General features: G+C 40.0%; 2 protein-coding genes across 2 annotated transcripts; both read left to right on the forward strand.

The window, feature by feature from the left end:
* Positions 1-4,931: 4,931 nt before the first annotated feature.
* On the forward strand, positions 4,932-57,195 carry LOC307268773 (E3 SUMO-protein ligase PIAS1-like). Its single transcript, XM_080051519.1, has 13 exons — positions 4,932-4,947; positions 26,750-27,251; positions 41,212-41,296; positions 41,413-41,551; positions 42,159-42,293; positions 42,740-42,845; positions 43,580-43,653; positions 43,959-44,119; positions 45,014-45,150; positions 47,985-48,201; positions 51,098-51,237; positions 51,456-51,496; positions 52,224-57,195. The coding sequence occupies exons 2-13, from the start codon at positions 26,753-26,755 to the stop codon at positions 52,605-52,607; spliced, it is 2,118 nt and encodes a 705-aa protein (XP_079907645.1). The 5' UTR covers positions 4,932-4,947; positions 26,750-26,752; the 3' UTR covers positions 52,608-57,195.
* A 1,813-nt stretch (positions 57,196-59,008) lies between these two features.
* Positions 59,009-60,001, forward strand: rxfp3.3a1 (relaxin family peptide receptor 3.3a1; the record flags this gene model as incomplete). Its single annotated transcript, XM_080034454.1, has 1 exon — positions 59,009-60,001. One exon carries the CDS (start codon positions 59,009-59,011, stop codon positions 59,999-60,001), a length of 993 nt encoding a protein of 330 aa, XP_079890580.1.
* Between the last annotated feature and the right edge of the window lie 947 nt (positions 60,002-60,948).

Consider the following 60,948-nt stretch of genomic DNA (forward strand, 5'->3'; position numbering starts at 1 on the left):
TTGCAGTTAAACCCAGGTCTAGCAGACCAAGAAAAGTACAAGAGCGGCATATGCGGCGGATTGTGAGAATGGTTGCAGACAAACCCACAGATCACCTCCAAAGACCTGCAAGAACATCTGGCTGCAGATTGTGTATCCGTACATGGTTCTAAAATTCAGTGCAATTTGCACCAAAACATCTGTATGGCCGGGTGATGAGAAGGAAGCCCTTTCTGCGCCCACGCCACAGATACAGTTGCATGGAGTATGCAAAAGCTCATTTAGACAAGCCAGCTTCATATTGGAAGAAAATGCTTTGGACTGATGAGACAAAAATTAAGTTATTTGGTCTTTATAAAAAGCAGATGTTTTGGTGCAAATTGCGCTGAATTGTTGAACGATGTACAGATACACAATCTGCAGCCAGATGTTCTTGCAGGTCTTTGGAGGTGATCTGTGGGTTGTGTGCAACCATTCTCACAATCCTCCACCTATGCCGCTCCTGTTTTTTTCTTGGTCTGCCATGCCTGGGTTTAACTGCCACTATGCCTGTGTCCTTCCATTTCCTGACAACGTTCCCTACAGTCGAAATTGACAATTGAAACCTTTGGGAAAGCTTCTTGTAGCCTTCCCCTAAACCATGACAATGAACAATCTTTGTTTTTCAGATCTTTTGGGAGCTGTTTTGATGATCCCATTCTGTCTCACTTCAGCAGAGAGTCAAAGAGAAGTGCAACTTGCATTTAGGCACCTAAAATACATTTTCTCATGATTAAACAGACATTTCTATGAGGTTCAAGGCTTAACAACATAATCCAACCAACTTTGTGTTTAAAGTCATCAGTTTTACATGCTGTTACAGGCATTAAGATCAACAAAACCACAAGGGTTCCTATATTTTTGCACAGCCAGTTTTTCACATTTTATTTTATTTCATACAACCAAATACTGCTTTTCAAAAAATCTTTGTTTGGAAAACATCCCAGTACTTAGCTGTTCCTGGTAAATTAAAGGCATACCACTTTTATATTTTTTTTGTGAAAGCAGAGTCAATTATAATGCCGGCTGAGAGGGGTTCCCAAACTTTTTCATATGACTGTATATATATATATATATATATATATATATAATTTATAAACAATTATGTATGATAATTTAAAACACTTAAAGTATATAGGGGAGAACGGGGTAATGTGAGACACTTTTTACATTTGCTCCCCTCTTAGCGAGCTAAAATTATTTATCAGTCAAATTTACACATTTCCTATTAATTCAGGATGTTTCCTAGAAATGGGCATTAGCAGAATGTATTCAAGACAAAGGGCAGTGAAAATATGATTGTTTAAAAAAAAGTTGTCTTGTGTCTCACTTTACTAGCCTGGCTCCGCCCGCCCGCCTACTTCCGGCCAAATTTTATTTCCCCTTCAGTAGTCAGTCTGGGTGTACAGCCCATTTCCCAGTTTTGCCGGAGATTCGACAGCCGGTCCAATCAGCGAACAGAGTGAGTGGCTGAGAACGATGACGTCGAAGTCGCGCTCCAGTTTCAGTTGCCAGAAGCCGGCTCATGACACACGTGACGACCAAAGGTTATGCGATTGGTTGGCTAATCCAGAGTGGCACTGGGCAGATCCAATAGTTTTAAACTTTAACAGACACCCGCCTCCATGAGTGAACGTTTGCCAATTACAGCACTGCCAGACCTTCTGTACAAATGAAATGAAGTACGATGGTCTGGTAGCACCAGGCTATCACTTTACCCCAGCTGTGGGGTAAACTGAGACAGACCAGAGAAATCAATGGGGTAAACTGGTCCACTTACTTTTTCCACTCTGAAACTACCATAACAACACATGTTGTAACAGTTAGAATCCTGACAGCTAGCTTGATAACCAAATATTCCAAAACTAATGTCGGACTAGTAACAGAATCATTGGGTTTGGTCAAATAAGCAAAATATTTCTCTAAACAGTTGAAAGTAACTCTTATCAAATACAACATATAATTCATATTCAATAAATAACATTCAAATGACAGATAAAACCAGTTAGATTAAAACACAGTCTGGGGATCATAACACAGGACCCTTAGAGCCAGCTAGTGTCTGGGGGTCAGAGCAAAGAATAATCAGAACCAGCTAGAACAGCCTTGGACTCAGAACACAGGACTAGCTGTCATTTTCCATCTTTTGAGTCTTTGATTAATATTGTTCTGCATTTATTTTATTGGGATCATTCATTGAATAAAGACATATTACTGAGAGTCTATTGATGTTAAAGGTCACTCTCCTGTCCCCCACATACATACGTACCAAACCATGCCCTTGCTGACACCCCTTCAACCATCAACCCCCACCTCCAGCCCACACTGTATTTTGTCTTATTCAAACTAGTCTCCTTGCTACCTCAAATACTGTATAATGGATTCATTAAAAGAGGGCACAGACACTGTCTCACTTTACCCTGCAGCATTTGTCTCACTTTACCCCACTGCCACAATTTGAGAAAAAACTACCTCTCTCAGCATTTCAGGCTAATCTTCAGCTATCATCATAACATGGTTTCATATGTTGGTAGTTCATCAACATGTATGATAGAAGTGTTTCTACCTGAATCAATTTGCTTTGGCACAACAATCGATTAAGTTGACAGCAAGAAAATTTACTTTTACATGCAAAAATGACATATTTGTGAAAAAACATGCTAAAAACATCACCATGAGGTCCTCTCTTTCATGGCCAAGGGGAAATGAGAGGCGCTTGAAAACATATATCTCACATGACCAAAAATGTGTTCCATTGCCTAGATACAGGGGGTGTCTCACATTATCCGATGTCTCACATTCCCCCGTTCTCCCCTATATACACAAATTAACTCTTCCAGCTCTGCATGACTTTCTTCAAAATATGTAATTAGAATCCATATATGTAAACCATTTATTCCACCGTTTCAAAAACTCAGTTTCTAGATTTCAAATTCTGTAGGTTATTCTTTCCATTTCTAAAATATTATTTACATTTGACTCCAGTTTTTAAAAGATGGTGGAGTAGGTTTTAACCAGTTCCTTGTTATCTGTTTCATCGCTGCTATCCCAAGTATCCTAAATAAGTATTTGTCTCTTTCTACTATTAATTCAGCCGGTGTTACACCTAAAATGAAACATTTTGACATTCCATTCTGCAATTTAGGTCCAAATTTAAAAAAAAAAAAAAAGGAAAAAAAGAAACAACGCCAAGTCTTCCCATTGGAATCAATGAGCAAAAAATATTAGTTCAAGACATGACCAGAATGGAATAAGATAGTACTTGACGTTATCACTGTACAAATGTTCTCCAGTGATTTAACGTTGCACTTCCAAAAGTTGGCAGACCTTTGAGAGGCAGATTAAAATAAGATTCATTCAAATCATCTGACAGATGTCTGACTTTTAATATGTAATATGAGTCACATTCCAGAAACACTGGAGCCTACATTTCCCATGATGCAACCCTAGTTTGTGACACAAATTTCCAATCTCAAACTGAAGTGTTTTTTCTGACTTTCTGAACCAACAAAAATTATTTATACAACTGTTTTCACAGGCCGAGTAGTTCTCCCCATCATAAGTAAACTGACAGTGTAAAATATACAGTAAGTTACCATAGTAAAGACAGCAAAACCATTATGGAGCCAATGGAAATACACTCAGTTCCTCTCACAGAACACGCAATACGTTTGTATTTGTAGGGTTTTAAAGAGTATGGTAACAGAAACAATTGAAATTCAAGTGGAGAGTACAGAAGAGTCAGCCGGAGTTAAATTACATGAAAATATGATCCACCCAAGAGAACAAAACATGCTTATATATTTCAAGTTCAAGTTGAAAGTTCATCGCTCCCTTGATATTATTGTGATTACAAACACGCTGAAGTAACATTGCAAATTATGAATATTATAAAAGTTAATTGTCGTTTGGAAACTATGAAATGTTTAATTCCTTTTTAATTCTTACATTCCTCCTTATCCTTCTCAGAATCTATGAAATGTTATGCAGTTTGAATACATTAAATTCAGTGAGAGCGTTCAGAATATAAGGGATATGGCAAATAAATGATAATATAATATGCTGATTAAATGTTTTTGTGGCTTTGGAATATTGAGAGAGACTATGTCACTCAATTTAAATGAGCAGTAAAATAAGCCTGGCCCTCATTTGTGGTTTACGTATATGATAAAACCTGCCATCATGTCAAACCAGCCATCATGTCCATGTGAATTAAACACATTGTGCTCTCATCTCTTGTCCAGTGTCAGAACAGGACATGTGATGGAACGGGTGATAGAACAGGTCTATTAAAGGGTCAGTTCACCCAAATTACAGCAACAAAAAATGTCACTTGGTTCTAATCAAATTTAGAATGATAGCTTCAGTGTTTTTATCCTATTTTTTGAGAAATTGCTCTCTAAGAATACTGCCTCTACCGATGTAAAAAAATAGTCCCAAAATAGTTATCAAGAGTAACCTTAACACTATCTATGTATAGGCCTATCTGACCTTCTCTAATATCAGGTAGCCTAGTCATGATTATGCTACTATAAATGAGGTTACATGGTGGATTGAAAAATAGAAATAAGATATGAGAATTTGGGACTGTTGAGTTCTCATTCTTACAGCCAGAGATTAATTGCATTTGTGCATTGAGTAGGCCTACTAATGTTTACTTTTTTACATAAAAAGGCAAAGTTTCTTTCTTTCTCAGTTTTTTTTTGCAAAGAAAGAAGATTGCTTGTTGGCTGTTTGTGTGTTAGATGTCTGTTCTATTCAATGCTATTCCATTCTATTGCAACATTTACTGTATCTGTTTTTCCTCTCATCGTTTGTGTTCCTGAACGCACCCCTTTCGCTTCTCGCTCTGCGCGTCCCAGTCATGTGACAACACCTCACCACGCCTGCGCAAACAAATACAAGATGGCGGAGAGTGCGGAACTGAAGGTAAGGCGCAGCCTAAAACCGTTTAAAAATACTCGGTTACCGAGCGTTTGACTGTCAAGTCCCACAGCGTGTCAGTAAATTAACCCTTCTGGGGCAGAGATGCTGTCAGATTGGCTGTTTATCGCTCAAGCACAACGGGAACTTTATTAATTCCGCGAGCGCCAAAGGCTGCGCGAGCGTGTTTATGTTGATATTGAGACGCGCTGGTTTGTGTCAACGGACCGTTTTCTCCAGTGCACTAGCTCCTAGAGGCCGGTATTCACTTTATAAACCATCATCTGCGTGTTGTTTTTAAATCAAGTATAGCGGCTCTCTTCTCGGTATGAAGCGTGTCTGTGTGTGCGGGTTGTTATGGGGCATTTTTCAATAAAAATAGCGTTAGATAGCTCGCGCGCACAACACAGCATCCAGACGGTCTGACTGGTTGACAGTGACAGCGGCATCATCATGCTTGTTGGTTGACATTTGTAAACACGCCGCATGGACGGCTTTTATCCTCGCCCATGTTGATAGATGGTAAAGTTGAAATTGATACCTTTTGTGGTGGTGTCTGTCTGCAGCTGGAGTTACATTATCTGGCCCGTGCGTAAATGCCTATGTGCCACTTTACCTGTTGATACGTGCAGCATAAAAACACACGTAACTTCACGTAACGGTGCACTTGCACTGCAGATGATTAACTGTGATCAGCAAAGTGTCCAGGTGGTCAGTTCTCACACCTTCGTTTTTGCCTGTCACACGTCTGCGTCGGCCTTGTAGTGACACTGAAACACATGTTTTTTAATTCAACTTTGTGAAGCAGAGCTGGATAATATCAAGCAGTTTATTGATCGGGGTCTTGGGCTATTTTTAGGCTTTTCCCCACTGTATTTCACCGCCTGTCTGGGATCTGTGGATCTATACATGCTCCTTTGTGCCAGCTGCTGCTCAGTCCCACACACTGTAATGAACAGGTCTGGAGCTACAACCTCTGCCTCCTTTGAAAAGACAGATGTGGTCCTCCTTCTATAGTGCCTGCACATTAAAAGCTTTCCCTAATTCATGATCAAAAGCACATAGAGCTTCTCGAACTACAACATTTGATTTGAATGCGCTTTTCCTCATCGACATAATGTAAGATGAATGCTTGGTGTTCGGGCTGCAACTGACTGATTATATCTATTGTCACTTAATCAGCCAATACCTTGTATCTTTATAAAGTGTCAGAAGATATTGAGAAATGGCCGCAACTGCAAATTGCTTTTAAGAAACCAAAATATATAATCTCCAGCAGATCTGGACAATTTAGTTTAGAATCCAATCCCAAAAAATGAATTAGATATCAAAGCAGGCCTAGTTGCTGATTTATTTTTATGACAGCACTTATAGTTTCAACTGTTACATACATAAGATAAAGTCTTTAAGCTCTGAAAAGTTATGAGGGGCATTTGTCGTTATATTAGATTAATTGATGACAAAGTAGCTTAAATAAGAATTGCAGATAAATGAGTTTTCTTTTCTTCAAATTGTTTGTTGGTGTAGATTTATTGTCTAAACAAACATTAAGGAGGTCACTAGGGCTGGTCTGATTTTAGACTGCATGCATGCAGCAGGGCATGAGGTTTGACCTCATGCCCTGCTGTTGACTTTACATGTCGAACCACTGATGATGATACTTCAACTTCACATTCCACTTTAAGGAAGCATTAGTTGATGCATCAACCTTTCTGAGGGTATCGGTGCTGGATTGAAAGAACTGAGGACTTTGTTTAGTATTACAGCCAGAGCCAGGTGATTGATTTTGCCCCTTTCTAACCTTCTTAATGTGTTGTCAGAGCCTCAGAGGGGTTAATCGCGTATGAATTCCTGTTGACAAAATAAGTTCATGACAATATACTAGTCTGAGGCATTATCTGGACCGAAATGCAATTTGAAAAGTCTATGATAGGTGAAACGCTGAACTATGTTGCTTATCGTTTAGGTTTTATGATTGTTGTGATTATTTCATTAGCAATAGTTGTTGAAATGGAATCTTCATTTCTGTCCTACAGTAGTGAGTGTATTTGTTAAACCGCTGATGTTCATGTGTGAGAGCTGCAATAAAGAAGAGAGCAGTCCTCCTCTTTTGAAATTGTGGTTTGAACTTTCTGTGTCACAGGAGTTAATGAGTCAACAGCCACATCTCTCCAATAACCTATTTGCTCGGTTTTTGGTGGAAATATATTCACACTCTCAGTAAGTGTATACCAAATGCAGTGCCTGTTGTTAACTGTGGAATGAAGTGAAGCTAGTTGATAAGATGGCTGACATGTCTCCATCCTAAATAATCAACTGGCATTTTTTCTCACAAAAATTTCCGATTGGCATTTGATGTTGTCTCTCTCCACAAGACAACTGTGAACCTACAAGCTCTTTGTAAAGCTTTTTCTGATGAAATGATGCTGAAAATGATTCAAGCATTTCTCAGTCAGTTGTTACCAGACAAAAGGGGATTGCCTTGATCTGAGTCTCTCAAGTTTTGATATTTACAGCCATTGTCCATACTCCAGAGAGCCTTGATCAAATAATGCACCTGCGTATACATACCACCACCACCACCCACTGAATTTGACATTGAGTGATTACTGCTCTTGCTATGATATATTCCCTCTTTGTTATGTGAATATATACATATATTCACATAACAAAGAGGGAATATATATTTATTAGGATGTGGAGACATTGAACAATTAAAAGTTTTGCTGCTGTTTCACACCTTAGATAAAACTGATTGTGTTATTTTATTGACCAAATGTGTGCACCATACTGTTTGTCTCGGAGTGTGATGTTGTGCACCGGCCTGGCCTCACTCTCTCTTAGTGCACAGATTCAAAAACAGGCCGCTGTAACTTTGTTGCAGGCTTTTTAATTTGGAGGGATTTAATTACAATTTGATGATCCTTATTATCAGATTAATGTGAATATAATGTCAGAAAATAGTAAAACAAATTTCCATCACAGTAGGGGAGACCGGGGTAAGTAGGCACACTTTTTACTCTAGTGAGAATTGCTCATCACCTAAACATCTTTCAATAGTCATTCCTACATTACATTGAAGCTTAAGGTGTTGGCTTGAAATGTGAACCCCTCACTTTTTCTAACTTATTGTAATAAAGAAGAAATTTACCATCAAAGACACTCTAACATATTGTGACAACCAACCCCATCAAGGGGTCGGTTGTCACACACAATGGGGTTGTTTGTCACAATGTTATCTTAATGGGAAAAATCTTAAAAAGAAGGCAAGAAAGCAGAACTAAATTTGAAAGTTGAATTTCATTGTCAAGTTGAAAAATAGGCCTACATAACTTTATGCATCTTAACACAAAATGAGCAAGGAATAAACAAAAAGGAAATCCATATTAAGACCAACCTACTGTATGTAACAACATAAACAACAAAACAAATAGGTCTAACAATAATAGCCTACTCAACCACGATACACACATTCACTATCTGAGTTACAGTGATGTAGGGTCTGCTCACTAACTAAGCAGAGATTGTGTGCCCACTGGTTGCACATACAACTCTTCTCCCTTACCTCCCCTGAACGGCTGCTGGAAAACGTTTCCATACAAACCAAACACAAACTATCCTCTTCATCTGATGAAGATTCCTCCTCATGTCGCTTTCTCTTATGTTTCTTCTTCCCCAGCTGGGGTGGAGTGCACTGGGATGCAGTAGCCTTGGCAACTGGTCTAGTTTGGGATGTACTGGGTCGTTTTGATTTTGTTACCCTTTTTCTCTTTTGCATGCTAGCTGCCTTTCCTGCTCTATTCTCTCCTTCTCTGGGGTGTCTGTGAGGATACAGCTTGACATTTTCTTTTGTTATTGGGTTCCTTTCCTGGCTGCACCCTTTGGATAACATGTGACAACCAACCCCCCAAAAAATGTGACGACCAACCCCAACTGGAATTTCTTTCTAGCATCAAGGCCACAACCATCTGTCAAATAATTAGCTTGCTAAAAACAATCTAAACTATAGCTTACCCTTCACACTTTGTTAGGGTAATAACAAGTGTTTTGTTATAAACCCATTGTGTAAAAGCCTAGAAGAAAAATACTGAGGAGCTAAATATTTTCAATTTGACATGAACAACACTAACAGTCCTCTCACCTCAAATTAAGCAGTCTAACTCCAAGGAAGACTATGTAGGTGACCTCTGATCCCAGCTGTGGATATTTACATACCAACATTTAACAGACAGCACCTTCTGATTCCGAGATATAACGATTGTGACAACCTACCCATGTGACATATTACCCCGTTCTCCCCTACTTACCTAAGCAAAAGGTGATGCCTCTGTTTTGTCTGACAAACAATTTACAAGTTAAAAGCTGTTGTAATTAATAAAGAAAAGCATAACACCTTCAAAGTTTGAGAGGCTAGAACGCAAAATGATATGGGATTTTTGCTTGAAAATTATGTCAAAAGGTTTCAAAGTTGCCGATTAATTTACTAGACTAATCGTTTCAGCTCAGATATACATATTGCTGGGCACTGCTGCATGTTTTGTTCATGCCTGTGTATAAGCCTGTGTATATTATGATAGCCTCTCTGTAGTGAATTGGTGCATAAATCTGTGATGCAGCCGCCCCAGACAAAAAAATCTGTGCTTGCGAGAGCCTCTGATGTTGCTGGGGCCCTGAAATGTGTCCTGTTGCATCGCATTTTGTTTCACAGGGAATCCCTATCCGCTCCATGGCTTCTTTGAACCGTCTTCTCTCTTCTCCAGAGCTGCAGCAGCAACCTGGCAATACAAATAACTGTCTGTGCGCTGGCGGCTTATAGGTGGAGACAGTCTATTTGTAGAGCCTGTGGCTAGGTTAATCCCTAATGATACAGGCCCCTTCTTCTCTGCTCCCTCTACATCCTCTCAGTCTCAACACCTGCCTACTTCTCTTATTGTCATTGTCATTATCGCTGCAGTTAATGATCAGTTTAAAGAGAATTAGACGTTCATGGTGAAATCACCTTGAGTCTTGAGGGTGTATTTAAAAACTGCCGTGCATGTGAAGTTAATTGGTATGCGTTTTTAAGCTTATATGCCACCAGGTGATTTAGAGTTGGATTTTGACGATTTGGTGTATTTTAAGATGTATGTTGGTAGGCAGTGAACAGCAGAATATGTTGGAGCTTACAGTCTGAAAAGCGATACAGATATTGCATGTCTCTGCTCTGTTACAGAGATGTCAGAGGTATTTAGCATCTAAAGCCAGCTGGAACAAACCATTGTAGTGAGTTTATTGGCCTTATCATTGTTCTCAGCATTTTATTGAGGTGTATCGGTAAGGCTGTCAGATAAAGATAATAAACATACAGTCATTCGTCAGGCCTGTTCTGTACGTTTGAGCCCAGCCAAAGCTCTATTCTTTCTCTGAAATGTTGCCCCGCCGTGAGGGCACATGTTGTCTGGTAGCCACTGATTTCTTGATACAGGCTCCATGCGGGACGTAGCTTTTTTTACCTCAACTCCTCCTGCAGTGACTTTGTTTGGCTAGCCTCGTTGCCGTGGAGACATGTCACACTTGAGATGGACATTGGGTACATACACATACAGCAGTTTTCAAGAGAAAAAGTAATTTCACCGCGCCACTCTCCTCCTGAAAGATTTTTTTTTGTTTTGAATATTGGAATAGCAGAGAGATTTTAGTATGAAATCTAGAGGGATAAATAAATCAAAATGTCTTGTGAAAATAAAGGCCTGCTGTCACTGTCATAAAATATTTCTCTATCCTGCTGCAGGCTTTAGCCGTCTGGTTTGTGTGTGTCAGAGCCTTTGACTTGAAGTGTATAAATCTCTCCAGGCGAGGCATGCAGCTTTGTGCAACTTTGTGTGCATAGTTAAGTTTTTTCGCTGTCACTCTTACCCCTTGGTGACTCATAATTCAATTATGATTTACAGCAATGTGACATTTCTTTTTATGTACAACATACGTCAAGATTATTCTGCGGTTTTCCAATAAATCTTCAGAGCTTAAGTGGGGTTTTGTGGAGTGTGTTGGCCCGACTTGCCTAACTGGTTATGGTTAATAATAATAATATCACATTGAGAGAGACCGCTGGATGTGAGTCTTCTGAACAGTTTTTTTGTTAGAATAAACATACAAAATGTCATTCTAAGATTCTGTGATCGTTGTTTAATAAAACAACACCGATCAAAGGGTAAACGTCTTATTCTGAAAATCTCCATGGCAGAATAATGGATTGTCTTGCTAACAGCAGTCCATAGGCCTACAACCTTTTAAGATGTCCCAGATGTTTTTTTTCTTGCATTAAAAAAGAGTTGAAAATTAGATCTAATATCAGCCTGTCTCATCAAATGAAAAGAAAGACACCTGCCCATGTGTTTGGATTTCTTGGCGAATAGTTTCCTCTGTGATGTTTTTATTTAACCTCATATTGTGACACCATGCTGCCTTTTGTCTAAGGTATTAAAGTGATTGTGAACCTTTGGGATAATGAAGCCAACTGGTAAAGCTGTTTTTGTTGAATCCAGTCAGCTGTCAGCCCAATTATTTGAAGAAAAAACTGCTTTGCTTAAAGGATCAAATGAGAATGTTGTGATCCAGTGGGTTAGCTGTCCTCCCTGTGGAGTAATGGCGCTGTGTGGCAATCACACATTTCTGGGAAGTAATCATGCTTTGTGTTGAGACCAGCAGGTGTCTGTAGCGAACCAAACTAAAAAAAAATTCCATGAAAATGAATCTGGTAATATGTCTTACAGTCAATACTTTGTTTTCTCCACAAAACTGCCTTTAATAATAGTTGATTTCATAAGATCCTCATTTTTGTTTTCTGATCTTTGATTAATCATGGCTTTAGCAGACATGGTGGAACGAAGTAGTGCCTGCACAGTTAATGAGATGGTAGCAGGAATAATATTGATATAACCAAGGTAATTTTTATATTTAACATTGACACATTTGAGTAGTTTGGTCTATTTCGCTAAATTTATAAAGAAAAGTGTTGTAGAATAAAATGCTCAATATACTCAGCACTGAATTTCAAATATCAAATTCCACACTGCTTCATACCCAGTAGCAATGCATTATGTAACGCATTATGCAATAAAATATAATAATTTATTACCATATAATTGCTTTTTTCAGTTTAAAGAAACATTCTACATTTTATGGAGCTACTGTACTTAGGCTACTGTACAGTTAAACTTCCTGATGATGTTTGTTACATATTATTCATTAAGCTTAACATCTGATTAATACCTTAAGCGAATCATTCACCATCAATCTCTGTTAATTCTCTTTTGCCTCATGTGCATAACTTTACTTCTGAGCAAAGGGAGAACGACAAGTTTGCTGGAGTATTTGTCTTCCATCCATCATGTCAAAGTAAGATCTTCTGGCATTTTTTAAAGCAAGAGGATGATGCGTGTGCTTCCCTTCAATCTACCGTGCAACAACAACAAGTTTGCTTTCACTTCAGTGCACCATGCCTTCAAACCGTCCACAACATTTATTTAGTTTCTATTCACTGAATGATAAAATGGAGTTGATATTCTTATTACTGTGTTGTTTTTACCCTGGTCCCACAACGAGGAGCAAACAAAGGAGAAATGGGTCAGGACACGGTTAATGAAGAATACAATCTGTGTTGAGAGCTCTGCACAGTTGGATCTCTGGGGTTTAGGTCTGGCTGTTAGTTTATATTGTTCTGTTACGGCACTGAGTCAAATATAAAAACAAAAATATTTTAATTAACAGTCTTCATTCATTCCCAACCAAACTATACTAAAAAGATTAGATTGGTATTTGAAAGGATTCAAATTAAATCAAATGCTATCAAACCCCACCCTAATCCCTAGATGCTGTAATAAAGCTTTGGCCAAAATGTAATGTCATGGTTTAACACTATTAGTGTCATCATCAGTATTGCCTCAGAAGCAAGGTATTTCCAGAAAGTACTTTTTGATAAAGCTGGCTTGGCATAACTAATGCATGCTCTGCAGCACCCTGACATATGCCGTACATTTTGAAGACAGCGCCATTATGTTAAAATATGTGTGTGTGTGTGTGTGTGTGTCCCCATATAGGCTCAGTCCTCGTTGCAGCGGACCCGGCTTCGAATCCGGCCTGGATCGTTCTCTGCAATGCCAAAAATAATCGTATAACAAAATAAAGAAATCTTTTCCTGTATTGGGAGTTTGTTTTATGTCTAAGAGTAAATTGACAATTGGCCAAATGAGATATTAAGTTCATATTCCATTTGTTCAGCAAACAGTAACAGCATGAATACGCAATACAAAAAGCTGCCTAACAAGAATAAGAATGTTTTTTGACAATTTGATATTTTCAAAAGTGACTTAATCACGGAGCTATAGTGAGATGTGAGACATTGGGAGACTTCATTGGCTCCCACGCCTTATGAAGCTCTGCACTCAACCACAGTAACACAAATGTAGGGTGGTCCTCAGCCCGACATCAGAGACCACACTCTAAGATGTCTGTGCTGTCCATTCTACCAGTAACATGTAACAGGCTGCCCACCTCCGCCGTATTATAAGGGTGCAGAGGGCGAGTGGTGCAACTCATTGGTTTTCCTTTGCTTTATTTTCTTGCCAAACCGATTCAGTGGGTTTTCGGTGTCTAATATCAGAAGCATTTTTGTTTCCCTTTCTTCTCTCGTCAACACAAGGGCTAGGTCAGTTAGTGATAATCCTAACAGGTGTTTTGGCCCTGCTCAAAAGTTAGTACCACTTTGCCATCACATCAGGTTTTTTCTGCCAACCTTCTTTGTCTACAAACATGACAGAAAGAACTGTTGCTTGGTTGCTACCAGCAGCATTTACCTGTACTGTTTTGACACCACATTACTAACCCTGCTGTCGTCACAGCTTGGTGCCATTCAACACTGAAGGGGACTGGGTTGAGATTTACTATACAGACCTCTGGAGCCTCAGGTGTGGTAGTGGCACTGCATTTAACGTTATAATGGTTTGATTTTAGAAAATCATTCTGAACCCAGTCCAGCTGGACTGCAAGTAATGATCCTGCTTGCGGAAGGAATGGCCGGATCCATATTTAAGCGCGTAACTCTGTCTTTTGTTGGATCCACAAAGTGCACTATGATTTTTGATACCACAGAGGCGGGAATGGGAGAGAAAACAACAGGCGGAGAGTTAAGCCTGAGTCAGAGTAGCTGGTAGCTGGAAGGCTAAGAGGTGGGGGGATGGGAGGACAGAGAGGGGAGGAGGATCTGGCACTAAGTACAGAGACATCTAGCCGAGGGTGGGAGCTTTATATAATGGCCAGGTAGTGTGCAAGATCCCCATCCTCCTACCCAACCTCCGCAGACCTAAACACGAGCGCACGCACGCGGGCACGCACACACACAAGCAGCCATAACAACCAGCACTGCCTCTAGGGCAACCCACAGAGGTTTTACACTTTTATTTTAGCCCATTTAGACACTGTGAGATGGGTTAAACCCACATTGGCAGATGATCTGAATGGGTTGACTCTCGTACACGGTCCTTTGTAACTGACTCGTTCTCAACCTGGGTTGAATTCAGGTCGTACAAAGACAGCCGTTGGTGGTCTCTGTTGGGGATCAACATTTTTTTAACCATATTGATGTTTAAAAGTCCTCTAAATGTTTCAGACCAGACTTTGTAGAAATGAAATATTCATGTTTTAATTAGTGTATAATAATCGTTTGAAAGTAAAAGTTGTTGTTTATTTTATTACCTTTTAGAATGAGCGTTTTATATCTAGGAGTGGGGCGCCCTCCCCGGAGTCCGCCATGTTGCACTGCTATGTTTCTACAGTGGCACAGAATGGAAAAACTTAACGGCCCCACATGTTGTTATATACAGTGGTTGTCCTCTAAGGCCCCCTTCTGTAAAGGGGAGAGGTAGAGACAGATATAGCGCTGCAATCTAGAACTTTCACCACCAGTTTACACTTGATTTGTCCGCTGGTTTCCTCGTCAGCATCCATGGCCACCTTACCCTTTTCTAATCAGGTTTTTTTTCATGGAGCGGGGTCAGTCCACTTTAGCCGTGCGTGACAAGCCAATCCCTGTGACATGCGTTTTAACTAGAGCCTCCCTCACGGCAGGGGAAGGTAGCAGGGCCGAACACAAACCCTTCTTTATTTTCTGCCTCATTACTAAGCTTCTACCTTAATCTCTATGGGTTTGAGTTTAGTATTACTCCTTTGTTCCTGTCTGTACTTTCACACAGTTGCCTGGTTATACTGTTGATAGATTGCTTTCATCAATATCAGAGCTGTGTTTAGTCATTTCCTGCTGATGCTGTTACCCTATAACACCCAATATAAATGCCCTACAACACAGACCTATAGAAAATGTAAAACATGTTAAGGGTAAATGTGTTTGGGTTTGCTAAAGAGCAGCCATTATTTTGTATCAAACCTCAATATTAGCTTGATACCAATTTAAATTTAATTACTTTTAGTACAAGTTATTGAAAAATTATCAAGTACAAAATAAAAGCATGCATCACTACAGCAGTTTCTGAATTAGCTTAGACAATTGTATATCTGGAAAGCTCGGGGACAGCTGCCTACGTAAAGTCAAAAGTCACTTACACATAAAATCATGAAATTGCTGAAGGTAGAGTCTGAAAGAAGGTGTGGTCTAGAGACTACAGTTTCCCTGCATTACTTCTCAGTGTCGTCATGAGGTGAGGAAAAATATTTATGGTGTACTGTGTCGCCTCAGGCAATGGAAAAAAAGCTAGCCTAAATTTGTTTTGCTTTGCAGGCTAAATATTCAGCATGCGATTTCTGTCTTGCAAACAAGGATTCTTTCTAAGCTCAGGTGGGGGTAATCATTATTCTCCAAACTCTTTTTATCTTGTGTCCGTGTCAGACCCTGGGAAAAGGAAAGTTTTGAGCAGGTTCTTTTGCAGATTTCTTCGCATGCACACAGTGTCAGTGTGTGCATGTCATGTCATATGTTCATGTGACTAAATGGTGCATTAGAGGCTTTGCACACAACCAGCCATTTGGCCAGCACATGCAATCACTACGAGGTTAATGATCTCGAGTTGTGCTTGAGTCCTGATCCATGGTATGTGTGTGTGTATGTGTGTGTATGTGTGTATATGTGTGTGCGCGTGTGAACATGTTCCCCTTCGCATGCTAACTCTTTAGTGCCACATATGTGGAATGAAGGCACCAACTTTTGTTGCTGCCCTTTGCGTGTGAGGTGGGTTAAACTTAATGACCTGGCATGACAAGTGTGAAATCTTTGGAATATTTAGGTGTGTGTGTGTTTGCATTATTGTACATTACGCAATTTCCTGTTTGCTCTTTGAGGTCATCTCTCCTTTTGAAGTTTGTCTGTTTGCTGATTTTGAAGTGATTCCATTTGAGACAGAAGGAAAAAGCAGTCGTGTAAATATTGAAATGTACGTCCAAAAGTGAATTGATTTTAATAAACCACTGCTGAGCCCATACTTTTACTAGCATATTACACTTTGATTAAAAAGCCATTTGAAATACATATTGTTATCATTGCTGGCACTGCGGTTTTTTTGTTTTGTTATTGAGACTAGTACACATTAGGACTACAACGTCCAATCAGCATGGGCTTTGGGAAACCTGATGCTCATTTTTGACTTTTTATATAAAATAATTGATCATAAAATCTTGATCATAAATTGTTAATTCCTCCATAGCACTGTTGAGGTTCTGGTTCACAACCCAACCCTTATGTTAAGTGTTTTTCTTTACCCATTGATACTGGGTAAAGTTAATCCAGTATTGTGTCTCTATTATATTAACCCACGCTGGTTCAACTTTTACCCAGTGATTTTCAGTGTTGTGTTAATCTAAAATTATCTGATTATATTTGATGAGCCCATGCATTTTTGGGCTCTAGCCATTTATCTATTCAGGTGACTTAGAAAAAAAACTAATAAACATCTCACTATAAAGAATAGGTTTCTGTAAAATAACAAATGAAAAGAAAATACACAACTGTAAAAAGGAACAGAAGGTAGACGCTAGCAGGAAAATAGTGGAGCACTGCTGCTGTCCCTAAAATAACAGGGGAAATAAAACCTGAAAACTGGAAAATAAATCATAACCAAAGTGAGTGCGAGGGGCTGCTGACCCGTACTGATCAGGACTTCCTGTGTTACTAGAGCCCGCCTGCAGTGTTTCTCCTGACAGTTAAAACAGCCCATTCAAGCTGGCTCGGCTCCTGGCCAGGGCCAACCTGTCTGTGTTTATCAAACAGTCCCCCATGCTGCCTGTTTCCTTTCATTATACACAACTTTCAAAACTTTCAATCTCACAGCACAGCTGCTGTCATTAACCTGTGTTTTTTTCTTTCATTTTGTCAGGCTGTGTACAATGGTTAAATGATATACATTAATAGAAGCCTGCATTATTACATGGAATGTTTGATCATTGAGGCCATGAGGAGGCTGAACAGAGGTCAGACAAGAATTTACTTCATCCTTCACTGTCTAGCTATAATTACACATATTGCGAAAAAACATTTTGCTCTCAATTTTAAGATATATAAATAATGCTGTCATGATGTCATATAGAGAATGGAAATGGAGAATTTTGCACTTCATTTTAAGTCAGTTTAGTTTCAGATCATGCAATTTCAAAGCATTTGGATTTTGCTACAGCTCCAATTTGTGCCTCCGACTGGTTTCTTCTTCATAGCAACAGTGGATGCTTCTTATGGTGGGTGTCTTACTTATGTAACCAGCCAAAGCATACCGATGGTATAACCTCTCTGGGAAACTCTTGTGTTTCTATATTGCTATTCATTATATTATATTATTAATGGAAAACTGAAATGGGAATTTTAAGTATTAATAACTAACTATTACTACCACCCCCCCTTCCTGTGTTTTTTGCTGGAGCTGTGGAGAATTTCATTTCATTTCATTTGGGAGGCTCAGCTGCTGTGCCCATCCCCCTTCCCTTCATCCCTCCATCAGTCATTCTCACCAGATCTGGACACAGCACATTATTACCCTACACGCTGCTCTTCTGTCTGACAAGAATCTTGGAGGAGACTGTAGAGACCATCCTTTTATTGTTGAGCTCAAAGTGAACAGAAATGTATTGTCTGCAGTAAACCGGCGGATTATTGCTAAATGATATGCTAAAGCACAAGCGTTGTCGAGGACATTGTAGTTTTCATAATCTGAAACATTTTATCTCTGATTCAACATGAACATATATTACATACGTGTCTCCGAATTTGTCTGGGTGGCTTTTATAGGTTACAGTTAAATGGCAACGGTCTGTAACCCTGCACTAACATTTTAAAAGATCTTTTCTTTGCACACTTCTAGTGTTAACTTCTTCTTTCTAAATTTGGTGCAGTGGTTGACTTGCCTGAGGAAATGTCATGATTCTGGGTTTTCGTGGGTTTTTAGTTTTAGTGTCAGGTGTCAAAACGTTGTTATGGGGCCGTTCCATGCTGATGAGAATATCTCTGCGGTGGACACAGTCAATCCTTATCTTTTCTCTGGCTTCAAAGCAAACATTTTTCTTCTGCTTTAAATTCCTGCCACGAAATTGTGTCTTGTCATGCTGCGTGTGTGATCATTCCACTGTATAAGGTGCCGTTAGGGACATTATTCAGGATTACCATAAATATAGTTTTTCTCTCACATGAAAAAATACTTTTACACACACACAACTGAAAGACTTGTGAAAAATAACCGGAAAATTATTATGCTCACAACTGCAAAGCTAATGGAAACTTTGAAAGGCTCTCACACAATTTGTAGTGCTCAATGCTCCCATATAGCATTGAGAAAAACCTTTTACATGAATACACTATTAGAAACCATTTATAATTACTTTTGAGAAAAATAAATAGTAAGGTTGACAGCAAATCACAGCACGATAAATGATTACGATGTGTTTCTACTATACTTCCGTTTCCATTATACTTTCTTCCTCTCTCTCTCTCTCTCTCTCTCACACACACACACACACACCCCCCCCCCACACACACACACATACACACATACATACATTCTTCTCTCACAGACACATTTTTCTTCTTACATTAATATTTAAAATATTAACTGCATGTGCATGAGACCAAAAATGTATGAATATGTGTTGAAATATATGAATATGAGAACACAATATATTAAAAAAATTATGTATACATATATAAAATGTATGAATGTGTGAGTTAAAATATTTAGTTATAAGAAAATGTATGTTAAAGGAGTGTGAGAGGTCTATAATTAATAATGTCATATACTGCCTCTCCTAGTTTTTGGACTACTTTGTGTGGAAGCTTTTGAATCATTTTCATGGGAGCTTTTCAGTTTTGTACGAGAGTATTATGTTTTAACTGTTTGTGTCAGAATGTTTCAGTTGTGTATGTAAAAGTGTTTCATCTGTATGTGTCCGATATTCAGTATAGTATGTGAATGTGTGGTTTCATATGTGTATGTGAGAGGAAAAGTACATGTATTGCACGTGCATTGGAATATTGTCCCTAATGGCCTTTCATACCTCATAGTCACTGCAGGTGAATCAGTGGAGGTGTGATGCTGTTTTTTTTGTTCCAGAGTAAAAAATATCAAATTTGAAGTTATTCAGTTGAAATGATGTTGGCTGTTGTTTTTTCAGCAGACCGGTAAGCAACATCGGCCACATTGTCTATTATTGTGACACAATGATTTGAAAATGCCTCCTTGAAATTAACGTTAAAGTATCTAATTGTTGTTTTCGATTGCATTTATCAGTTTGATGACTAAGCCAGCCATTGCTCCAGGTAGAGGTTTACTTATCACTAAGAGTTTTAATGATTAGTCATTTCATTCACAAGTCCTACTATTTAAATAATAGATCAATTGTTTGTCATTTAACCAAAAGTGCCAACAATATTTGCTTGACATTTTTTGCTTTTCTTTGACACACATGATAGAAAACTGAACATCTCCTGGTTTTGAACTGTCAATCTGCCAGTATACTGCGTCCAAACTGCTTGTCTGATGGTTGAATAGGTTCAGAAAAACCCTCCTCTCTGTTGACCGAGGAGAGAGAGAGGTGTTTAGGGGCCACCTGTCCTGGAGAGGGGGATGATTGACTGATGAAGAGAAGGATGAAAAAGAGGACAGGAAAGAAAGAGGAGATGATGAGAGCTGTGAGCTGTTCCTCTCTTCTCCAACACCAACACTGTTTTCCCTCCCCTATTTCTTTTTTCAAGCTAGAGGAATGTTACAGATCTGCAGTGTGGTGGAAGAGTGTGCATGTGTGTGTTTTTATGAGAGCCAGTGTTTGTGCTTGTGCGTATTTCTTTTTCTCTTTTGTGTGTGTTCGCTTTGTAGAGAGAGTAGGTGTGTGTGTGTGTGTGTGTGTGTGTGTGTGTGTGTGTGTGTCTGAGAGGGAGACACACACACACACACACACACACACACTGAAATGGTGGGTAGCCAGTGTCATCATTTTTTTTTACACCCACTCTTCTCTACCACATGCATTTTTCATCAAACTAGTCATTTATGTCACCAGCAAAAGAGCTTCTTGGCCAAAGCGTGTGTGTGTGTGTGTGTGTGTGTGTGTGTGTGTGTGTGTGTGTGTGTGTGTGTGTGTGTGTGTGTGTGTGTGTGTGTGTGTGTGTGTGTGTGTGTGTGTGTGTGTGTGTGTGTGTGTGTGTGTGTGTGTGTGTGTGTGTGTGTGTGTGTGTGTGTGTGTGTGTGTGTTTGCATGCTGTCCAAGTGTAGGTATACTATACAGATTACTATTGACTCATCGAATTATATTGTTCTGTTGAAAATATCTCATTTAGTTTGAAAAACCAAAGACATGACAGCTGCCTGCATGTACAGTCATATGAAAAAGTTTGGGAACCCCTCTCAGCCTGCATTATAATTGACTCTGCTTTCACACAAAAAAGATAAAAGTGGTATGTCTTTAATTTACCAGGAACAGCTAAGTACTGGGATGTTTTCCAAACAAAGATTTTTTGAAAAGCAGTATTTAGTTTTATGAAATTAAATAAAATGTGAAAAACTGGCTGTGCAAAAATATGGGAACCCTTGTGATCTTGCTGATTTTAATGCATGTAACAGCATGTAAAACTGAGGACTTTAAACACAAAGTTGGTTGGATTATGTTGTTAAGCCTTGAACCTCATAGAAATGTCTGTTTAATCATGATAAAAGGTATTTTAGGTGCCTAAATGCAAGTTCCACTTCTCTTTGACTCGCTGCAGAAGTGAGACAGAATGCGATCATCAAAACAGCTCCCAAAAGATCTTAAAAACAAAGATTATTCATTGTCATGGTTTAGGGGAAGGCTACAAGAAGCTTTCCCAAAGGTTTCAATTGTCAATTTCTACTGTAAGGAACGTTGTCAGGGAATGGAAGGACACAGACACAGTTGCAATTAAACCCAGGTCTAGCAGACCAAGAAAAGTACAAGAGCGGCATATGTGAATCTGAATTGTTGAACGATGTACAGATACACAATCTGCAGCCAGATGTTCTTGCAGGTCTTTGGAGGTGATCTGTGGGTTGTGTGTAACCATTCTCACGATCCTCCATCTATGCCGCTTCTGTTTTTTTCTTGGTCTGCCATGCCTGGGTTTAACTGCCACTATGCCTGTGTCCTTCCATTTCCTGACAACGTTCCCTATAGTCGAAATTGACAATTGAAACCTTTGGGAAAGCTTCTTGTAGCCTTCCCCTAAGCCATGACAATGAACAATATTTGTTTTTCAGATATATTAAACAGACATTTCTATGAGGTTCAAGGCTTAACAACATTATCCAACCAACTTTGTGTTTAAAGTCATCAGTGTTACATGCTGTTACAGGCATTAAAATCAACAAAACCACAAGGGTTCCTATATTTTTGCACAGCCAGTTTTTCACATTTTATTTTATTTCATACAACCAAATACTGCTTTTCAAAAAATCTTTGTTTGGAAAACATCCCAGTACTTAGCTGTTCCTGGTAAATTAAAGACATACCACTTTTATATTTTTTTTGTGAAAGCAGAGTCAATTATAATGCCGGCTGAGAGGGGTTCCCAAACTTTTTCATATGACTGTATCTCACAAAAGTGGGTACACCCCTCACATTTCTTCAAATATTTAATTATATCTTTCCATGGAACAACACTGAATATATGACACTTTGATACAATGTTAAGTAGTCAGTGTACAGCTTGTATAACAGTGTAAATGTACTGTCCCCTTAAAATAACTCGACACACAGCCACTAATGTCTAAACTGCTGGCAACAAAAGTGAGTACACCCCTAAGTGAAAATGTACAAATTGGGCCCAAAGTGTCAATATTTTGTGTTGCCATCATTATTTTCCAGCATGTAATTCACCAGAGCTTCACAGGTTGCCACTGGAATCCTCTTCCACCCATTCATGACGACATCAAGGAGCTGGTGGATATTAGAAACCTTGCGCTCCTCCATCTCCCGTTTGAGGATGCCCCAAAGATGCTCAATAGGGTTTAGGTCTGGAGACATGCTTGGCCAGTCCATAACCTTTACCCTCAGCTTCTTTAGCAAGGCAGTGGTCTTCTTGAAGGTGTGTTTGGGGTCATTATCATGTTGCAGTACTGCCCTGCGGCCCAGTTTATGAAGGGAGGGGAACATGCTCTGCACCCCTTCAAGACCTGCAGCAATGCTGGCATTATTCATAGGTCTATTTTCCAAAGCCAACCTGTATGACGCTGAGCACGTGCACTCAACCTTCATAAAGTGGGCCGCAGGGCAGTATTGCAACATGATAACGACCCCAAACACACCCCCAAGACGACCAGTGGCTTGCTAAAAAAGCTGAGGGTAAAGGTTATGGCCTGGCCAAGCATGTCTCCAGACTTAAACCCTATTGAGCATCTTTGGGGCATCCTCAAACGGAAGGTGGAGGAGCGCAAGGTCTCTGATATCCACCAGCTCCATGATGTCGTCATGAATGGGTGGAAGAGGATTCCAGTGGCAACCTCTGAAGCTCTGGTGAATTACATGCCCAAGAGGGTTAAGGCAGTGCGGGAAAATAATGGTGGTCACACAAAATATTGACACTTTGGGGCCAATTTGGACATTTTTTCTTAGGGGTGTACTCACTTTTGTTGCCTTCAGTTTAGACATTAATGGCTGTGTGTCGAGTTATTTTGAGGGGACAGTAAATTTACACTGTTATACAAGCTGTACACTGACTACTTTACATTGTATCAAAGTGTCATTTATTCAGTGTTGTTCCATGGAAAGATATAATGAAATCTTTGAAGAAATGTGAGGGGGGTACTCACTTTTGTGAGATACTGTATGTCTGTGGTAACACATCAAGGATAGTTGTGTGTGTGGGATCATGACTATGCATATGTGTCAGTTGTACACAAGATGCAGTGTTTGATCTGTAAACAGCAGCCTCTGCTCTGACACTTTGCGATGTGCAGCTTGTTTTGGGCCCAGCTTGTCTGAATTGGTCCTTCCAAAGCAGGAACAAGCTTGTGAATAGTATTTCAACAATTTGACCATTAATCGATCAGTCGATTGATTAAGTAATCACTGGTTTCAGCATCTCAATTGTGATATGCTGTGGCCGATTCAAGCTGGTTGGCACGGCAGCTCATATTGCGTCCACTCCAGTACGTTCGTTCTTTATTTTTCTGTATTTTCCATGCTCGGCCTGCCTGTGTGTTGTATAGTGTTTTATATTTGCCCCCTAAATCAGCTGTTTTGTTGGTTTTAGACGTTACATGTGTTATGCTATTTTATCTGAAGCACCCAGTGGCTTGCTGCACTTGCAGGCACTAAAAGTTATTTGTGCAGAAGTGTTGCAGTGAACTGCAGAACGTTGGAGGTTTCAGTTCCTTAAAGAACGACCGTCAATACGTGGCTACAGTACGTGTGGTTGGACCAGAGTGAGGGGTTGTGTTCACAGCTCATGTTAAAAATGAAAGCAGTGTTGGTACTGTGAGATGTCTTGGATAATGTTTTACATTTCGGTGATAGTCCTGGCAAAGTAGGACAGCAGTAAAACAAGCTTACCTTCTTTTACAATTAAAACCTAGCGACTTAGCTGTATTCCTGTACAATCAAAGAGTCCTTGTAGAAAGTAAAACAACAGCTAATGAGTGTGGTAAGAGCTTTTTCTTTCCTAACTGATTTATATGCCAAATTTAATGTTTTTAAATGTTTTATTTTGAATTAGCTTTATTGTTTGAATGTACTTCCATGTATGCACTTTTATAAACAGCTGAGCAGTTATTAAAAGATACAAATTAGACCAGTGTTAATTAGGTTATGAAGTGTGCTCCACAAATGAAGGAGCTGTATTGGTGTATAGGGGATGGTTTTGCGAGCCTAAAATGTCACAGCTATGGTTAGGTCACCACTCATAGCCCAGAGCACTCATATATGTCATTTTAAATGTCAATTAAATGCAGAACTACAGTGTAACCCTGAGAAGAATTTGCCTCGTTATAAGAAACCGAGATAATACCTTGAAGGCTTAAATGTTTCATTCTTTGTATGGACACAACAGCAGTAACAGCACACATATATGCTGTACATAACAATGATAACTGTGTGTTGTTTATATAATTGATCAGTGGAAACTGGCACTGTGGGCAATGCTTTGTCATTAATTGGCGGGTGTTTGTATGCATCTGTGCTTTTTATCACTGCTCTCTCATTAAAGGAGATGAAGGGAGGAGGTTTGTTCAAGACATTCTTGTGTGTGTGTTTAAAAAAAAAGACATGTTTACTTTATACTTTACATCCAAGTTCCAATATCCTTTGCTGGTTAAAGTATTTAACTTACTCATTGCATCGAATGCACTGATTCCCGGTGTCTGTGGTGTCTCTAGTATTTGGACCAGCTGGCAGGTTCATTAAACTTCTCTAATATTGAGACTTTTATGGTATACACTGATTTATTTCTGCCCGGAGCAAAAATAGCATCATATTCTATGATGTAAGCTGCCAAATGAGCTTAAATATCTCAATGTAGGGACTACAGAGAGACGTAGCCTTTGGTATTTCTGAGGAGTTACACACCACTATCAGGCAAGCTAAAGACACAGAACATTGATGCAAATTAATTATGCATTTTCAAATTGAATCAGTTCATTTATTTTCACACCTGGTCAGGTTGACAGTGGCAGAAGGCTTAGGAAAGCAGCTAAATGTCTTCTTCCATTGTACCTTCCCCTTCATTATCCCCAACAGTAAAGTAAAGGCTGCACTCTTAACTCTGTCCCATGGAGTTACACTGTAAAGATATGTCTCTATCTCTTTACATACATTTCACTTTTGTGACCGTATTTGAGGGTTGAAGACAAAACAGACTGGTAAACTGAAGACTTTTCTTCTTCCACACAGAAAGATTGAACATCTGCTTAAAAAATGTTTATGAATGTGCTGTGTAGATGTGGGTGTGGGGCTTCAGTTTCCAGTGAGACAATCAAAAACAACCCAGGAAGTCCAGTTTGAGTAACAGATACAAGAGTTCAGTTCAGGGAGGGGCCAAAAACGGTTTAATATTATGAATACCTTTTCCTTCTTTTTTTACCCCAAGACACTTGAACTCCACTTGGGGAAGCAGCTCCTCTCTTTAAGTTTTACACTTACACCATTTTGTCACAGTCACCATTTTGGACATGTGCTGTCATAAATTAAATCGATAGTGTGTATCTTTTTCATATAAAGGATTTCATGTCCGTTACAATAAAGCCAATGCCAAATGAGTTGACACAAAATTGAATAAGCCTATCAGCTCCAAAGAAAACTCAGTATGGCAGCGTTTACTGACTAGTGTCATCACCATACTATACTGGTGCATGCAGGAGCTCAAGAATCGCCCACAAAATGTTTAATTTGTTGATTCTACTGCTAAGAAAAAACCTGGACGTACAGCAGAAGGAATAAGATTTGTGTGTGTTCCCCAAAGGCTTACCTCATGATGTAGATGCTCAGACATTCAATGTTGTTGTAATTCATCAGAATTCTTCATTGGGGAGACAGAAGTTACGCACGATTTGCTGCAAACATTTATTTGCTTTAAAGAGGACCTATTATACTACTTTTCTGGTCTTAATTTCTTGTTTTACACTGCTATAGAGCAACCTGACACGAATCACATCACAAAAAACTATGTAGATTTTCGGGAAGCTCTTTCTCTTATTTTGGCGATCCAGCACGTCCTGTCAACACTTGAGTGTGTGTGCTTCGGCAATCTCCGCTCCCTCAGCCTGTGATCGGCCATCTCCGCTCCCCTCCCCCCCCCCCCCCCCCTCCTGCAAACCCCACTCCGTTGTGATTGGTTACCTTCCTTCCGGAACACTTTCAGTGGCGGGAAGCGCGAGCATGGACCTATAAGGGCGCGAGGCAGACGCGAACAGGGAAGTGACAGCATTACCATACATGGAAACATCCGCGTGGTGACTTCACAAAGTTACATGCGACGTCACAAAGTTACGGAAGGGTAGACCGCTTTGAACACGTGACTTCTCGACTGGCTAGAATAGTGTTTAGTGCTCTGCACAGACACCCCAGACGGTCAGCAGGGAATACGTCGAAATGCATTTAAGTCATTATTTGACAATTTAGTATGGTTAAGCATGACTATGAATCATCATAACAACGTTTATAGGTCATAAAAGTCAAAAAGCATCATAGGTCCGCTTTAATGACTGATTGTGGGTCCTTCAGTAAACAATAAATGTTTTAATCAATCCCAAGATATTCTGATTGGCATTCCAGAGTTAATTTCTCATCTGCATGTCTTTCATCCCCTTCCCTTTCCCCCCTCCTTAACCCCAAATCACAGCAAATGGTGATGAGCCTGCGGGTGTCGGAGCTGCAGGTGCTGCTGGGCTACGCCGGGCGCAACAAGCACGGACGGAAGCACGAGCTGCTGACCAAGGCGCTGCACCTGCTCAAGGTCGGCTGCAGCCCCGCTGTGCACTTGAAGGTCAAGGAGCTCTACCGACGACGCTTCCCCGCCAAAATGATCTCTCACTCGGAGCTGGCCATGCCCGGACCGCACCACCCCCAGGCCACAGCTGGAGGGCTGATTGGAGGAGGAGGAGGGTGCGGCGCCACGCTGCCCGCCGGCCTATCACAGCTGGCCTACGAGGGGCACGGTGGAGCCCCGTCGCCCGCCGCCCTACTGCCCCTCTCGCTGCTCGGGCCCGGCAAACACGAACTAACAGGGCTGACGCATCACCTGTCCACCTCAACCACGCTGCACCCGGTTCACCCAGACGTCAAGCTCCAGAGGCTGCCCTTCTACGACATGCTGGACGAGCTCATCAAGCCAACCAGTCTAGGTAAAGCGGGCATGTGTGTGAGTCTCTTTCTTGTGTTAGAGTTGGTGTTGGATTTTAAAGGTGGAGAATGCTTATTGTCAAAAATACTTTTAGGTCAAAATCAGTGAATATCTGCTCTCCATCCATAACCTGTCTGGTACTGTATGCACGCTGAAATTTTTTTTTATGTTATTGTTAATCACAGTTTATGCCCTGTGAAATGGTATTTAAACAAAGGGTTTGTAAACAAAGGGTGCCCATCGTAGCTAGCAACATGCCCGTTTACAGAGCCTAGACTGTGTATTGATACCAGATTTATTTTCAGCGCACATAGAGTACAGACAGTTAGCGGATCGTGAGGAGATATTCACTGATTTTGACAAGAAGTAATTTGGACAATACGCTTTTCTCCAGAATCACCGACTCTAACTTTAAGGGGAATGTTAGATGGATACATTTAATCTATACATATGCACATACATAGATTTTCTGGCGAGTAAAGCTTTATTGAGTCTGAAGGCACATAGCACATTCAGTAACTGCAACTGATTCACGACTCCCTGTCTTTCTCCATATGCTTCCTGTCTATTTCTTGACAGTCAAACTTTTCTCTGAATCTGAAAAGGCTGGAAAAATAATCTGCACGGTTGTGGATATTTATAACAGTATATTTTCTTCCTCTAATAGTCATTGCAGCAGTCCCAGAATTTTTTTTACATTTATGTTTCCTGTTGTGGAAAGGCTCCCTGCCAGTGCTGGTGCTGTGCAGCCTGCTAATGTGTTGACAGGGCACAGAAATATTACTGTAAAAATATTATGTTCAGATTTCCTACGGTAGTACAGAGTAGACAGAGGCCACAGTATGTTCCAATGCATGTAATGGTGACAATAATAATCAGGTGCCTTAGTCATCCTTCATTCAAAAAAATAAATTGGCCTTCTCAGATTATCTTACTACTGGCATGTAATAATGGTAGTACACGATTAATAAGCTAAAGGGAGCCTGAATTTAGTCACAAGCCTGAAACCAGAATATAGAAGATGAATCATATAGTTTAAATGTTCTGTTTCATTAAGATAATTTTGAGAGTGACATTCAGCCACTTTGGGGTTTCTGTATGCATTATAGCTGAATAATTGCTATTATTTGCATATTTATATTGTTACATGTGGACTGCAGTAATGGAATGTGTTTTGGGTGGGCCAAGCAATGCCGCCACACATGTTTTCATTTTCATAGCTGTGAGGACATTTTGACATCAGTGTGGAGCCACTGAATATAAATGAATTTCTGCCTATAGACCGTCATGTGGGCAGTAACTCATTAATCTACTAAACGTCACATATCTCCTGTGAGAGCAGTGAAAGCCCAGGCATTTAGGAGGACAGTAGTTGAGCTGTCAGTCTATAACACTGCTGAGAAAAAAAACAGTTCTGCACGGGCTCTGCATAACCACATGCACTTCCTGAATATAACTAAGAGCCTGAATATGTGGGCAACATTGTTTTATTGATTTTGTATCCTGTGGAAATGTATACAGTATATTGTATATGCATATTGTATATATGCATAGTCATATATTCTGGTCATTTAATAGTAATAACTTCCCCTTGTCTAATTTCATGAAGCCCCAGCGTTTAAGCACCGTGTCTTGCATCCAGTCTGCCCTTTTTGATTTAATCTTGGCTTTATCTTGGTCAGATATGTCGTCATATTAGGTGTGCACCCAGCAAGACTTCATTTAGCATAATGACAGTCTCTGGGCTGTGGGATGTATTGCAAATATATGGCAATGTCTAGATTTTCCTACATTAGCATTTTAATAGAGTCAGCGACCATCTCGTGATTAATTTGCCTGCAGACACATGTACAAACACAGAGCCTGAAGCTCTGTCATCACACCATCTTTCTCCTCTTCCTGCTCCCTTTTTGGCTCTATCCATTTCCTGCACACTGTCTGTCGCCATCCTAGGTTCAACATTTGCATGCAAAGTGATGAAATCACACAGGCGTACACCTGTGCCTGCAGAACAAACCCTCCCCTCATTTGAATCTGAATCGCAAATTCACACCATTCTCCAACACACCTACAGACCCACGTCTGCGAATGCAGTACTTTTCTAAACACAGACGTACTTTCCAGTTTCCAATAAATAATGCATGCTGGTCGTATTGTTCTCAAAGAGAGCAGGAGGGAGGAGTGAGAGGAAGAGAAATCAGAGGAAGATGATGCACATTGTTTCACAAAGCTGAATTAAAAAAAAAATATATTTTCAAAAAGGAAGCTCAGCTGGAAGGTGATGACCCTCTTTATCCTGATAAAAATGGAGGGCAGTAGTGAAACCAGTTGATTAATTGTAATTCCCCGCTCATGGACAGACTGAGATATTTTTTTTGCTACAGTAAAAAAGCTATAGTCTTCTGTCTGCGGGTTTATTTCTCCCTGATCTTTTGATAACTACTCTCTCTCTCTCTCTCTCTCTCTCTCTCTCTCTCTCTAACTCTCTCTCTCCCTCCCTCCCATTGTTGTTGCTTCTCCTGTTGCCTGGCCTCCACGTTCTCCCTCCCTCACTCTCTCATTTTTCTCTCCCTTCCCCCACTTGCTTGCTTCCCAGCTCTCCGGGACTTAAAGACAGTGCAGTGAAAGGAAAGATTATGACTTGTAAGGTGCGTCCTTATATCAGCAATTGACATTAATAAGACAGCTAAGTTACAGAAATTGTGGAACGCAGATTTACAAAGCTGTTAAACCATCCAACAAGCACTTCCATCAACAGCATACTGATCATTCATTTTCTTATTTGTTCATTAAGTTATTTTTGGTTTAGGTTATGTTTGCTGCCCATTCTCTTTATGAGGATAACTTGTTGATAATTTCTGATATTTTCTTTAGTCCACATGCGTATTTATCTTGTGTTAGCTTTCCCCTCATTCTAAACTACTTTTGGGTGCATTCAGGCATTTATATTTTTGACATTATCCACAAGCTGTGCTCTTATGAGACTTACCAAGTGCCTGCATTTAGAGCCTTTCATTTAATAATCAGTGGGATTGTTGCTTAATAAGCACTTTACTCTGCACTTTTCTTGGTTCCCTTTTGATTTGATTGATATGGATTTTCTAACATTTCACACAAAGGAAGCAGCATATGGAAATATACTTTAAGTGAACCTTTTAAAGTGTATAATCTTGCTTGATTTAAGAGAGCCTTAAACAGCATTGCACATTAAGAGGTAAACTGTGTGCTCTCTCACTACAGAGCCAGTCTTCCCACTGCGACACCAGTCAAAACGCTAAAAACTCTTCATGCCACAGCCGCATATATCACCGTCATACATTTTAATTATACTGTATGATTGAGGGGTTGAATAGAAATGGCGTTTCTGACAAGCTGCATTTGCATTCAGAACCACAGTCAACTGAGGTATTGCTGCGCACTTGAACTTGTTTTTAGATTTCCTGCCTTAACCTGATTTCTTACAGTAATCTGGTTCCTCGTGTGCATGTAAACGTGGTTATTATCTCTCACACATCTTCCCTCTCTCTCTCTCTCTCTGTCTCTCTCTCTCTCTCTTTCACTCTGTCCATCATTTCCTCCCCTTCTTCCCAGTTAGTCCACAGTTGAGCCCTGCCAGTCTAAACTGGTCAACAGTCTGGGCTGCACCATGGCAACCTCACTGATTGAACCCCCTTCACAGAGAACTAATTCCTCTGTACTCATTATAGATATAATTGGGGTGCACATGCATTATCCATGATTGAATCACCTTGAATTCACATTTGATGCAATTTGTCGATGTTTTGTGCATAATGGCTCGATACACTGGAGAGATTGCTGCGATACTTGTTCAATTGAGGAAAATCATGCTGTAAAAAAAATCTCAGTTAAGTAAAGAGTTTTGAACAGTGCGTCTTTCAAAGAAGTGTCCGTCCATGATTTATGTTTTTTTGTAAATCGAATCTTGGAAAACTCTTTAGAAACTAGTCGTCTGGGTCTTTATTATTGAGATATCTTTTCCTGCTTTAAATAGCCCAGTAGGTCACAGTCATATCTGCCTTGGATACATTTTTAAGGGCCTCTTCAGCTCTTTGGTGCCAGAGCAAGAATCTTTTTCGCACGGTGCCATCTGCGTTCCAGTTACACTGTGAACATACCAGCATATTAACGATACCTGACACACACTAAGCTCACAAAACAGGCTGCTTCTCTATAGCAGGTGATCTGATTTGATCTTGAAACAAGGCACCAACTAAGTTTTTTCATAATGTTTTTATCCGTCAAATTATTTTCTTTATTTTGCTTTCACATGATGTTATATCCAATAGTCTAAAACCCAAATAGCTTACTACTACCATATATGAAAAAGAAAAAATATTAAATCCTAATCAATTTAGATGTATGAATCAGAGAGCATTTATCAATTATCAAATTATATTTGATTATGAATACATTTGATGTTAGGTAGGTTAGCTTACCTATTTCTTATAGGTAACCTACAATAACAATACACACAACGCCACCATAACATAATGAGCAAGCAGCTGTAATCATTGACGCACATTGGCATAGTGTTCAGTGAATGTGTCCCTTCTGCCTCCCTCCCTCATGTCTAGTGTAATGATCATCATAAAGGGTGTGATCCAACCTGAGTCAGCACCATAAATTATTAAAGTATGTGTGGCTGTGGTTTTTATGTAGCTCAGCATTTTCAATTTTAATTTAGTATTTTCTAATATTTTTTTAATGCAATTGAATCCCTGTCTCTGTCTTGATGAAGGTTGCTGGATTGGAGAAAAAAAACAGGGACAATGACGAGAATAAGTCCAGAACTTTATCATTCTGTCCTAGACAAAGTATAATACATTGTTTTTAACAGATAATATGTTACAATGTTGTGAATGAACCAAACAGAAAAATAATAATAGTCGAAGATAACCAGGGCTTTGTTTAAGATAAGCTACAGACAGGCTTTTTCATTTCTAAACAAATATATTTTATCGTATTTTTTATCGTGTTTACCCATTTTGTGTTTCGTGTTGTTTGGCTGGCTCTGCTGTTTCACGTTGAAACACTTTTCATTGGTTCAGAAGCAGTCACTCCTTCACATCCCATGAAGGATTGTTATTCTGAAGCCTCAGTAGGGAGTGCCGAGCTGCTTAATTGAATTAGAGTGGAGTAAGTTATTTTAGATCTGGCCACTATGTGAGATTTCAGTTTAAGTTCAATATATAGATGAACAGTGCCATTCCTCCCTCCCCATCCGCGTGTAACTGAATACTGGTAAACATCAGGCCAATCATTGACAAATATAAGCTTTTGTTTTGATTGTTATATTTCATTGTGGGTGGGTGGGGTCACAGCGTGTCAAACTAAAAGCAGTTGGATGTTTATGTATTTATTCATACCTTTATGTTATTCAGAAGAGGTCGTAGGTTCATGTCCTTGAGACAGACAAGCATGTATCCACCCTGCTGGAGTGTCCTTAAGCGAGCACACCTTATCGTCACAAATCAGTTGTTCTGCCCTTGGATTAAAAAGCAAATAGTAGCCTCTTCAGGGAATCAGTAAACATAGTGTGTTCGTATACGTTATCAGCTACATAGAACACGGTGGTAATGTCCCCCGACATCCACGAGCACAGACACACAATAAAGCGCCTCCTCTTCACTCAACATCGAAAAAATACAACCTGAGATTTACCGGCTCGTACTCTTCACCCCTGCATGATCCCGAGCTAAACCCTTATCTCACTGTAAACAAACCAGCCTTCTCAAAATAAACCAACTTCAACAAAGAGAGCCCAGGCTTCTCTGAAATATAAACACACTGCACAAAATGGATTCCCACTTCTCTCTAGAGCCTATATTAAGCCAGCATTATTTTCATTCTAAGCCGGAGTTGCAGTTCATTCCTTCCTACGAGTTTAGATCCTGTTTGTGAATCCAAACATTCCATGCTCTTTTAGCTGATTTCTCACAAATAAGCAACACCTTTCTTTCCTGAGTGTGTTTTTAATGATATAGTGACATGGACACAGAGTGTATTGCATGAAGCCATGATCATCTATATTAAAATTCCTGCTACACAATATACATTGATGGGGCTTCCTGCCAGACTGAGACAATGTAGGGGAAAACGGGGTTATATGTCACACAGGTTGGTTGTCACAATTGTTATATCTCGGAACCAGAAGGCGCTGTCTGTGAAATTTTGGTATGTAAATATGCAGAATTGGGATCAGAGGACACCTACATAGTCTTCCTTGGAGTTAGACTGCTGAATTTGAGGTGAGAGGACATTTTGTGTTTTTCATGTCAAATTGAAAATATTTAGCTACTCAGTATTTTTCTTCTAGGCTTTTACACAATGGGTTTTTAACAAAACACTTGTTACCCATAAAAAGTGCGAAGGGTAAACTATAGTTTAGATTGTGGTTAGCAAGCTAATTAGTTGTCAGATGGTTGTTGGCCTTGATGCTAGCAAGAAATTCAAGTTGGGGTTGGTTGTCACATTTTTGGGGGGGTTGGTTGTCACATGTTATCCAAAGGCTGCAGCCAGAAAAGGAACCCAAAAACTAAAGACATTGTCAAGCTGTATCCTCACTGACACCCCAGAGAAGGAAAGAATAGAGCAGGAAAAGGCAGCTAGCATGCAAAAGAAAAAAGGGCAACAAAATCAAAACAACCCAGTGCATCCCAAACTAGACCAGCTTCTAAGGCTACAGTAAGTTATGTAGGCCTATTTGTCAACTTGACCATGCAATTAAACTTTCAAATTTAGTTCTGCTTTCTTGCCTTCTTTTTAAGATTATTCCCATTAAGATAACATTGTGACAAACAACCCCATAGTGTGTGACAACCGACCCCTTGATGGGGTTGGTTGTCACAATGTGTAAGGGCGTATTTGATGATTAATTTATTCTTTATTACAATAAAATAAACAAGTGAGGGGTACACATTTCAAGCCAACACCTTAAAGAGGACCTATGATACTTTTCGACTTTTATGACCTATAAACGTTGTTATAATGATTTATAGTCATGTTTAACCATACTAGAGTATCAAGTAATTTCGTACATGCATTTCGACGTATTCCCTGCTGACCGTCTGGGGTGTGGCTGTGCAGAGCACTAAAAACTATGGCAGCCAGTCGAGCCGAACTTGTTAAAATTTCCGGTATGTGTGTGTCACCAGATATTTTTGCCATATATGGTCAGGCAAGCTCCCAGGTTGCTATATATAGCAGCAGGGGGTGACAACACTAGACCAGTGCTCGCTTAGCTCAGCCGGTAGAGAGATCGTTTACGAAGCAGTAGACCCGCGTTCGCATCCCGCCCGGGCTGATTCTTTGCAGACATTTAGAATCACGACTTCCCTTCGCAAGGTAACCAATCACAACGGAGTTGGGTTTGCAGGAAGGGGGGGAGGGGGCGGAGATGGCAGAAGCAAAGTGTTTACAGGGCCTGCTGGATCGCCAAAATAAGAGAAAGAGCTTCCCGAAAATCTACATAGTTTTTTGTGATGTGATTCGTGTCAGGTTGCTCTATAGCAGTTTTTAACAAGAAATTAAGACCAGAAAAGTAGTATAATAGGATCTCTTTAAGCTTCAATTTAATGTAGGAATGACTATTGAAATATGTTTAGGTGATGAGCAATTCACACTAGAGTAAAAAAGTGTGACTACTTACCCCGTTCTCCCCTAATAGCAGCCTTAGCAGTCCTTGTAAGCCCACTGGAATGCCCTAATGAGCCCTGTCAATATATAACTGTATAACAACAAACCTTATGCAGATTATAAAGGGTAGTCATTGCCAGGGAGAGGAATTAATAATACTTCTGGAAAGCTTTCAATTGTCAGTGTGTGGGTGAATGTGTGGATGTGGGTGTAACATCCAGATCTGACCTTCTGGTGTGGATCCTTCTAGTATTGTAGTTTTTCATTTGAGTGACACTGAAAGGATTTTTTGTCTTTGTTCTGCCTGTGAATGTTGCTCAATGTTGTGTTTGTGCTGTCTTTTGTGTGTCTGTGTCTCTGTGTGTGTCTGTGCCTGTGGTGTACCAAATGGTGAAAAAGTAGCAAAGCCACTAACAAGTTAATAATCTCCAGCTGGGCTTTGTTGTGCTGAAGACGGCTATAGAGCTGAGCACATTCTCTGTAGCTTAGCTCACACATCTTCTCTTCAAATTTGACCTTAAGCCTGAAGAGTTTATTAGTTTTTCCTTTCTGCACAGTCAAAGTCAGCATTGTAAGAATCATTATACTTTCCATATAGTATTAGTTAGGTATTGTAGCTGTAGGTTACTGCATTATAATTTTTCATATAGGTATTCATGTGTAGGCTACGTAGCTTTAAATTAGTCGGTGGTGGTGGTGACAAACGTAAAGTAACTAAGGCTATGGATAAACTATTAAAGTATTCTACCCATTACAAATACATGTTCCGAGTTACATTCCAACACTGGTTTTCCCTTTTAATCCAAATGTGACCAAAACCCTGTTTTGTCTCAGTGCGTCAAGAATTTCTGATAACAAAGTAGGGCTGCATGATTAATCCATTTCAAAACTGAATCAATGTGATTTGCAAATCTCAAATACACAGATGTGCAACACAATAAGATATTGTTGTCGGGGCGCTCCGGTGGCGTAGTGGATAGAGCGCGTACCATATTGGCTCCGGCCTTCGTTGCAGTGGTCGCGGGTTCAAATCCGGCCCGTGAACCTTTACTGCAGGTCATCCCCCTCTCTCTCTGTCTCCCCATTTCAACTCTTTACTGTCTAATAAAGCTTGAAAATGCCAAAAAATGATCTTAAAAAAAACAATAAGATATTGTCATAGAACAGTCGTCTCATCATGGGGCAACACCAGAAAAACCTATATCAGCAATTGAAAAAGCACCACAGGCCAAAAGATCAAGGGAAAGTAGTGTAATCTAGACCAGTCAAGTAAAAAAAAAAACTTCTTCAGATGTCTAAAGAGGCACTGTGAGGTAACAAACAACGCCATATAAACACACTACCTCCCAGACATTTTGTCTATTATAACCAGGACATATAAATACTGAACTGATGCTTGACTTTAGGAAAAAACTCCTTCACCCCTACCTCAAAGTGTAAAATGACAAGGATTTAGTTACCTTCTTCCAATTGTGACCAATGCTGGTTTTCTTCGGTTGTATGTATGCATGTATTTGTATAAGTATGCTTGCAGTGATCGGGCCTTTGAAATGTTTGTGCAAATGTGCCTCAATTTCACTGTTAAGGACGCTCTATTGCCAGTTTATCTCTAAGTAATTCAGCCTAATGCTACAGCCCTGCAATAAATCCTGCCTCCGTGAAGGTTGTAATGGTCAGTCCACCAGCTGAAAACGGCTTTAGAGATATATTAATTCAACTTAATGATAGATTTTAGTTTCTGTAGTTTGTGATCCTATACCGACAGGTGTTTCTATTATTTTGTCCACCACATTTAGGTCAATGCCCTCATTGAAGAATAGATATTACAAACTCTTCTCAGTCCAATCCAATGCAATTCGACAGCACTACAAACCAGGGCTGCAACGAGCAATTATCGTCTTTATCCATTAGCCTGATGATTAATTTCTTTAATTGGGATGGACAAAGTATTGTAAATAAGACATCCCAGTATAGTTTTATATAATGAAATGGCAACTGACTATATGTTTTAGATCCTCCTAACCTTGGTTTTATTTCCTTTTCATTGTAAAATTCAACCTATAGGAGTTACATCTTTCACTCATCCCACCATCTGTTATTACATACATTGGACATCATAAATGATTGTAAAATGCAGCTTATCAGCTGTGATGTTCGGTCAGAAGAACTAACTCTTGGTACGCCGTGACACATGGTTGGAGATTTGCACTGATAGAAATCTTATTTGTTTATCTTTATTATGGCCGGGTTTCAAAATTAATGTCCCGCTGATTTATTAATGTTCATATTCTAATTAGCACCACTAAGCAGAAATAAGTGGCCGAAAAGTACTTAACAACTGTAATTACAATTCTGCTCATGGTGTCATTCATTTTGTGACTTCTTTCATTGAAATGAAAAAGAGACTTCATTAATTGAAATGACGTTCTGCATGGGATGTAGTCAACTTGATTCTTTATAATGACTTAATTGCCTCAATTAGGGAGGTTATGCCTCATCTATGTGAGATCTAATGTGATAAAATCAAATTTAGCTTCCTGTGTGTCCTGTGTTCTGAATATAAATTGATGCAAAGTCATCCCAACGTGCTGTTGAAACATATACTGACACTGTCACTTGATTAGTATTTTCACGGATATGAGTGTTTTTTAGATTTGATAAGATTCTATCATGCCAAGACTGTTTGATTTATTAAACTGTGGTTAATATAGTTTCAACCCTGATTTAAAAGAAATAACTTCTTTAATTTACTCTACAGACTATCACTGAGATAAGTATAGATCAAAAATATTTTGCTTTTGGCAGACATAAAAGGTCAATGTTTATCCCCTATATGACAGTATCTTTAGTTGTGACTTAGGCTGGGTGTGTTTTTCATTTTTCGGTTATAAGACTGTTCCGGCTCCGATACCATTCTGATATTTTTAAGAGGAATGTTAAAGCGGCTACGAGTAACATTTAAATATCTTTTAAACAGCCTCATGTTTCCTCTCATAATCATAAATTACCTTTAACAGCAAACGAGACCATCAGTGCAAAGAAAGACGTTTTTATATAGTTTTTATTGCTGCATTTGATCTGGTCGTACACCCAGTCCGATTTTCGGTTCACGCGTGCATGCTCTATGGTCACATATCCGTATTGGTCACAGATTTCAGTGTGGCGCAGGAACGTGAATTGAGAAGCCTATCCCTCCTGGTGAGGGAAGGGGAGCGGGAGCCTTGTTTGAGACAGTTGTTTGTCGTCATAATGACTGATAACGGGGCTGAACCATAAAAGAAAAAAAAGAAAATGCAATGAAGAAAAGCTAAAAGGGAGAGTGATAGTCGGGCGGGAGGGCGTTGCCAAGCAACGTATACACAATTTCACGCAGCGAAACTAGACTGCAGTGTTTACTCCTAAATGAATGAGCGGTAGCCTACTAAAACAAAGTTTACTTTGCCTCACCAGCATCATCAGATGACCATTATTCATAGGAAATAGTCATTATTTACAACATAAACACATTACCTCATCGTGATCCATACTAACTGCCATCTCTCGTTCATTCGCTTTGTGTGAGGACACGGGGACTCGTTCAGCTCCGTGAGAGGTGACAATGCATCAACTCATTGCAATCAGGTGTGTTTAGCACTTACTGGCATTAGTTGATGCTGTGTCACCCATAGACTCACGGAGCCGAAAAGAGTCCGGTGCCCTCACACTTTCAACACACGGACACGCACCATATTGCTTCCTGATTATTTGAATCTTGCGCTCCCTGCACGAGCTACAAAACAGCTTCACGACAGCTGGCGTCGTAATAATACTACCGCTTTTGTTCAAAGGTGTCGCCAACGTGCCGACTTACTCGTAGTAGCTTTAAGGAAAGTAAGCATGAGAAGCCCTATTTAATGTGCTAACCGGCTGCTGGCTCCCCAAGAAATAGACTGACATATAAAACCTCATCTTGAGGATTTGACACTGGTGTGTGTGTGTGTGGATAAAACTAACAGGATAGAACGTGTTAATTATTGCGCTTTAGAGAAGCTGCTAGCCCAAATGTATTGCATTATTTTGGACAGAGACCGGCTATCGGTTTCCTCCTCTTTCCAGTCTTACTAAGCGTATTAATAACTAACTACTGGCAGTATCTCCACATTTAACTGACAAATATAAGAGTCGAGTGTTATCGATCTTCTCATGTTACTCTGCAAGAAAAAGGCTATTTCCCGAACTGTCAAAACTACTCCTTTGAATGGTGTCCAACATAAGCAGCCATACTAGAACTTACTTTAACTAAATGGAATATCATGGTGTGTGTGTGTGTGTGTGTGTGTGTGTGTGTGTGTGTGTGTGTGTGTGTGTGTGTGTGTGTGTGTGTGTGTGTGTGTGTGTGTGTGTGTGTGTGTGTGTGTGTGTGTGTGTGTGTGTGTGTGTGTGTGTGTGTGTGTGTGTGTGTGTGTGTGTGTGTGTGTGTGTGTGTGTGTGTGTGTGTGTGTGTGTGTGTGTGTGAGAGAGAGAGAGAGAGATAGAGGAGGACATCAATCAAAGGTCATTTCAACCATTCCCATATCTCTGCTAACCATACACATTAAAACACCGGAAGCAAATCCACTGCCAGAGAGGGTGAGTTATAGAGCGATGGAGAGATTATGGGGAGAGAAAGAGAGAGGACAGAGTGAGAGAGCACTTTCTATTTATAGCCCATGTGCCCGGAGAGGAGGAAGACTGTTGTTCGAAAGCACTCTGGGTGCGTGTGATTTTGTTCTGCAGTACACAGGCTGCCTCCAAAAAGATGCAGGCACAGCAATTCACAATAAATACATACCATACAAAGTATATACCAAGTTAAGAAGGGTCATTACTTTGGAAAATAAATAGCTGTTTTAGGAGGAACACTATTGGTCCAGTAATTATCCACAGGAGCTGTAGACTTTATTGCCCTCAACGCCCTTAATAAAAAAAATAAATTAGATTGATATGTTATACTGCAGAGTGTGTGTGTGTGTGTGTGTGTGTGTATTTAAGTGTGGACTGGAGCTGCCACTCACTGACAGTTTAACATTATTTTTAAGTAATTCAAGCTACGTAATTCTGTATCTCATCTTCCTCCTCACTTACACAGCCTTCAGGCCAGAAGACTCCCACTGAGATTTCAGCAATTATGATTCAGAAAATGTGGGGAAAAGAGAGAGTACTCCTTAATACTTTACAATGGTTACTCTGCTCAGTAATGCTGTCTTACCTGTGTACAGGGTGACTGAGTTCAGTAATCCATCCTGCCTCTCAGATTTGCAATAAACTATTTTGTGGAACTCTTTGTCACATGTCATTGATGGTGAAAGTCTATGATTAATTGTACATTTGGCAATGAAGTGGCATAGCATAAGTAAATACAATGTCATGCAAGTGTGAGGGTCTATGTGCATTATAAGCAGGTCCTTAGCAGATTCCAAACTGTCTATATTTTAAAACAGCATTAAATGACAGAGCAATGCAGCTTCAACTTCAATTTCTTTAGACTTACTTATCCGCCAGAATATTGTAACCTAACTTCTACATAATGTATCTTGATTAAATTAGTAAAATTTCAAAGAAGGCCTCAAAACTGAAAAAAAAGTAAATCAAAGGAGAGACTTGTTATACTGTGGTAAACAGCTCTTGATGAACCAATAACGTTAAGATTAAGTGTTGATTTTGGATATTCATTATTGTTATTCGTCAAATAGATAAGATGTTTTTCATCTATCAATTCTCCTTGAAACACACTCTTGTTTGTGTATGGAATGACGAACAACATGCAACATGTTAATTATTTTCTGGTTTCATACATGCTTGAACATGCTTGCAGATTTGAACCCTCACAGCTCCTTTTTTCACGCTCACTCAACATATACACAATCTTTCCTGACTTTTACTAACCTGCTGCCTCTTTAATTGGGGCATGGTTAGTATCACCAGCTATTTCCAGCACCCCAGTAGGCCTATAAATAGCATGCCCCCCCCCCCCCCACACACACACGTATTTCTTCCTCACTGTTGTGTGGGGTTGTCTGGTTTTAACATCCAGGTGTTCTTAGCTTTTGCTAATTTCACACCTACAGAATATATCCAATAGTTCAGTTTATGACACCCACTGATGCACACTTTAATTTTTTTATGATTAATGTAGATTCAAACTTTGTTTTATTGTACTTAACTGTATGTGTTAATAATCGTCACTGGTTCTTTTCATAATCAGCCAACTATGTTTGACTTAAAAAAAAATATATATATTATTAGATATTTTTTAATAAAAATGTCTCTTCTTCCTCTCTTTGCAGCGTCAGACAACAGCCAGCGATTTCAGGAGACGTGTTTTGCTTTTGCATTAACGCCACAGCAAGTCCAGCAGATCAGCAGCTCAATGTAAGATGAACAGCGCTCTGTCAGTGCGGCATCCTGAATGGCTTATGAATCATTCATAAATGTACATGCTTCCTACAGACGTGTGGTGACGTGTGTATTTGTTTCTGTGCTCGAAGGGACATCTCGGGGACCAAATGTGACTTCTCAGTTCAGGTCCAGCTGCGGTTTTGCCTGTCTGAGACCAGCTGCCCTCAGGAAGACCATTTCCCCCCCAATCTGTGTGTGAAAGTCAACGGGAAGCCATGTAACCTGCCGGTGAGGAACTCTGCATTGGCAACATTAACAACCATCAAAACATGCGCATCTTTTCTTTTTCTTTTGACAATATGTTTTCCTTGTTTTTTCAACAACACAGACATACAGACACTTGCACCATCATAAATTAGGATACAAATTAAGTAATCACTTTAGAAAATGTATCAAAGATAATAGATAATATATATTAAAAACACACGTACAAAAAAAATATTGTATGTATATATAAAAAATCCCCAATCCCCTACTGTCTACACTTTAAGTGAATCTTACATTTTCATCTGTCATGACAGTCATTTATGGTTCCCAGAGCATATTGGAGTATTTCCGCTTGCCCTCAGCAATGAACGTTAGTCTTTCCAGTTCAATACTGTAAGACAGTTCCTTCCTTTATTAACATTCCAAGTGTTGGAGCATCCATATTCTTCCAACGGACTGCAATTGCTCTTCTGGCTTAAAGATGTCCAAAGTCCAGTAATCGATGTATGTGGAAAGTCCCGATATTACACATTTCTGACAAACATTTTGTATTAGAATTACAATTTAACTTTGTAATACTCATGACAAAAATTTCCTACTCCTTCTAATATTCATGTCTTTCATCTAGGGTTACCTTCCTCCTACCAAAAATGGCGTAGAGCCCAAGCGGCCCAGCCGGCCCATCAACATTACCTCACTGGTCCGATTGTCAACCACGGTCCCCAATACCATTGTGGTATCGTGGACTGCTGAGATTGGAAGGGTAAGAAACCCAAGTGTCACAGTTTCAAACGAGAGACTCGACTGGCAGTTTTGATAAATGATAAATAATTGATCCAGTACAATTACTGAACATTTGCTTCTTCTTGTTTTTTTGTCCTACACTGATTATGTCTCTGTTTTGGGATACTAATGGGGACAGAAGAATAAATACATTTGTACATGTCACTTGTGGTGATTTATGATTGGAGTTTTTGCTATTTTATAGACCTAACAATAATACATCAATTAATTTTGACAGCCGGTATTACTCTATCAAATTATGCTAAAAGACAATAATTCATATATTACTTAATGTGAGAAATTCTGAGTAAGATGAGTAACAATTGTTGAGTATACTCTTTGCATACTCAGAGCTCTGACAAGCCACACATGTTTCCTTGTAGTTTTTCTTCACTCTGCACATCATAGCTACATGTGTGTCCACAGAGTTACTCCATGGCCGTGTACTTGGTGAAGCAGCAGTCATCCACAGTGCTGTTACAGAGGCTACGGGCGAAAGGCATCAGAAACCCAGACCACTCCAGAGCACTGAGTAAGGACTGCAAACAAAGATTTTTTTTTTTTTTTTTGTGTTTTTTAAAGATATCAGATTTGCCCAATATTAGGGAGGCCTTATTATGTGGATCGGGCATTGGCCAGACATGACTGATCCACATTAGATCAAATTTAATCACATCTTAAGTTTCTTCACTAGAAATAGTTTTTCCACAAGCTTACCACAGACTGTCTCTGGCTGCATGGTGTCCTACATAAATATAACCCAGATGAGTTTCACACACATCTGTATCAGTTGATGCATAAAAAGTCATATTGTTGCATTGCATTTCATTTTGGCGTTAAAAATAACCTGCCTCCTGTGTGTTTACAGCTTTATTAATCCAAATCATATATTAGCCTTGAACTATGTGGTTCTTTGAGGACAATAATGATTTAACTCCTTTTATGAAGTGGTTATGGAATGTGATATCATATCGTTATAGGCAAAATTACAAAGAGATTTTTTAATTTTTTTTCCCCTTAACTTTGTGTCTTTGGTTGAAAAATGTAATACTCTCGGTTGTTCTTGTTATAAGATACGGGAACCCTACTTTAGTAGCTGGACAGACTCACATCCATTGTTTTGATAAAAATGTTCACCTATTTCAGAGGAGGAAGCACTTGATATCATATTTGTCATACTGTATTTCAACACCACACAGCGTGGAGCTCTTGAATGCTGCTTGGAGAATGACAGACAGTTTGACACTAACTGTTTCTCTCCTGCAGTCAAAGAGAAGCTAACAGCAGACCCAGACAGTGAAATTGCCACGACCAGCCTTCGAGTGTCGCTGCTCTGCCCGGTAAACATTCTCCCTGCTCCTTATGAATTCAAGGCAGTGTTCAGAGCGTCATGCCGAGACCTGTCCGTCCATACTTTTCTTTTGTCTTTCTTTTGAATGGGTCTCAACATGCCTAAATGCCTTTAACTTCAAGGTTGTGTACACACGATCCCCCTGACAAATTGTTTTCTCTATCCCCTCCCCCCTCCCCTTATCATGCACCTTTTTCCATGTGGGTTTGTTTATGTTTGTGTCATTTCTGCATCCCATATATCATACACTGTGCATGCCCTGACTACATGTCTGCCCTGTCTCTCACTGTGCAGCTGGGGAAGATGCGACTGATGATCCCATGCCGGGCGCTGACATGCTCCCACCTGCAGTGCTTTGACGCCACACTCTACATCCAGATGAACGAGAAGAAGCCCACCTGGGTGTGTCCTGTCTGTGACAAAAAAGCCCCCTATGAACACCTCATCATAGATGGGTAAGTCACTCCCCAACAGTAGTTAGTCAAAAGAAAATCTGGTCCGGTTATTAGCTTCTTTTTTTCCCTGGAGCTTTCTGCTGCATTCTGTGGTCTTCCACAGTCTGTCCTCTGTTCAGTTTCATGTTTTTGTTTGAGCGACTGGGCTGTGATACTCCCTGATCTAAACAAATGTCTGTCTTTCACATATAATGCCCATTGACATTGTTTTGAGTCATATCGCCTTCTCCTTGCACATTTACTCTGTAAAACTCTGACTGTTTCCACACAGTTGAAATTTCATTTTTTTTGGAGGGAAATACTGCACTAACTTATTTTGATTTATATACACCATCCAAAAAATATAGAGTTTCACAAAAACATGTAAACAACTTGTTTAAATCTCATAATTAACAATTTTTTAAGGAAGACTGAAAATCTATCTCGAGGTAATTCTAATTGTAGGCTGTTCTGTTTCCACATACTCAGCCTTTGTTTAGAAACAGGATCCTACAGATTCTAAAAATGTCTTAAAAGTCATTGAATTAGCTGATCTAAAGATAAGGCGTTAATTCATATTAAAATGTATTAGATCGATCTTTCAAAAATCTTAAAAATGCTAACACATGGGGAGAAGGATTCAATCAACCTTTTTCAACATTTGAAATACTTTTTCACTGGACCAAAGAAGTTGTTATGCAAAAGGATCCCCCATACCAAAGGAATTGATTTTGTTTTTCCCTACGATTTTAGATCTTTAGTCTTTAATTTAATTCCTAGTGGCATTAGGAAAAGTCTTAAAATGTATTAAATATAACTTGCCTTGCCTCAACTAAATATAGCAAGTTTTGTGTGTTAATGTACATTCATTGTCTCGGGTGGGTTTGTGCATGACGATGTATGTCTGTTTTCCAGGCTTTTTGTGGAGATCCTCAACAGCTGCATGGACTGTGATGAGATCCAGTTCAAGGAGGACGGCAGCTGGGCCCCCATGAGGTCCAAGAGGGAAGTGCAGGAGGTGTCCTCTGCCTCCTATAACAACGGGCTTGATGGTGAGACATGGGGGACAGGGTGGGTTAGTAAGACACAGAAAAGGTTTGCTTCTGCACAGTGGCAGTGAGAGAAGGCTTTGAAGTAATTAAATCAGGATTAGAGAGACGCGGTGAGAAGAGAGAGAGTGTGAATTCATGCCCCCTTCCTTCTTTGTTTATGCGCTGTCAGTTTTAATTCGGTGTGGCATCAATCAAAATCCACTGAGTAAACTGTCCGTCACTATAGCAACACACATACTGTATCTCATATGATGGCAGGGGGAAAGGGGCATGTGTGCATAAAGCATGCTCACAATATTGAGCACTGCTTGTGCTTAGATTTTTATTCTTCAGTTTCAGAAAGTCATAAACACGAAACACCTACTACTCCTACTTATCTGCGCTAGGGATGTAATGGCACATTTGAAACTTGAAAAGCGAAATTTTCAGCCAGGATCAGTTCAGGCATTCGACAGGGTCTGACAGCCATTTGTTGACTACTTTAAATAGGAATGTCCATTTAGAAGCATGAGGTTATAATTTAATTCATGATATCTGTATCTTGTGTATGACCTGACATTTATTTATTTTTTAACCCATTGATGACTATGGCACTCTAGTGGTGCTTTTCCACCGCAAATGTAGCTCGACTCGACTCAACTCGACTCGACTCAACTTTGTTTGGTAGCAGCACGGGTCGTTTTCCACCGCAAATAGTACCTGCTGAACGTGGGCGGGGTCGTCGTAAGGGGCTGAAAGCCTACTCCGGAGCAAAGTAGCAGAGCAGAAATTGCGAGCAGTTGTTGCACTATTAACTGAACCAACCACCAAAAACACGGATGAAAAATGTTTAAGAAATACCCCCCTTGTATCTGTTTGCTAAAAGAAGTAGAAGAATATTGCTACGGGCCATTAAAAGGGATGGTTGTTGTCCCGATGTGTGACTCTGCCACACAGTCAGCTGTAGGGATGCGTCACGTACATCCCTATGCACGTAAACACGGGCATGATAAAGTTGACTGTTTAGTGCTTGTTTCAGGATACGTGTTTTCAAATGCAAGCCGTGTCTCAGCCTGAATATTTTATTGAGGTAATCAGTTCAGTCCGAGGCTTGTAATGTAATCGCTCGCTATCATGTCCCAGCTGGCTACTATTAGCCTAGCTGCTAGCTGCCCTACATGTCTCCTCTCGTATGATAAGTAACTTCCCCAACAACCAACACTGGGTGAGCTTAGCGAATATATGGAAAATAAATTCAGATCTGTGATGCAAATCAAATGAAAGAGAGCCAGAGAAGGCTGCACGCGGCGTAAATACACTCAAAAGTCCCGGAGAGTTGGGGAGAATAAACAGAATGAAGCCGGTAGTCTCTGGCCACTGATTGGCCAGACAATAGTCTCTGGCCAATCAGTGGCCGGCCGTCTGCCGACGTCACCTTTTAGCATCGGCTCAGCTCGCTTGGAACCTAGAGCGAGGCGATACCAAAAAAGCAGCCGCTACGTGGTACCAGGTACCATGAAATTGCGGTGGAAAAGCCAAAAATGCGAGTTGAGTCGAGTCGAGCTGATACCATGCGGTGGAAAAGCGCCATAGGATACATGTCCTTATCTCCTGAGGGTTTTCTGAAAAAATCCTACGAATTGTCAATGTCTACCAAAACCTTAATATCTAAGCATGTGTAGAACATAGAAACAGGAAATAAAAGACATTTAAAAGGCAAGGGTCACAGGTTTCATTTAAACATGCTCCCTTAGCACTTACATACCAACACATTTTTCTAAAAATCGTCAAAATTAGATGGGGGGGAAACAATATATAAAATATAATAATATGTGTGCTAAATGCGGTTATAATCCTGCTTCCTTTAAGCATGGATAGTAGTGACGGAGTGCGCAGTGGATAAAGAAAGATAGATACATAGAGGGAGGAAGATAGCTTTATTTTATAATTTGGTTCAGTTATCACTGGCACCATAAATTCAACTTCTCAGTACAACTGGAATGCAGACTGACTCCCGATCAGCTGGTCCAAACAGCTGTATAACACGGAGATGAAAACAAAACTTAACTATCGCCTGGCTGGGCTGACTTGAGTTGGAGCAGCCAAATATAGCCTCAAATCAATAAATATTGTTACTAAATAGAAGTAATGTGTTGTGTGATTTTCGTCAGTAGCCTACAGTGGACCTAATTTCTGCGCTCCGAACGCCACTAACTGTTCTGAAATACACTATCGTCGATCATGTGAACACACAGCCGTCTTATTTTTATTTATTTTTATTGACATGATTTTCGGCAAACCACACAACATTTGGGTGGTCACGTGGTTTTAAAAATTTAACAAAACCCACCTCATGTATATTTGAACCAATAACAGTACAACTATGCTGCACACGCCATGAAAATATAGATATAGATAAAACAATCTAATTGTTTTGCAGCAGCCGGCAGGAGCTACAATGTTGCGTCGCGCAGCATCCGTCATCAATGGATTAAAGGTGCTCCGAGGAACTTTCAGTTTGTGTTCATTCTTGCACCCCCTTTGGACAAAAGCGGTAGTGATTTTTCTACGGCAGCAATTGTTCCTGGGTGAGCGTACCCATGACAAAGGCATTAAGAAAAGCTATACAAAAATAGCATTCTTTGCACTGATGGTCTGCTTGCTGTAACATGTCATCTATGATCATCAGAGGAAAAATTTGACTGTTTCCGAGATATTTAAAAGTTCCTTGTAGCACCTTTAATTTTTTTTTCTAGTTATTGTTTGTCTGCATGTTTGATGTGTGTTTTTGTGTTTAAAACATTTGAATATACTGTATGTAAAACAAAAAACAGGAAAAAAATGTTTTGTCACAGGTTCAAGTCACACATCTGCGGGCTCAGATCAGCGGAGCGCCTCGTCGTCAAGTCACAGCGACGGCAAGAAAGTAGAAGTCATCGACCTGACGCTAGACAGCTCCTCAGAGGACGAAGGACCAGAGTCACCGCCAGCACCTCCACCACCACTGCCCCCTCCGCCCAAAAGAGCCTGTCCCTCTTTGTCCCCGACCTCACCGCCCCCCATCAACAAAGGGTCAGTCACACACAGTGACAGACACACGCACATACACACACAACTGTGATTTCCGCTTGCAGTTTGTAATTCTTTAAAGCTACAGTGTGTAACTTCTGTCAGAATTCTGCGTAATTACAAAAACATTGTCGGCGCATCTACATGAGGTCAAGCCTTTGGTGATCGCGGCGCATATATTTGATTCCTTTTGCTCTAGGTCGAGGTTTTTTTCTTAGCATAGTGTAGCGGCTAAGTGCTTATTTTTTGGTCAGAATCTTTCAGTTGATGATACAAGCGAGACAATTAGCATCAGCAGTCTCCATGGGTCACTCGACAAGAACATTTTCCGAGACATTTGAAATTGTGAATTTGAACATTTCCGGCAACGGAGGTTTGAGGCTGTAGCCACCTCAGACAGTAAAGTAGGGAATTTGTCTAAAATGCGTGTACGTCATTATCTGACACTTTGGTATCATTTAGCATGACTGTATAACATTATAACATCATTTATAGGTCAAAAAGATGAAAAAGCATTATAGGTGCTCCTTAAAAAAATATATATATAACATTTTGTGTCTCGGACAATTTTCTTGTCAAGTGACCAATCGAGACTGCTCATGCCAATTTTCACGCTTGTATCACAAATTGAAAGATATCAGTAACAGTTGAATCAACAACTGATACATTTCATGGGCACTTCATGAGCTCCTGCGCCAGTTTTGGTGCAGATACCAGTTTGTAAAACGCTGCCATACTGAGAAATACAGAGAGAGTTTTGTGGAGCTGATCGGCTCAAAAAACTTTGTGTCAACTCATTTGGCAGTGGCTTGAATGTAACCGACATTCATGTTTATAAAAATGTTACGCAATATAGCTTTAGATTGGTGCACAAGGCTCATTTTAGCTGCACACTTGGGTAGTTATGTCTCTAGATCAGTGGTGTCAAACATATTTAATCCGACTTGTAGAGCACACATTTCTGAGCATTTAAAAAAAAAGTAAGTCTCTAGCCCATTCCTGTGAGGAGTTATGAATTTTTAAAGAAATAACCAAAATGCTCACTCCAGCCGCTACGGGGCAGCCAAAAAATAAAAATAAAATTATTTTTATTAAAAAAATAAAATAAAACTATTTTTATTTTTAGTGCTGAACAATTACGGTAATGTACTAGCAAGCGCGGTGTGTCTGCGGCTCTGTATGTGGCTGCTTTATTTTTATATTTTAAATTGGGAAAAACAAATTCCAAAACAACCAATAACCTCTGTATTTAAAAATAAATCAAAGCAGTAGAAGTTGCACTTTTATTTAATTGTATTTTGTACTGTCTGCATGTTTGCACAAAATGTGTCCCTGTACATATAGTAAACAAAATTGGACAACTGTAAGGTCAGTGCCTGTTGTATTTGTGTATTCAAATAAACAGTTGTATATTGGCATCTTTGAGCAAAATACCCCCAACATTTTTGCTCCGCACCTCCTATTCCCATGGCCAGCAGCAACCTTTACCAAGACATTTCCTGGGAGGTACAGAGATCCCTTGTGATCCGTGATAATGTAGGTTACAAATGTAGGCTGAGTGATAAAGCATATTACTGAAAAACAAAGCTAGGGATTTGGAGTTGACATAAGTACGTTATTTTGCCATTATTTTACTGGTCCGGCCCACTTCAGATCAGAGAGGCTGTATGTGGTCCTCGAACCAAAATGAGTTTGACACCCCTGCTCTAGATATTCAATTATTCTTGAGATTTGCACTTGAACTCACAAGTATGTTTGACCATTTCACCAGCAACTCTCACACAGTACACGGCCAAGAGACTGACTGAGAAAGCTTTTTTTGTCTTAACGTCTTTTTGAAAGTTAAATTGTATGTAAAGATCTAGAAATGGTTAACTTTCTGCATCTAAGTGTGATGAAAACAGGGATTCCACAACTGTTATTACATATAAGGACAGAATTAGTTGCTTGATTAACCCTTTTGGATCAGAAAGAATTGTTTAAAGGTGCTGTAAGCGGAATGGTTCTTTTAGCTAACTTCCTGTCAGTTACTGCAGTTAGCAGTCCCCTTGCTCGTCCCTACGTCACCACATTAACGCACTGCGGTCTTCAAGCAGCGAGTTATCTAGCATAATCTCAGATCCATAAGTGTGATAAAACATGATAAAAAACATCAAAGCAGACATTGTAAAGGATTTTTACCTGCTCCACCATTGTAGGCAAATAAACATTCACCCATCTGTTGCTCTGCGGGTGCACCGGCAGTGAGACGGATGCCGGTTTGTAGCGTTCTTTCTTCTGATTGGATAGCACTTTTCAACAATTTTATTTGCCGATTACATACAGAGCAGGTGACTGAGAGATCGGCTTTATGAAACGCGCACACTATATAAGTGATCACTGTATGAATATAGAGCGATTCAATACTTATATTAACCTAAATATATCGCTCACTTCACCTTTAACTTTAAACTAACTTGCATGACATAAGTTGTTCTTTAATTAAAAAGAGTTGAATGTACAAGCTTGTGTGGCTAATCATTTTATGAGTCCAACTCCCACAGTGCATTTTAGCGAGAAACCACCCCTCGATATTCTGCCCTGTGTGAATCTAAAGATTAGTCTGTTGGGAAAAACTGATTTTATAAACTGCTGCGTTAATCAATTTACTTAGGAAATGGCTGCATTTTCTGTCAAATAAAAATCAATTATGTGCATATGTGGCAGGAGGCTTCTGCTGCTTGATTTGACTTAAATGAAGCCTTAGATGTTCAGAGGTTCGTAGTGCGAGGTCAGCTGAGGAAAAGACAGCAACGCCCCCTGACTTACCTGATAGAACGTGACATAAAATAAAAACCTAATTATAAATTTAGTGGCGTCTGCTTCATGTCTAAACCTCTGTCTCTGTATCTGCCTTCAGAGTGTTGAACCTGCACCACCAGGTGTCTCCTGTGAGCCGTACTCCCAGCATGCCTAGCGTGGACACCAGCTACATTCCCCCGGTCCCCCCACTCATCCAAGATTACAGACCCTACTATCACACCTCTAACGACCTGTCAGGTAATGTCAAACACATACACTGGGAACATTTGTTCTCTTTACCAGGTGTTTTATATATATCTATAGCATTTATCTGTTTAAATACTTGCAGACCTCTCCGGCAGTGTTTTTTGCCTCTTGCTTTTATTGACTTTAAACCACACTTTTGTATTTGCATCTGCATGTAGATTTTTGATGATAATGACCAATGATGGACTCTGCCTGTGCTTGTTTTCCAGAGTTGAACTTCTTCTCTTTTCTCCAAGGAGACAATCATCAGGTACGTACAGCAGTGTATCATGTTACGTGGACACGACGGTGAAACACTGAAAAACAAAAGCAAAAGCCTGAAACTAAGTGTTTACGTGATGACAAACCTCCTGATAAAATATCTCTTGTGCAAAGTCAAACAAAACAGATCTGGGAGCAGGCATTTGGTGGAATGGCCCATAAAATGCTGGTGCACAGTTTGCCTGTTTAGATATGGGCACTAAATGTCATCCTCCCTGTCTGTTTCTTTCCCTACGGGCTTTTCAAGAAGACATGCGATCGAGTTATTTAACAAAAAATGGTTGTCCCCCATAGGCACAATTCTGCTTTGGGTTATTTGGATTAACAAAGGATTGATTTTCCTAAATTTGAGTGTTAAAATATCTACAGCAGCTGAGCTAGTTTTGGTTTACAGAATAGTGAGGGTGAAAGGAATTTCTAATGCCAAACAGTATTGGAAAAAAAGGAAACAGCAGATCTCAATGTGAACGGTTTTATCCTGCAGAAATAGCTTGAATTAAGACAGTAGCTGTGGATAAATATGGGCACTGCCTCTGAAAAGATTCTGCTGTTGAATTATTTAAATGTATCTCAGTTTTGTTCAACTAAAACAAAAGAAGCTTTAGCTTGAACTACTCTCACTCTAAGACATAAATCCACCTTTTTCCTTTCAGTACTTTCTCACACACCTGACCTCACTACCTGCTGCTCTCTCGTGTGTTTTGTTCACTGTTCAGCATTACAGCATGGTGATGGCAGCAGCGGCCGCCGCTTCGGCCTCTGACGACCACGAGCTGCTCCTCAATCGCTTCCTGCCCTACAGCACCTCCTCCTCCTCCTCTTCCTCCCAGCTGTTCCTGGACCAATCAGGAGCCTCCTCGACCGCGTCGCTAACCACGCCCACCAACGGGGTGGCCAGCAGCTCTGGCAGCGCCAGCAACTCGGACAGCGCCAGCAGCCTGGTGTCGTCCAGCAGCCTCCGCGACACTCACTCCACGCACTCGTCTTCACACACGCACTCTTCACACGCGCACCCGGGGGTGGGGGCTGGCCGCAGCAGCGCCGAGGCAGCGGTGGCAGCTCTTTACTGCGGCATACCTGACGTTATATCGTTGGACTGACTGGAGAACTACACTTTGGGTTAAGCTGACGATCCAAATACAAACTCTTTTAGACTGCAGGGTAAAGGTTTTGATGCAGAAAACTTAAGAATGGCCCCCACCACGTCACCAAACTCCTAAGGTTTGTGGAGTCTGCCTCAAGAAGAGCACTAGGGTGGGTAACAGGCCTGAGGTTTTCCCCAGTGCTTGATTCGTCGCTGTAAGCTGTGGACATTGTGTTGGTGTACTGACTTCAGATCAGTAGAAACCTGTGCATTATGTGAACACACGTTACTGCTTTACTGGTACCGACATGGCACAAACAGCAAAGACACTACCTGAGCAAAAAAAACACAGTGGAGGAAAGCTCCTTTTTTTTTTTACAAAAACGAGGAGTTGGTACCGTGTACAGAGAACAAATATATTTTCCTCTTTTACTTTTGTATGTTAAACTGGGACATTTTACGTCTAGTGAGCTGCTTCAATTGCTGTTTTCAAGTGGAGGACTGAGGTTCTTTAGTTTTCCTTTTCTTCTTCTCACAAAAGCTTATACAAATGCCTGTTGCCATGTGGTTATCTATTTTAAGCTCTATCCCACTTTAATGTAGATTTTAATCCTCCCTCCCTTTTTATCTTTCCCTCTTGCTCAAGTTAATTTTTAAACTCATGGTGTATTATTTCTTCTATCCAATGACAAGAACTTTTCAGACACTGAATTTGCAGTTTATCCATGTACTCATAATTTTATTATGCTTTTAAGTTATGTATGATATTTAAAAAGTTATAAATATAAATATATATATATATACAGTATATGCATTCCCTCTGACCTTCAGGTTTACACAGTGGGAGTGTGTTGGTGGAAATGAGCCATTTCTGATTTTCATTTTCATGATTTCTAATTTAGGACGACCTTGCCGACATACAGCGTTCAGAAATGGAAACCTTTATCTATTTATATTAGCCAATTTAGAGTTTTGAGCGAGAAGAGGTGTTTTCTTTGTTTTTGCACAATGCCAAAAATATCATGGGTACCTATGGAAAATGGTGATAATAATGAGAGTACAGTCGAATCTGTTTGCCACAGTGTTTTTTAATTGCAGTGTCCACTGTGGTTCAGCTGGTGGTTATTCAGACAGCAGAAGTGTGTACTTTTGTCTCTGGTCTTCTCCGTTTCATCGTATTGTGCGCGACCGTAGACTAAAAAAGAAAATTAATTACAACGAAAGTCGAGCAATTGCAGCATCGTCGGTCCTTCTGAAGAGACAGGTGTCCATGACATGCGACCAAGATTAAACCAGTGCCTGTTTGTGCATGCTTCCCAGGGTGGAGTTTTAAAACTCAGAAAGAATGTCTTAAATGATCACCCGCAACATTGGTGCCATCTCTGTTAGGGTAGAATTGACTTGTGACTGATATCGTTCTCAGTTTATGAGATCTCTAGAGATTTGGGAAAGTGCTTGTGGAAGAGCATGGAAAAGTGTACGCAGACAGTTTAGTGCCACATTGAAAACAAGGTAGATCTCAACATGCTAATGGAGTCAGCAGGGCGCGATACCAGCTCGTTTAAAGTTGCACAACCTGTCTGTAGCTTGAAGCCCCTATGAGCTGGTCGCTGTACGATGTGTCAAACTGAGATGGAGGTTTTTCAGAACATCTGGATGTTGTCGCCATTCAGCTGATGAATGTATTATACTGTTAGGAGAGAGGACACGTGTTTTCAGTCTTTGCGTCAATTTCAGTTATTAACGGAGTGCATGTTGTAGAGATATTTTATAGTCTGGTCACATTACCGTTGACATACAGTAGACCTTTGGGGGGGGGGGGGGCCTCCTGCCCAGCATGTGTGTCCTTGAAAGTTCCTTCTGATTATTCTCCAGACAGTCGGCTCACTTCAGAGCCTAATTATCCACCACCACGATCAGATAATCACTTCATTCGACCTCCCCATGTCCTGTCCTTCAGCAACTAACTGGGTGATTATCCCTGTGTTCCAATACCCATACTTCTCTGCTATTTAGTATGTCCCAATTCTTGTGGTCGGATGCAGCATGCTTAACAACGCCCGGATGCTTACTTCATCCAGTCGAGATTTTTAGTGCGGAAATCAGTACGCTTTTTCGGTGATTCTGGCCCACGATCTTATGCGTACAAGAAGCGATGTAACATCAACGAAGCCTCCGCATGAAAACAACCAGCAATGGGATGGATATATAGGCAAGAGGAAAGTTCAAGGCAGGATGTTGTAATTAAAATAAATAAGTAAAAGTATGTCCCAATTGCAGCATACTACATGCTAACTAGGTACTTTTTATGATCAGCTGTAGTATGTAGAATAAAAAGAAAAAGAAAGAGTATGTGATATGGAATGTAGCTTTAGACAACAAACTATCCCCACCCCTCCTTGCTTCCTTTTTTCTCTCTATCTCTTAGCATCTCTAACTTTAATCCCCCGTTCTTGTCATGAGAACCAACCCTGGCTCCCAAACTGACCGCCGGAACAAGTCTTGTATATTTCCTGTGTTGTTCAGTATTTAATTTATTTTGTACTTCTTTAGTGAGGCACTGTCACCCGGGAGCTGTTGTGATAGGATTTTATTTAAGATGCATTTTATTATTCTTTGCCAGCAGTGCAATTTTTCTCAAAACGGTACTGTTTAGTTACAAGTCATGTAAAATATGTATGAGCTGACATGGGCCATACCTCATAAAGGCACAAAACACCTTTTTTAATATGGGCATGACGTGATGATTTAATTTTTCAATTAAAGATTCAAGATGTATCATGATTTCCTGTTGGTCCCCACTAAGATATGATCAAGTCACTGTAAGTCGATTATTGATGCTTAATGGATCATCAGTTATTGATTAAATCAGCAACCAAATTATTCCGTGCAGTCCACGTTGTTTGGTTGGTCGAACACATTGGTCAAGACAAAAATATCACAACAACTTTTAGACGGATAGAATGAACTTTGGTCCAGTCCCTTTTCATGTAGCGCCACCGTTAGGTCCAGAATTTTATATATAAAATACTCATATTTAATCATACATGATCATTGACCATTTTGCTTGTATATCTGCCTTATTTGAGGTCTTGGCAGTTCAGTTTATTTGACGTAACTTCCGCTGCAGAGGGTTGTGGGTAGGACATCCGGGTATTTTTCCGCATACTGCATTTGACATCATGTAGTGGTACATCCTATATCTTTTTTTTACCATACTAAATAGCAGGGAAATATGGATATTCGAACACACCCTTAATCTTGTTCTGTCTCACTTCATTATTATGTAAACTATGGATCAATAAGTGTTCCCCTAGACTTGCTACGCTGATGAAGAGTTTACATCACGTTAGTTCAAATATGAATCTCCGGTATGGGGAAACTTGATAAGGTGGTCACAGTAAATGAATGCATCGTGATTTTATTTATTAAAACTACTACGTCTTTCCTCACGCTTGCCAAAAAGCAGTGCAGAAGATTACAGTTATGCACGTGAAGTAAGAGTGCAGACTGTGTTGAATGTGTTTGTGTTTAAGTGCTTTACGTGCTGGGGGTTTATATTGGCTTACAGAGAAAAATTTAAAAAGTCACATTCTCCCCAGTTGATATTGAGTGTCCAGCTCCATCCCATGGTGCACAATAGCTTTTAGTTTTTCGGAGGGAGAAGCAGTCATTATTGAATATTTGGTTCGAAAATGTTAGACTACATGCAGGGATGGATAAAAACAGGGTTGCTTACATCTCTCATTTTCCTCTGTCCCTCTCCATCTTTAGTCACGGACAGGAATGAACACATGCACAGCAGCAGTTTATGCTTTTGCTGGTTTGAACTATGTGTAAGGAAACAGGGTTAAAACCAGCATCTGCACAAATTAAAGGTGCACTATACAGTTTCAGGCGAGGGTTTTTTTTTTTTTTTACATTTGCAGAGCCTGCAGTTTACCTTATTCTTAGTATTAGATAATTCTATAATTATAAATAAAAAACTGTGGGCCCTGCTGATGTAAACAACATCAAATTAGTACATTTTCAAGTAGCTTTCTACATTTTTCGTTAGCACACCCAAAGTTACAGAGTGCACCAATAGAAAAAAGGCCACTAAAATCAGAAGTTAGTAGTTACCCTTCAAATATCTCCATGGGCTACTTTGACTGCGCGGCTCAACTCTTCGATACAAGGAAAAAGTCAACTAAGTGTATATTATGGCCGTATGAGAAACTGCAAGTTCAGATCCAAAATTGGGTGTTTGATGTTCGTTTGTATGCCTTTTGTGTGTCGGTTCAGAGCGAGAGAATAAATGAATTTATATATTTTTTAAGAAAATGAAAGCTGTAGTATTATTAAAAAATAACGGACTGTGGCCAATAAAGAGTCTTACACAACCGAAATAATCTCTTAAATCAGACTCAAGTCGACGTGTGCACTCACTGCCTTAAAACATTCACAGGTTCTGTTTCACGGCTCCACTCCAAGAAAAATCCTAAAAAGGCTTTTCAAGGAGGGTGAAGAGAAGACGGTGTACAGTAGACCTTTGTCAGTTTGTACAAATATACCAAGTCAGAAAAAAATATTTATTACCTGCATTGGAAGAAATTGTTTACTTATTGAATGTTACCTGTTTATGTAGAAAAGTGTAGATGTAATAAAAATGCATTCTCTTATTTCTCTGTGTTTCTCCTTATTTCAAAAAGATGGACTGCCATGAGATTTTGCCAGTCTGTTACACTACAAGAACTGGACAGTGGGTGACAGTAGAGGTCTAAGGGTATTTTCTCCGATTTTACATACTTCTATAAAAACCTATTTTAAATGTGCAAGAAGATATATTATACCAAAGTGTTTTATATGGAAATGTTCAGAACACATTAGGCCTTTGTTTTCTGAGGTCTACTTATGTCCTAGACCATTGTGTATATAAATAATTGGCTTAAATGCTGTAAAATGAATTGCGATTTTTGAAAAACCTGGAAATGTGTGTGAAAGAAGAACCTTTAGTCATCCTGTTGAATTGTTTTTACTCTTTAAATTGCTTCTCCTAAGCATTAGCTTCAAAAATGCAGTGGACATTTTCCAAAACACAGTAGGGAAGTGCACAAAACATGACTAATATGAAATTTAGTCCAGACGCTTTTTGGTAGAAATGTTGTCTCTTCTTTCAAAAAACATTAGGAAATTAGACTGAATGAAGACTTTGAACCAAATATGATGATTCATGGGATGTATACTAATAAAAGAGGAAGCATCACAACATTTGTCTAAAAAACCATTAGGTAAATATAAAAACAATGATATCAAACTACTTTCATACTATATTATACTCTATGCACTATTTACAAGCTAAGTGGTAGCTGGGGATCTTCTGGGTCTTGCTTCTCGCGGTGTTTTCTAAGCCTGTAAGGAACGGACAGTATCGCAAGAACATACCCCGGAAACAAGAGAGCCTCTAGTTTGAGATGATGTTTAAATTTAATTTTTCAGATTTATCTTCAGGGAGATATTGGTCAAAATACGAGGGTTTTAATTAGCCTACCCTCCCTTCCTGTGATAGTACAAACCCATCAGAAATGTCCAACGGACATTTTGAGTGTCTGCATCTGTGCTTATCCCTCTCCTCCAGCTGCCTTATCCCCATAGCAACAAGTGACACACTTGTCAGCATATCCTAATGATGGCCTAAAGCTATTATAGTTATATTACCAGGAAAAAGCTGATAAACTCCCTGGCAGATTAAAACTAAAATAATATAAAGTCTGTATTGCAGGTGTAGGAAAGAGGCAGGCGCAGACTCCACCACTATCAAAAATAGAAATTGGCTGCACTAACACTGTCGCAATTATCTTGAAAGCACGTCAACCAGATTGCATCACAATCTATTTTGCACATGTTGATGTTTTAAAAAGGGTGAAAAAAAGAAGTTAGCAGCCTAGTGTGAAATGTGTCGGAGTAACAGCAACTTTTTTTGTCTCCTTTATTTTCAGCTGCCTCCCACGCTAGCTCTAAACTTTAGATTTTAGTTAATTTCCCATTCAATTCCCATAGAGATCTTTGGCGTTCACTCAAAAACCAAGTGGTGAAACTAAATGTAAAAGTTGTTGTTTACCCGGACTTTACCCAGGTGGCCCCTGTAGGTTATATAGGCAAGAACCTTTCACGCATTATCCAGATAATCTGACCCTGCAATGTCTGGATCTACCCATCAAAGTGCATGTGTGAAAGGAAATGTCAGGGTCAGGAGCAGGGGATGGGCGTGTAACATGTGTGAATGTGTCTCCTGCTGTGTGCTGGATGTGTGGCTTGAAAGTGATAATGAAGCCTCGTCATTGATGACATCATGTAAACTATTTATCACTAGTGCTCCGAGATCGGCCTCTCTTTAGACATATGATTTAGCGTTGGTGTCTCTGAACTGCCGACAAAATGAATGAAGGAAACGACAGCGTTTGTTGGAACATGTCTTTGATGGAGGAGGTGGACTGCTTTAGTAACCTGGAGGACATAGACGTGACAGCTGACGGGAGCCCGATTTTGAGAGTCCTCATCTGCGTGGTGTATTCTATAGTCTGCGCTTCGGGTCTGGTGGGCAACCTGTTGGTCATCTTCTTCATCAGGGTCAAACAAGAGAGGAAGAAGTCCAATGTGAACTTCTTCGTGCTCAACTTGGCAGTGACTGACTTCCAGTTCGTGCTCACTCTGCCCTTCTGGGCCGTGGACACCGCACTGGACTTCAGCTGGCCGTTTGGAAACGCCATGTGCAAAATTCTCCTGTCCGTCACCGTGATGAACATGTACGCCAGCGTGTTTTTCCTCACTGCCATGAGCGTGACCCGCTACTGGTCGGTCGCCTCGGCTCTGAAGAACGGAACCGCGCACAAGTCCTGCTGTTCCGCCAAATGGATCTGCGCAATTATTTGGATACTGGCGACTCTGGTGACTGCGCCGACGTCGATTTTCTCAACGGTCGGTAACGTAACCGGAGAACAACTCTGCTTGCTGAGGTTTCCCGGTGGACAGCACTGGTTGGCAGTTTACCACATACAGAAAATACTTCTAGGTTTTGTTTTGCCAATGTCCATCGTGTCCATCAGCTACATCATGCTTCTGCGCTTCATCTCCATTCGGAGTATGAAAACGAGCAACCCCAGACGGAGATCGCAAGTTACCAAATCTATCACCATCGTTGTGTTGTCCTTCTTCCTGTGCTGGATGCCAAACCAAGCTATCACCTTGTGGAGTGTGCTGGTCAAACTGAACGTTGCAAACTGGAACAAAGCGTACTACATAGTCCACACATATGTGTTCCCACTGACCGTCTGTCTGGCGCACACCAACAGCTGCCTGAACCCGATTATTTACTGCCTCATGAGGAAAGAGTTCAGGGACAAACTGATGACTCTGATACACAGAGGATAATAGTGTTTCGTTTTGTTTTGTTTTAGCTTTGTGGGTGATTTGAAAGAGCGCGAAACGTGTTGACAGTGACACACAGCAGTCCAGACGCATCAAGTGCGCACGGATAAAATGGCACGGAGTGAGAGAGGAGTCCTAGCAGAAAGCACAATGAGGACAAGGAAATCATGTCTAGACTAAAAAAATAGTTAGTAATTGCTACTTGTGTGTACAAATAGGCCTATTACACGTGTGACCATTGTGGCATCGATTGTTGGAGAAACATTAAGGAGGATGTCTGTGCGTAATTGCGCATGGCGCCTTTGATTGTGATTGTCCTAGCAAATGATGTAACCAGTGTACATGGTGATTATACTGTAAGACAACCAGGGATGTAACATCACCTCATTACTTGTTGAAGAAAAGGGGGGAAAGTTACAGGTGATCTTTTTATGACATGAATAAGTTATTGTTCTAATAATGAATATCTTGAGGACAGAAAAAAACAACATTAATGAGTTATGTTTATTGTAAATATGCAGGAAAAATGTAAACGTGTGATATAGTAACATGTGCCTTGTTGTAATGTGAGTTAGGATTGACTGATCTAAACGTAATGAACCAACGGAAGTGGCCTGCATAGTTTTTAGATAATCACTCAAATGCAAGGTGTGTGAAATAAAAATACTTTATTATGGATTTGCAATGCAGCAAGTCACTCTCACGTAGGCCTAGTTGCACGCACGTTACATATGCCCCATGCTCAAATGCCTAAAGGTATTTGTGTCACGAAGCTGGTCATCAAGTGGACCAGCAATTATCAGAAAGTGGTCTCTATCTTGTCTGAGTGACAGTATTGCTAAAGGCTGCAGGGTGAATGGAACTGAATGTAAAATGTCAAACTGAATGCAGTGAAAGAGAACCAATATGTAGTTTGTACACATAGTCAATGTGTTTTTTCATGTGAAAAA

Source organism: Ammodytes marinus, assembly GCF_949987685.1.
Source record: "Ammodytes marinus genome assembly, chromosome: 1".
Taxonomy (NCBI): domain Eukaryota; kingdom Metazoa; phylum Chordata; class Actinopteri; order Uranoscopiformes; family Ammodytidae; genus Ammodytes; species Ammodytes marinus.

Bases quoted from the DNA above. Each gene is read 5' to 3' on its own strand.
- LOC307268773 (XM_080051519.1), top strand. From the start codon at position 26,753: ATGGTGATGAGCCTGCGGGTGTCGGAGCTGCAGGTGCTGCTGGGCTAC. The intron at 43,654-43,958 runs GTAAACATTCTC...CTCACTGTGCAG, and splicing joins GAGTGTCGCTGCTCTGCCCG to CTGGGGAAGATGCGACTGAT. The intron at 48,202-51,097 runs GTCAGTCACACA...ATCTGCCTTCAG, and splicing joins CCGCCCCCCATCAACAAAGG to AGTGTTGAACCTGCACCACC.